Source organism: Armigeres subalbatus, chromosome 1 (assembly GCF_024139115.2).
Source record: "Armigeres subalbatus isolate Guangzhou_Male chromosome 1, GZ_Asu_2, whole genome shotgun sequence".
Lineage (NCBI taxonomy): Eukaryota > Metazoa > Arthropoda > Insecta > Diptera > Culicidae > Armigeres > Armigeres subalbatus.
In genome coordinates, this window is record NC_085139.1 from 3,413,959 (window position 1) to 3,482,164 (window position 68,206).

Sequence of the window (68,206 nt, forward strand, 5' to 3'; positions counted from 1 at the left end):
TCAAGACAGAAATTTGAATTCACTTAGAATTTAACTAAATTATAAGCGGTATTTCAATATGATTCCCGCTATTCTGTATCTTTTAATGTCTTAAATTTTTTGTTGCGACAATGTTTATTTTCTCACGATTCTTTATTCGAAGAATTCGGCGAGGTAAATATGGAAATATGGAAAAGATCACTAGAAGAACCTTATTTGGAATCCACAATGTCACCGCAATATTTCAGTTGAAAAAATCTCGGTACATAATAGGAAAATAATTTAATTTTAAAATGTGGGAGATAGAGCAATATTTCTACGCAAAATTGGTGTAACAAAAACATAATAGGGGAAGTGTACCGGTTCTGGCCGCCCTAGTGCTTAGTTTGGCCAACCCTGAAAAATGTATTTTTTTCAAAAAAATATCGATCAGTTTCATAAGGGATATATCTCATGTTGGAGCTGATAAACCCCTCGGAAATTGCTTTATTTTTTAAGTTATGCGAGAAACTGGCAAAAGTAGGAACATAGCCAAAATATTTACAGTTACCCTATTGGAAAAATAAAAACTAAATTTCTAAAATGTCTCCCAATAATGCACAATCTCATGTTTACACAAAATTGTCATAAATCAGATATTTTTGTATTCAATGGGATGCTTTGATGGAATTTCATAGTAAAATGCTCTAAAATTATGATTGTGTACTTAATCTCAATAGCCGATTTTTTATTCAAGAGAATTAAACCAATATTCAATGAACGAAATTTAATGAAATAATAAGATTCTTGGAAACATATTTAAACCCATCCAAATTATAGATTTTTATTTCAGTTTTTAGTTACGATTTTGTGATAAATAATACAACATAGAAAAAATAAAAGAAAAATAATGAGGAAATGTTAAAAAGAAAAGCAAAATCAAAGCTTCAATATCAAAGTAGGTAGGTCGTAAGAGTTTTTCCTACTAAGCTTTGATGACCAGTGCAATGTTTTCCCACTTGAAATAGACGAAACAAGAAGGATGATTTCAATGAAGTTCCCTTTTGTTGATTCTGCCTGTCACATGTCTCTACTTTCAACGCGATTATTCTTATAATTAAAAAATCACATATTTATTTCATTTTTGTTTTGTCTCGCTTTCATTCGCCGCTTGAAACAAAACAAAAACCTTAAATTGTATAACATTAGTTCTTCACAAGTAGATTGAGGGTTCACTTTTTGTTGAAAATATTTTCATTTTTATTCTTTAAATCTATATTAAACCATTCACGAAGAAGCTTTATATTAATAAATCTCTAAAATCTATTCAATGATTCGATAAAACGATGAAAGTGAAAAAAATGGTTCTCAAATATTGAGAAATTAACTTAGGCTTACCTAAAATATGACTATCAGTTGTGGTTGTTAATAAACTTGAAATAATAAAAGTAGCAAAAAATTATAAGCAAGCATCCCACCTAATATTTTGAGCAGTTCAGTTCGTCACCAATGGAGGCGGCGGAGGAGAGTTGATGCTTTGACCACTTCGCGGCGACACCGGTCCGTTGGCCATGCCTTCTTCATCGCTCAGTCCATCCTCGTCGTCGGCCAGCAGGTCGCCGTTCTGCAGATCATGGTAGCCGTTCGATTCCATCGGGATGCCAACCTCGTCGGCGCCGTCCATCGCAACGACCAACGGTTCTCGGTCGCTGTCGCGGGCCGCTCCTCGCCGGACAACATCGTTCTCGTCGTCACTCATGCTGCTGGCACTGTCATCGTTGTCGTTGTCGCTGCTGCTGGAACTCGTCGAGGAGGAGCTGTCCGATTCGCTGTCCTCGCTGCTCGTGCCATGGCACGAGGAGCTGTCCATTCGCTCGCCAGCTGCAGCTCCAACAACGGGGCCACCGTAGTTCCTTGGTGAAGATTTGGCCGATAAGACCATCCCGATGCGGGATGCATGCTCCAATTGACGACGGAGTTCTGTAATGGTACAAACATGAACAAGGATCGATTCATTATCATATTATCAATAGCTTTTTTGCCTAATGACATAAGCAGGCTTGTAAAATGTCATCTGCATGTCATTTGACTAATTTGTTCATAACTTTCTTTAGAAGCCAAATTTATTGCATATTTTTAGATGTACTCATAACGCTTGAGTAGGGCTATATTTTTGTCCAAGGGTACATTGATCTAAATATAACATCTTAGGCTGGAGAGTGAAAACTCTCCAAAATGTCACGTGTCATTTGACATAATGTCATTTGAATGACATTTTGCCTCCCACGCCCCAGATTACATATTTACGGCAATGTCTTGTTAGACAAAGTTGTAGGCACATTTAAGCGCTATAAGTTCGTCATACATAATGAATTGATAACTATCTTCTGGAAAAAGTTCTGGAAAAAATATACAAACGAATGCAAATGACATTTTACAACACTGGACATAAGGGAAAGTTTATACACTAAGGTTTTTTTTACGTCGCTCCATGTACCGCGTAAAAAAAACCGCGTAAAAAACCGCGTTATTTAAAAAAAACGACGTAAAAAAAGGGCTATTTTAAAAAACGACGTTAAAAAAACTATTGGGGACTTTTATATGTTGGTGCCCACTGGGGACTTAGAACATTTTTTTATGCCGGTGCCTACTGGGGACTTAGAAAATTTTAAATTGGGACTTATAATGGACGGGGCTTCTTCCTATTTGTTTGCTAGGTGTTGTTTGTAGGTCATAGTACGCGTGATATGGTACATGGTTTTTGTGATATGAAACCAAGAATGTGTTCCGATCTATGCTCAAGCTCATCCAAGAATCTCCTGAAATAAGGCCTTGAGATCTATAAAGATCTGTCCTCTTGTTTCAAATATGGTACTTGCTCTGTGTGACTCATAGAATAGATTGTGTTCAAAGCCTAAGTTATTGGTCATCCAAAAAAATCCCGAAGTAAGGCCTTTAGATCTACACGCGTAACCAAAGATCTGTCCGCCTGTTTCAAATATGGTACATGCTCTGTGTGACTCATAGAATAGATTGTGTTCAGAGCATAAGTTCTGGGTCATCCAAAAAAATTCCGAAGCAAGGCCTTTAGATCTATACGCGTAACCAAAGATCCGTCCGCCGGTTGCAAATATGGTACATGCTCTGTGTGACTCATAGAATAGATTGTGTTCAAAGCATAAGTTCATGGTCATCCAAAAAAATCCGAAGTAAGGCCTTTGGATCTATACGCGTAACCAAAGATCCGTCCGCCGGTTGCAAATATGGTACATGCTCTGTGTGACTCATAGAACAGATTGTGTTCAAAGCCTAAGTTATTGGTCATCCAAATAAATCCCGAAGCAAGGCCTTTAGATCTACACGCGTAACCAAAGATTTGTCCGCCTGTTTCAAATATGGTACATGCTCTGTGTGACTCATAGAATAGATTGTGTTCAGAGCATAAGTTCTGGGTCATCAAAAAAAAAATCCGAAGTAAGGCCTTTAGATCTATACGCGTAACCAAAGATCTATCAGCCTGTTTCAAATATGGTACATGCTCTGAGTGACTCATAGAAAAGATTGTGTTCAAAGCCTAAGTTCTTGGTCATCCAAATAAATCCCGAAGCAAGGCCTTTAGATCTACACGTGTAACCAAAGATCTGTCCGCCTGTTTCAAATATGGTACATGCTCTGCGTGACTCATAGAAAAGATTGTGTTCAAAGCCTAAGTTCATGGTCATCCAAAAAAATCCGAAGTAAGGCCTTTAGATCTATACGCGTAACCAAAGATCCGTCCGCCGGTTGCAAATATGGTACATGCTCTGTGTGACTCATAGAACAGATTGTGTTCAAAATCTAAGTTATTGGTATCCAAAAAAAATCCGAAGCAAGGCCTTTAGATCTACACGCGTAACCAAAGATCTATCCGCCTTTTTCAAATATGACACATGCTCTGTGTGACTCATAGAATAGATTGTGTTCAGAGCATAAGTTCTGGGTCATCTAAAATTTTCCGAAGTAAGACCTTTGGATCTCTGGATTCTGGAACCCATTTTGATGAGCTCAGCTGCGACACCATCCTTACCAGCTACTTTATTGGTCTTTAGCTGTCTGATGGCATCCTTAACTTCCCTCAGGGTATGGGCAGAATTCCGTTGTGTAGGCTAAACGGTGATTATGCTTAAGCTGAAGAACCGGTCTTTGATCCTCAACCTGCACATTCTCTCATGAATCGGTCACCACCAGATCGCGCCTTTGTATATCGCCCATCACTATGGGGACAAGAAGGCGAGGTACACAGTCTATTATATGAACCACACAGAGCATGTACCATATTTGAAAAAAGCCGATAGATCTTTGGTTACTCGTGTAGACGTAAAGGGCTTACTTTGGAACTTTTTTGGATGACCAAGAACTTATGCCCTCCTTAGCCGTGCGGTAAGACGCGCGGCTACAAAGCACTTCCCTGGGCATAAAAGTATCATCGTGTTAGCCTCATGATATACGAATGCAAAAATGGTATCTTGGCTTAGAAACCTCGCAGTTGATAACTGTGGAAGTGCTTAATAAACACTAAGCTGCGAGGCGGCTCTGTCCCAGTGTGGGGATGTAATGCCAAAAAGAAGAAGAAGAACTTATGCTTTGAACACAGTCTATTCTATGAACCACGAAGAGCATGTACCATATTTAAAACATGCTGATAGATCTTTGTTTACGCATGTAGATCTAAAGGCCTTACTCCAAGGATCTCTTGGATGACCAAGAACTTATGCTTTGATAACAATCTATCCTATGAGTCACATATAGCATGTAGCATATCTGAAACAGGTGGTTAAATCTTTGGTTACACGTGTAGATCTGAAGGCCTTACTTCGGAAGTTTTTTGGATGACCAAGAACTTATGCTTTGAATACAATCTTTTCTATGAGTCACACAGAGCATGCACCATATTTGAAGCAGGCGGATAGATCTTTGGTTACGCGTGTAGATCTCAAGGCCTTACTTCGGAAGTTTTCTGGATGACCAAGAACTTATGCTTTGAACACAATATTTTCTATGAGTCACACAGAGCATGCACCATATTTGAAACAGGCTGATAGATCTTTGGTTACGCGTATAGATCTAAAGGCCTTACTTCGGATTTTTTTTGGATGACCACTAACTTAGGCTTTGAACACAATCTATTCTATGAACCACACAGAGCATGCACCATATTTGAAACAGGCGGATAGATCTTTGGTTACGCGTATAGATCTTAAGGCCTTACTTCGGATTTTTTTTGGATGACCAATAACTTCGGCTTTAAACACAATCTATTCTATGAACCACACAGAGCATGCACTATATTTGAAGCAGGCGGATAGATCTTTGGTTACGCGTGTAGATCTCAAGGCCTTACTTCGGAAGTTTTCTGGATGACCAAGAACTTATGCTTTGAACGCAATATTTTCTATGAGTCACACAGAGCATGCACCATATTTGAAACAGGCGGATAGATCTTTGGTTACGCGTGTAGATCTAAAGGCCTTGCCTCGGGATTTTTTTGGATGATCAATAACTTATGCTTTGAACACAATCTATTCTATGAACCACACAGAGCATGCACCATATTTGAAGCAGGCGGATAGATCTTTGGTTACGCGTGTAGATCTCAAGGCCTTACTTCGGAAGTTTTCTGGATGACCAAGAACTTATGCTTTGAACACAATCTTTTCTATGAGTCACACAGAGCATGCACCATATTTGAAACAGGCTGATAGATCTTTGGTTACGCGTATAGATCTAAAGGCCTTACTTCGGAATCTTTTTGGATGACCAATAACTTAGGCTTTGAACACAATCTATTATATGAACCACACAGAGCATGCACCATATTTGAAACAGGCTGATAGATCTTTGGTTACGCGTGTAGATCTAAAGGCCTTGCTTCGGGATTTTTTTGGATGATCAATAACTTATGCTTTGAACACAATCTATTCTATGAACCACACAGAGCATGCACCATATTTGAAACAAGAGGACAGATCTTTATAGATCTCAAGGCATTATTTCATAGATCTCAAGGCCTTATTTCAGGAGATTCTTGGAAGAGTTTGAGCATAGATCGGAAGACATTCCTGGTTTTATATCACAAAAACCATGTACCATATCACGATCCATACTAGCGTACTATGACCTACAAACAACACCTAGCAAACAAAAGGAAGAAGCCCGTCCATTATAAGCACCTATTTAAAATTTCATAAGTCCCCAGTAGGTATCAACATATAAAATTTTCTAATTCCCCAATAGGTTTTTTACGTCGTTTTGTATTAAATAGCGCGGTTTTTTTTACGTCGTTTTTTTGAAATAACGCGGTTTTTTTTTACGTCGGTACCGCGTAAAAATATCCGCGTAAAAAAAAACCGCGCAAAAAAAAAACCGCGTAAAAAAAAACTTCAGTGTAATTACATTTAAAAATTAAGATACACTGTGGTCAGTGGGTAAATGGGATAAGTGAGGATACTTGCGAGAGAAGAACGCAATAGGTCATCGTACTCCTTCCTGATATTGAACCAATAACGATTCAGCCGCAACAGCAGATGCATCCGGTTCATCAGGGTGCCGGCTAATTTAAAATAGGGTTGAATTCCCCAATGTCGATTGATAGCCATTCCTCCGATCATATGTACCTAGATACGATCTTCCTAGTTGGCCAGATCACTGACAATCTGAAGAAGTTTCCGTTTTTTGCTTTCACTTAATTCATGCTCTTTTGTGATATTTGGTGAACAATGGATGATCTAGACTCGTATCTTCTTCGATTTTAATCGGTTGGTTAACCGCCCATAGCTAGATGAAATACTAAACTAATGCCAAAGACTAAACCAACCCAATTTCCTCATCTTCAAACTCTCTCGACGCAATTTATAACTATGCGATCGATTTCCAAACAATTGGGCTCTAGTCGTTTCAGATTTCCATTCTCCTCAAGAGCCGAAATTTTTCAAAAATCCCTACAAAAATCATTCCACCAAGATCATTTGCGTCATTCGCTGAGCTCAAAATCTTTCGCATTTGTTCGTGTTTTAACCTTCGTAGTGCACAACACTGTAACTTTGTAACGCAACGAGATAAAAATCTGAAAAATTCTGACTTTTACTTTTGGAAACTAAGATTCCCCGAGAAAATATGCTTCCAGCGACATCTAGGAGAGGCGCCACAAAAAAGTGAAACATTGTGCAATGGGGTCCATTTGGACCCAAGATTTCATCACGATCACAAAAACACGTATATTGTAATTGGATGCCGAAACGAGCTTTTCGTTCACTTCGAGTTCTAAGTCTAATAGTTACCTGATAGAACTAGTCAAAATTTTGTAGGTATAGGATAGAAGATGGAAAGGTATGAAGGTCCATTTCCAGTTCTAGCGATTGCTAGAACATAAGAAGCCCAAGTCCTGGTGTTAGGTGGGACGCTAAACAGCCCTGACACGACGGCCCTCCGACGAGACAGGAGGTTTGCGCAGGCCCAATAAGCCGCCTTTAAAAACAACAAATTACGAACAACATAGAAGATAATACGACTCGATACAATCGGCAACGACCTAGGCGACGAATAAAGGATCACGATTGGAAGCTTGGAACATGGAACTGCAAGTCGCTAGGCTTCGCAGGTTGCGACAGGATAATCTACGATGAATTACATCCCCGCAACTTCGATGTCGTAGCGCTGCAGGAAATCTGCTGGACAGGACAGAAAGTGTGGAAAAGCGGGCATCGAGCGGCTACCTTCTACCAAAGCTGTGGCACCACCAACGAGCTGGGAACCGGCTTCATAGTGCTGGGAAAGATGCGCCAACGCGTGATTGGTTGGCAGCCAATCAACGCAAGGATGTGCAAGCTGAGGATTAAAGGCCGTTTCTTCAACTATAGCATCATCAACGTGCACTGCCCACACGAAGGGAGATCCGACGACGAGAAAGAAGCGTTCTATGCGCAGCTGGAGCAGACATACGATGGATGCCCACTGCGGGACGTCAAAATCGTAATCGGTGACATGAACCCTCAGGTAGGAAGGGAGGAAATGTATAGACCGGTCATCGGACCGGATAGTCTGCATACCGTATCGAACGACAACGGCCAACGATGCATAAACTTTGCAGCCTCCCGCGGAATGGTAGTCCGAAGCACTTTCTCCATCCACAAGGCCACATGGAAATCACCTAATCAAGTAACGGAAAACCAAATCGACCACGTTCTAATCGACGGTAAATTCTTTTCCGACATCACGAACGTACGCACTTACCGCAGTGCGAATATTGAATCCGACCACTACCTCGTTGCAGTATGTCTGCGCTCAAAACTCTCGACGGTGATCAACACGCGTCGGAGTCGTCCGCCGCGGCTTAACATTGGGCGGCTACAAGACGGTAGACTAGCCCAAGACTACGCGCAGCAGCTGGAAGTGGCACTCCCAACGGAAGAGCAGCTAGGCGCAGCATCTCTTGAAGATGGCTGGAGATATTCGATCCGCCATTGGAAGCACCGCAACCGCTGCACTAGGCACGGTGGCTCCGGATCAGAAGAAACGACTGGTATGACGGCGAATGTGAGCAGTTAGTTGAGGAGAAGAATGCAGCATGGGCGAGATTGCTGCAACACCGCACGAGGGCGAACGAGGCACGATACAAACGGGCGCGGAACAGACAAAACTCGATTTTCCGGAGGAAAAAGCGCCAGCAGGAAGATCGAGACCGTGAAGAGACGGAGGAACTGTACCGCGCTAATAACGCACGAAAGTTCTATGAGAAGTTGAACCGTTCACGTAAGGGCCACGTGCCACAGCCCGATATGTGTAAGGACATAAACGGGAACCTTCTTACGAACGAGCGTGAGGTGATCCAAAGGTGGCGGCAGCACTACGAAGAGCACCTGAATGGCGATATGGCAGACAACGGTGGCGGTATGGTAATGAACCTAGGAGCACGCGCGCAGGACATGCGACTTCCGGCTCCGAATCTCCAGGAAATCCAGGAGGAGATCGGCCGGCTGAAAAACAACAAAGCCCCTGGAGTTGACCAACTACCAGGAGAGCTGTTTAAACATGGTGGTGAAGCACTGGCTAGAGCACTGCACTGGGTGATTACCAAGGTTTGGGAGGATGAGGTTCTGCCGCAGGAGTGGATGGAAGGTGTCGTGTGTCCCATCTACAAAAAGGGCGATAAGCTGGATTGTAGCAACTACCGCGCAATCACATTGCTGAACGCCGCCTACAAGGTACTCTCCCAAATTTTATGCCGTCGACTAACACCAATTGCAAGAGAGTTCGTGGGGCAGTACCAGGCGGGATTTATGGGTGAACGCTCTACCACAGACCAGGTGTTCGCCATACGTCAGGTATTGCAGAAATGCCGCGAATACAACGCGCCCACACATCTATTCATCGACTTCAAAGCCACATATGATACAATCGATCGGGACCAGCTATGGCAGCTAATGCACAAAACGGATTTCCGGATAAACTGATACGGTTGATCAAGGCGACGATGGATCGGGTGATGTGCGTAGTTCGAGTTTCAGGGGCATTCTCGAGTCCCTTCGAAACCCGTAGAGGCAAGGTGATGGTCTTTCGTGTCTGCTATTCAACATCGCTTTGGAGGGAGTAATACGAAGGGCAGGGATTGACACGAGTGGTACGATTTTCACGAAGTCCGTCCAGTTATTTGGCTTCGCCGACGACATTGATATCATGGCACGTAACTTTGAGAGGATGGAGGAAGCCTACATCAGACTGAAAAGCGAAGCTAAACGGATTGGACTAGTCATCAACACGTCGAAGACGAAGTACATGATAGGAAGAGGCTCAAGAGAGGTCAATGAGCCACCCACCACGAGTTTCTATCGGTGGTGACGAAATCGAGGTGGTTGAAGAATTCGTGTACTTGGGCTCACTGGTGACCGCCGATAACGATACCAGCAGAGAAATTCGGAGACGCATAGTGGCTGGAAATCGTACGTACTTTGGACTCCGCAAGACGCTCCGATCGAATAGAGTTCGCCGCCGTACCAAACTGACTATCTACAAAACGCTTATAAGACCGGTAGTTCTCTACGGACACGAGACCTGGACGATGCTCGTGGAGGACCAACGCGCACTGGGAGTTTTCGAAAGGAAAGTGCTGCGTACCATCTATGGTGGGGTGCAGATGGCGGACGGTACGTGGAGGAGGCGAATGAACCACGAGTTGCATCAGCTGTTGGGAGAACCATCCATCGTTCACACCGCGAAAATCGGAAGACTGCGGTGGGCCGGGCACGTAGCCAGAATGTCGGACAGTAATCTGGTTGAAATGGTTCTTGACAACGATCCGACGGGAACAAGAAGGCGAGGTGCACAGCGGGCAAGGTGGATCGATCAGGTGGAGGACGACTTGCGGACCCTCCGCAGACTGCGTGGTTGGCGAAGTGCAGCCTTGAACCGAGCTGAATGGAGAAGTCTTTTATGTGCAGCACAGGCCACTCCGGCCTTAGTCTGATGATAAATAAATAAAGAACATGAGAAGTATATGGAAAGATACTAAGTAGAAGGAATGGAGCGGGCCTGGGATTTTAACCCACGATCTCCTGTGTATGAGGCAAAAGTGGTAGCCATATGACCACCAATCCCGTTATTACTCTGAAAGCTTCGGAACATCCGTCAATTCCAAAAAGAATTCAAGAAGGAACTTCTGGAGGGATTCTCGGAGAAACTTCTGGATGAATTCCCGGAGGAACTTCCTTTAGAACTTCTGGAGGAATTCCCGGAGAAACTTCTGGAGGAATTCCCGGAGTAACTTCCGGAAGATCTTACGGAGGAGTTCCCAGAGCAACTTCCGGAAGAATACTCCGAGGTATGCCTTCAGGAACCTTCCGAGGAATTACTTGATGAACTTCCTAAGAGATTACCGGAGGAACTCCTGGAGCAACTGCCGGAGGAAGTTCTGGATGAACTTCCAGAGGAGCGTCTGGAGAAGCTTCGAAGGAATTCGAGGAGGAAATCCGCCACACCGCCGTCGTTGGCTGATAATGATCTATTACGCTAACTTTTGGAATTGGCCACTTTTACGGATGTTTCGGATTTTACGAAGGACTTATTGTTATTGATAAGAAAATTATTTTGAGCTTTTATTGGAATGTCTTTACTTGTCATAGGACGAGTTTGTACAATTCCATTTAATTCCACCACTTGATAGTACCATTGACAGATACGTATTTCGATCTCAACAGTAAGGCCGTTTTCAGTGTCTCTTATTTGACTCGACTTTTATTATGGTCATTGCATATTGCGGATAATTTCCATTATTGATTCCATACATAATCTTCTATATCAGCGGTTCTCAACCTTTTTCTTGAGAGGTACCCCTTCGCACTTATTCATCAGTTGAGGTACCCCCTATTTTTTTGCTGTAAATGAAAATTAGTGTAACTCATAACATATGGAAAAAGGAACTGAAAACAGGATATATGACTCTCTCTAAAGTTGGCTGAAATTTTCATTATATCAAACTCTTGGAGAGAAGTTTCCGAGCCTTTTGGAATGTGGCTTTCGAGCCACTTAAGGGTTCTAAACATCTTCGAAGGACGCCTCTTAGCCTCTTGAACGTTGGCTCCCAAGTCACCTCTTGAAAGGAGGCTTCCGGACCTTTTGAAAGGAGGCTTCGGGGCCTCTTGAAAGGAGCCTTCCGGCCTCTTGAAGAGAAGCTTCCGAGCATCTTGAAAGTAGGATTCCGAGCCTCTTAAAAGTAGGCTTCCGAGCCTCTTGAAAGAAGGCTTCCAAGCCTCTAGAAAGGAGGCTTCCGAGCCTCTAGAAAGGAGGCTTCCGAGCCTCTTGAAAGGAGGCTTCCGGGCCTCTTGAAAGGAGGCTTCCGGGCCTCTTGAAAGGAGGCTTCCGGGCCTCTTGAAAGGAGGCTTTCGGGCCTCTTAAATGGAGGCTTCCGGGTGAAGAATCGTAGCAGTCATTGATGTCATATGTCACTTCACATTTTTGGGACAGAAAAAAAAATGGATTTTGCTATTAAAATTTTTTTCCCGAGGTGATTTTTGTGGTCCTTCCCCTCGGTTTTTGTAGTCCGTAGAGGCTGTTCGGAAGTGATGCAATCGAGTTGTCCCGCCCGAGTACCTTCGCAGATCAGAACCGTTCAACGTCGTGTAAGCCAATACGAAAGCGATTATGACGCCGACTGCTGTGGATCTTATTATTATGCCAAAAGTCGGCATTCCGTTGGTCGACCGGAGTGCACCGAGTCGCAGATGAGTGCCTATGATTTCGAACCTGGAGACCCAGCAATGCCTACAAGGAAGGATTGAAAGAGCTATAGCGGCGTATCGTGGGACCGACAGCTAAATCAGAAGCAGGCTATGGACGAACCCCTTCCAGTTGATGTGGGTGGAAGCGGAAATGGATAAAATGTGGTATTACATTCAAATATCACTGACAAATCGAATGCCATCAAGATACCCCACGAAGAAAATTGATTTTGATAGTGACCATTCGTGTCCCGTCTTAGACGTCTGTGCTTTTCAAGACCTTGGCTCAAAACCGAAGCATTATCAAAACACACTGGTGTGAAGAAAGGATCTCGACCATCAAACATTGTATTTTTCACGCACGGAAATTTGGTGAGAGAATTCCATTATACACAATTACATTATATCCCATCATATACAATAATTTATATAAAAAAGTACATATACAACCATCAGGGCACCCGATTGAAGCGATTTGGATAGGAAGAGTGGAATCGCCAACTTCCTATTGTTAACATCTCGTGGATAAAGGGCGGGCTCTTCTCCCCATCTATTGGGTCAATCTGGGAAACGAGGGCTAGATTATATTATTGTGTGTACGAACTTTCTTCTGGAAGGAGATTCTCTATTCATCCCGTGGATTTGCATAAGTGTCTCTGCTTATGGAACCACCCCACCCATTTTTGGCCCTTCATACAGGAGTTTGATGAAATACAAACAATAGTGCAATCATGATCAATTCGTTTGTCAGATATGGCCAGTGCTATCGACAGGTGCCTTGCTACAATAGATGGTAGTATCGTCATCATCATCATCATCATCTTAAAAGGAGGCTTCCGGGCCTCTTGAAAGGAGGTTTCCGGGCCTCTTGAAAGGAGGCTTCCGGGCCTCTTGAAAGGAGGCTTCCGGGCCTCTTGAAAGGAAGCTTCCGGGCCTCTTGAAAGGAGGTTTCCAGGCCTTTTGAAAGTCGGCTTTCGGACCTTTTGAAAGTAGGCTTTCGGGCCTCTTGAAAGTATGCTTTCGGCCCTTTTGAAGGGAGACTTCCGGGCCTCTTGAAATGAGGCTTCCGGGCCTCTTGAAAGGAGGCTTCCGGGCCTCTTGAAAGGAGGCTTCCGGGCCTCTTGAAAGGAGGCTTCCGGGCCTCTTGAAAGGAGGCTTCCGGGCCTCTTGAAAGGAGGCTTTCGGGCCTCTTGAAAAGAGGTTTCCGGGCCTCTTGAAAGGAGGCTTCCGGGCCTCTCCAAAGGAGGCTTCCGGGCCTCTCCAAAGGAGGCTTCCGGGCCTCTTGAAAGGAGGATTCCGAACCACTTGAAAGGAGGATTCCGAACCACTTGAAAGGAGGATTCCGAACCACTTGAAAAGAGGTTTCAAAACCTTTTGAAATAGGGCTTATCAGCCTCTTGAAAGAAAGGCTTTTGAAATGCGGCTCTGGGCTCCTTAAAAGAGGCCCCTGAACCTCTTGAAAGTAGGTTTCCGAACCTCTTGGAAGAAATCCTTCGATCCTCTTGAAAGCAGTCCTGCGAGCTGTTTAATAGGAGGCTTTCAAAGCAACTGAGCTTTTCGAAAAAAGCCTTCATGTCTTTCAAATGGAGGCTTCTAAACGCGTATAACTCTGAAATTTTAGTTCAGAAGCATATTCTTAACATATCATTCAACTTTTTTTTTTATTATTATTGAGCTTTTCAGCCATTGGTTGGCTCACCTCAGATTCAACATTTTGTTTCAATCAGGTAGATAGCATAGAAGATTTTTTAATTCGTTGTTCTGTCCTTTTGTTCTTTTCTCCCACAGCCTTTCATCTACTGTACTGGTTGTGGAGGGAAGGATTCAATAGTCTTTAAGATTTGATATATGTTTTTTTCAATTTAAATTTTTTTCTAGTACATAATATGTATAGCGATCAGTAAGCTATACATATTATGTACTAGAAAAAAATTTAAATTGAAAAAAACATATATCAAATCTTTATCAATAAGTTTTGATAGAAATCAGCCATTATGCATTTTTGTCCGAGGTACCCCCTGGGCTCGGCGAAGGTACCCCCAGGGGTACATGTACCCCAGGTTGAGAACCGCTGTTCTATATAATAAAAATGAAATGGTCTGTGTTCGTATCCGCATAACTCGAAAACGGCTGAATGAATTTTCTTCATTTCTTCAGCAGTTACGTTCATTATAGTTTCCGACGGGTTTATATAATATTTCCTCAGTCAAAAATTATTAGTAAAGTTGTATAAATCTTGAAAAACTAAAATAAGGATTCGTATGGGAGTTTTGCATGGTCAGTTCGCAACGCATTTTCGCCTACTATGCAGGACAAAGTCTGTCGGGTCAACTAGTTAGCCAATATAAAGGAAAGCGAAAATTCGCAAAGCTTTCGAATGAACTTTTGGTGTTCATTTTCACTGATATTCCACTATTGACTGCACAATTACTTCCCCGCTATGGATGGTTTTGAAATAAAATGTGGAGCTCTGAAATAAATTTCTGGAATTAATCATTTCAACGGATGTCTTCAATTTTCTGAAGGACCGTTTTGTAATCATTAGCGATGAAAGAGAATTTTCACTGTCGATTGCGGACGTAAAATACCATTAACAATGTTTTAAAAAAAAAACGATTGTTATTAAATTTTGTAGATCACAGAGGACTTTCACTATCACCTTCACTTATAATTTACCTTTATGAATGCTAACAAAAATGCGCAGCCCTGGGATGATTTTTTAGGATTAACCTATTTTACAGATGTTCCTCAGTTATTAATTGAAAACTTTTCTATGCCAGCCATTGCATGAGTATGTATCTTGTGTGGCAAGTACAATGGATACACTAAGCACAGGATGTCGAGAAAGTTTCCAACCCGAAAACATCCTAGACCGGACCTAGACCTTCGGATTGGCAATCTTACGCCTTTGCTCGCAAGGCTACTGGAGAAGACTTTCACTATTGATGGTATAAACAATTCGCTGATATAAACAATATCAAAAATTAGCTTTGAGATGAAATTTTGAAATTGGATACTTTTAAGGATGTTTCGGATTTCCCGGAGGGTCATTTGTCAAAAGACGCCTGTATGGATGGTTACGAATAAAATAGCGATGCTCTGGAATGATTTTTTTTTAATCGGCCACTTTCACAGACGTTCCGATTCTTCCAGAGGGCTGTTTCGGGAGCACTTGCAGGTCGCAGAAAACTTTCACAATTGATTGCACAGACATTTCGCCGGCATGATTGGTTATGGTAAAATTGCATAAATCTGGGATGTATTGGTCACTTTTGCGTATGCTGCGGATCTTCTGGAGGGCCATTTCGGAAGCATTTGGAGGTCACAGAAGACTTTCACTATTGATTGCACTCACTATTCGCCAGGATGGATTGCTACGAAAAAATGGCGAAGCTCTGGGATGAAATTTTGGAATTGGCTATTTTTACAGATGTTCCAGATCTTCCGAAGGACCGTTTCTGAAGCATTTGAAGGTCACAGAAGATCATCATCATTGATTACATTCATAATTCGCCAGGATTGATTATTACGAAAAAATCGCAAAGCTCTGGGATGAACTTTTGGAATTGGCTCTTTTACGAATGTTCCGGATCTTCCAGAGGACTTTCTGATGCCCGCTCAAAGGATAAAATTGCCAAGAAATGGCGTATACAAGATAGCAAATACAGTTGGGATCATCAGAGCACATATGTGCAAGCAATTTTATGTTTCATAACAAGAAAATCGAAAATTAGGTGCGAAATTGAGAAGCACATACAGTATCCCTTTAGTACAGGTTCCCGGGGACTATAGAGTTCCCCATGGGCTTATTCTAGGAACTTTCGATTGGTGCCTAAAGATCGAAAATCGGTTGAAATTTAAGTTTGTATGATAGTGATGAAGTCTTGGGTCCAAATGAACCCTAATGCACAATGTGTAACTTTTTTCTAGTGCATTAGGAAGGTTCATTCACCAATTACATAACTTTAAAATTGACCATTTTCGTTATTGGTCTTGAATTAATGAAACTTGCTTTCTAATCCCAAGAAGACTATTCAATTGATGAGCCGTGCTTATTTGTTGTTTCACGGCTAATCATGACTAGTCACTACGACAGTCAATCAAGCTAAGCTAGTTCCTACAAAAATCAGTCCTCAGGATTTTTTTTTGACAAATTAGGTACAAAAAGGGTAGTCCTATTGGAAGTGTAGAAATTATACACTATACTGACAGTACATATTCACGTGGGGTGCCAGCTGTAGCCATCTCCATCTTGATGGAGTTTTCTAAAAGTTGTGTTTATCCAAAAGCTCCTGATCGGTATTAGCAACAGCTCTGGAATCAAGAAGACCCGGTTCCAAAGATATTGCCGGTTATGAATGGGCACAGTTTTTTTTAATATTAATCGTCATGATTTACAGAAATTTATCGTAGATCGGTGGCTGGTAGTCAAATCCATTAGCGGGCAAAAGAGGCTTCCTGGTTCCGTTCCTTTTGGCATCTGGAGGAGCGCGTCGATGATAGCTAGGGCAGTTCATTGCAACCACTTCTGCCTATCATTTCAACATCGAACTGAACACAACGTTGTCAACACAAACGTTTTAATTCGTAAAAAAAGTCTCATTTGGGAATCATTTTCGTCTCTTATACTCCCGTTCAATAACCTTTTCCTTATTCGGCACCTTAAAACGTAATAGCAGTTAGGGTCTGTCTCAATTGTATGATTAAACTCAAATTAAAAGTGACAGTTCATTAATTATCGAATAACCCTGCTGGATGAGCAGGATTACTTTTGACAGATATCGAATCATTCTCGATCGATGTCTTATTGGAATTGCTGGGTAGCACGCAGCCATTCTTATGGCCGGGTGATTTTTAAATTTTCGAACTGTCAGTTTTAAGTAAAATTAAATTTGATTCGGGAAATGAGACAGAGCCTTAGTGGTGGCAGTTGCGTAGATGACGATTGGCATTTCCATTGATTGACCTTATTGCTTAATAAATTCCATCTCAATATCCAACATTCAATGCACTGATACTAAATTTATATTGCAGGTCCGACGATCCACGAATTCAATATAACGAAACATGATTTGACTATCTTTGATAATTTCTAAACGTATCCCAATACAACAGTAACTGAACGTAAGTACTAAATTTTTTTTTAAATCTTTATTAAGGTGTTTTTTTAATCTACAGACTAAGTTCAACACCGAAAGGTAAGTACTAAACCTAAATAATAACAATGATGTGGAAATGCTAATATCATCTTCCGACGGAGGTCCTTCGTAGGTTTGTTGGTGAAAAGCACCAGTCTAGCGTACATGGGTTCGAGTCCCATCGAAGGAAAGTGGTTATCTCCAATTCTTCTTCTTCTTCGTCTTCTATTAGCATTTCCTCAGATATTAATTGAAAGCTTTTCGATGCCCGCCATATTGCATGAGTATGTATCTTGTGTGGCATTCATTTATTCAGACTAAGGCCGAAGTGGCCTGTGCGGTATATAAGAGGCTTCTCCATTCGGCTCGATCCATGGCTACACGTCGCCAACCACGCAGTCTACGGAGTGTCCGCAAGTCATCTTCCACCTGATCGATCCACCTTGCCCGCTGCGCACCTCGCCTTCTTGTGCCCGTCGGATCGTTGTCGAGAACCATTTTCACCGGGTTATTGTCCGACATTCTGGCTACGTGCCCGGCCCATCGCAGTCGTCCGATTTTCGCGGTGTTAACGATCGATGGTTCTCCCAACAGCTGATGCAATTCGTGGTTCATTCGCCTCCTCCACGTACCGTCCGCCATCTGCCCCCACCATAGATGGTACGCAGCACTTTCCTTTCGAAAACTCCAAGTGCGCGTTGGTCCTCCACGAGCATCGTCCAGGTCTCGTGTCCGTAGAGGACTACCGGTCTAATTAGCGTTTTGTAGATTGTCAGTTTGGTATGGCGGCGAACTCTATTCGATCGGAGCGTCTTGCGGAGTCCAAAGTACGTACGATTTCCAGCCACTATGCGTCTCCGAATTTCTCTGCTGGTGTCATTTTCGGCAGTCACCAGTGAGCCCAAGTACACAAATTCTTCTACCACCTCGATTTCGTCACCACCGATGCAAACTCGCGGTGGGTGGCTCACATTGTCTTCTCTTGAACCTCTTCCTATCATGTACTTCGTCTTCGACGTGTTGATGACTAGTCCGATCCGCTTAGCCTCCCTCTTCAGTCTGATGTAGGCTTCCTCCATCTTCTCAAAGTTACGTGCCATAATATCTATGTCGTCGGCGAAACCAAATAGCTGGACGGACTTATTGAAAATTGTACCACTCGTGTTAATCCCTGCTCTTCGTATTACACCTTCCAAAGCGATGTTGAATAGCAAACACGAAAGACCATCACCTTGCCGTAACCCTCTACGGGTTTCGAAGGGACTCGAGAATGCCTCTGAAACTCGAACTACGCACATCACCCGATCCATCGTCGCTTTGATCAACCGTGTCAGTTTATCCGGAAAACCGTGTTCGTGCATTAGCTGCCATAGCTGGTCCCGATCGATTGTATCATATGCGGCTTTGAAGTCGATGAATAGATGATGTGTGGGCACGTTGAATTCGCGGCATTTCTGCAGTACTTGGCGAATGGCAAACACCTGGTCCGTGGTGGAGCGTTCGCCCATAAAACCCGCCTGGTACTGCCCCACGAACTCCCTTGCAGTTGGTGCTAGTCGACGGCATAAAATTTGGGAGAGTACCTTGTAGACGGCGTTCAGCAATGTGATTGCGCGGTTGTAGATGGGACACACGACACCTTCCATCCACTCCTGCGGCGATACTTCCTCCTCCTAAATCTTGGTAATGACCCAGTGCAGCGCTCTATCCAGTGCCTCACCACCGTGTTTACCACGCTCTCCCGGTAGTTCGTAAACCCCAGCGGCTTTGTTGTTCTTCAGCCGGCCAATCTCCTCCTGGATTTCCTGGAGATCCGGAGCCGGTAGAATTATGTCCTGCGCGCGTTCTCCCAGGTCCATCACCATACCGCCATCTTCGTCTGCCACATCGCCATTCAGGTGTTCTTCGTAGTGCTGCCGCCACCTTTGGATCACCTCACGCTCGTTCGTAAGAAGGTTCCCGTTTATGTCCTTACACATATCAGGCTGTGGCACGTGGGCCTTACGTGAACGGTTTAATTTCTCATAGAACATTCGTGTGTTATTAGCGCGGTACAGTTGCTCCGTTTCTTCACGGTCTCGATCTTCCTGCTGGCGCTTTTTCCTCCGGAAAATCGAGTTTTGTCTGTTCCGCGCCTGTTTATATCGTGCCTCGTTCGCCCTCGTGCGGTGTTGCAGCAATCTCGCCCATGCTGCATTCTTCTCTTCCACTAACTGCTCACATTCGCCGTCATACCAGTCGTTTCTCTGATCCGGGGGCACCGTGCCAAGTGCAGCGGTTGCGGTGCTACCAATGGCGGATCGAATATCTCTCCAGCCATCTTCAAGAGATGCTGCGCCTAGCTGCTCTTCCGTTGGAAGTGCCACTTCCAGCTGCTGCGCGTATTCTTGGGCTAGTCTACCGTCTTGTAGCCGCCCAATGTTAAGCCGCGGCGTCCGACTTCGACGCGTGTTGTACACCGTCGAGAGTTTTGAGCGCAGGCATACTGCAACGAGGTAGTGGTCGGATTCAATATTCGCACTTCGGTAAGTGCGGACGTTCGTGATATCGGAGAAGAATTTACCGTCGATTAGAACGTGGTCGATTTGGTTTTCCGTTTCTTGGTTAGGTGATCTCCATGTGGCCTTGTGGATATTTTTGCGGGGAAAGAAGGTGCTTCGGACTACCATTCCGCGGGAGGCTGCAAAGTTTATACATCGTTGGCCGTTGTCATTCGATACGGTGTGCAGACTATCCGGTCCGATGACCGGTCTATACATTTCCTCCCTTCCTACCTGTGCGTTCATGTCACCGATGACGATTTTAACGTCCCGCAGTGGGCATCCATCGTATGTCTGCTCCAGCTGTGCGTAGAACGCTTCTTTCTCGTCGTCGGGTCTCCCTTCGTGTGGGCAGTGCACGTTGATGATGCTATAGTTGAAGAAACGGCCTTTAATCCTCAGCTTGCACATCCTTGCGTTGATTGGCTGCCACCCAATCACGCGTTGGCGCATCTTACCCAGCACTATGAAGCCGGTTCCCAGCTCGTTGGTGGTGCCACAGCTTTGGTAGAAGGTAGCCGCTCGATGCCCGCTTTTCCACACTTTCTGTCCTGTCCAGCAAATCTCCTGCAGCGCCACGACGTCGAAGTTGCGGGGATGTAATTCATCGTAGATCATCCTGTCGCAACCTGCGAAACCTAGCGACTTGCAATTCCATGTTCCAAGCTTCCAATCGTGATCCTGTATTCGTCGCCTGGGTCTTTGCCGATTATATCGAGTCGCATTATCTCTTATATTGTTCGTAATGATTGGTTTTCTAGGCGGCTTATTGGGCCAGCGCAAACCTCCTGTCTCGTCGGAGGGCCGTCGTGTCAGGGCTGTTTAGCGTCCCACCTAACACCAGGACTTTGGCTTGTGCGCTTTGAGCGGCACACGGTCGCTTTGGTGGGGCCTACTTGCGGATACATGCAGCTTTTTATAGAGGTTTAACAGGGCCCACTGTCAAACCCCACCACATCCTAGGCAAGCCCCACAACTCGCAGATGGCCTGGGGAGGGATCGTCAAGCCCTTGGACATAGTCCCTGCTGCCCACGCCCCTTGTGTGGCAAGTACAATGGATACACTATGCCCAGGGTGCCGAGAAAGTTTCCAACCCGAAAACATCCTAGACCGGACCGAGAATCGAACTCATTATCTCCGGATTGGCAATCCTACGCCTTTGCTCGCAAGGCTACTGGAGACCCCTTATACAATTTCTCCAATACATTTTTCAAATAAAATTCTTCCACATAGTGTACATATTCACACCGGAGTTTTCATAACATTGTGAATTATGGACCATGACGGGTGGCTAATACTCGAAAAATAGGCAATTGGGTTGATATCGAAAGTAAAGGTGAACATTGTTTAATTTGAAATTTAAAAATAGATGAAAAATGTTTCCTCGACATTTTCGGTCTGGTTTGACGTACAGAATAAAGTGATATAATTTGGTTTCATACGCACTAAAAACACCGGAGGGTACTTGACTCAACATTTGACAAGACAACTCCAGAGAAATTAGGAGAACCTAGAACATCTGGTTTGGGTATAACTGCAATGTAAAGTATGCGCGGAGGCCCAAGGGAGCTGTTTGGACAAGATTGGATGCTGTCAGATTTGTATCGAGTTCATTTGACCTGGTAAACTATTCGATCCAAATTCCAGAACAGTTTGAAGAACCTAGAACATCTGATTCGGATATAACCGAGTTGCAAATCATTCGCGTGAGCTGTAGGGATGACGGGTTTCCATTGGCATGGCTTTTTGTAGAGAGTCGCTAGAGATGTTCAGAATAAACATATTGTTCACACATTGATACATCTCCATAGATATCAAAAGTTTTGATAAAATCGCATTTTATCTCCGTTTGTCGAGCTGAGTCGAATGATATTTGTATACATAACACTAATAGGTCTCCGGATATCCGATAAAAAGTTCGTTTTTGGAGTGAACATTTTCTACCGTGAATCGCAAGTCAGTCTCATCTCGATCGGGTCTTTTACCGGAGGTTAGAAATAAAAGGGCATTCAATAATTAACCCATTGATTTTTGGACTATATAAAAAGATATGCGCTCTTCTTAACCGAATGGTTTTTGCATATTTATACCATTTAACCCCATCCTCCCGTCTCGAAGCACGTGAATAGTTTTCTTTTACCATACGTGAGCCTGCTACGTTCGAGGTAGTTTGTTTGAGGTTTTCCGGAGCGAGTAGGCGGCGGATTTTGTGTTGCTTCTTCATCATCCTTTCATCGGCTTCTCAAACAGCAACGGCGCGCAGAGCGTTGCCTCCATGCAATACCGAAGCTCACGCAGCGATGACTCTCGAATTCAAGGCGAACTAAAATTTTCCGCATCAAAAGTTTCAGCTTCACTCCAAGTTTTGCACTTCGTCTCCATTGGTTTGTTATCGTGGTTTAACCCAGATACATTTGGTGTGGAGAGGAAAACCATTTTCACTTTCACGAAACATGGACTACATTATTTATTCACCAACTAGGTTTTCAAGATCATTATTTTGTATATCTCTGCTATTAATCCCCCTTAGAGGTGATTCTTCGCATTAAATGCGTAAATTGAAAATAAGTTCATTTTCCTCTGAATAACTGAAATCGACTTTGTATAATTTTCAGATATGAATAGTTTTAGCTCTTTTCGAATACTAAGTGTACGTAGGCAATATATGTTCGGTCGAGAAACAAACTTCTTTTAGAAGGCCCAAAGACCTCACAGTGTTACGAAGTGTGTCAGAACTTTGGTAATTTAGCAAAAAAAACTCGACTCGAAGATAGCCATCTTTTGTACGAGATGATGTCACCAAAGTGCCTTATTTGTTTCAACATAAAATGATAGTAATGACGTGACAGGAGGCCAAAAATGTTCGGCATTCCAACAGGCGAAAATCAACGAACGATGACTCCCCCTAGTCACACAATCAGTTTCCTCGATCTACCAAAACGCGTGCCACTGGATCAGTGCATCAAACATTACCCCTTGTAAAACAAAAACATACACAAACAAACTGGGAGGAAAATTAAAAATTATTCAACATTAGAGTAATGATAGTCCGCAGTGCAATCCATCCGGACGCTGATAAAACGTTTTGCTGATGCTTGCGCACGTCTTTCGTCGTCACTCCGTTATAGATAGATTGCAAAAGCAATGAAGCACGTGAAATTTGCTATGTGTGATGTTCGCCCGCCAGTGTTATCACCATGCACCACTACCTCTCATTTACATTTCCTCCGGTCTCTTATTTTTCATATCACACACAACGCCTACATTAGGTTCCCGAGTGGCGTTGTAATAGGTCGTCGCTATTTTTGGTCGACATTCACATATTCCCAGTCATTTAGTCTCCTCCAGCTTATCGTATCTTCGTGTAACTGGCTGGTCCAGGTGTATATAAGCAACATTCGCTAAAGTTTTCAATTAGAACAGATGTTCACCCTAAATCTTGTCGTTTACGGACGACCGAAACTTTCGAACGAGATCAATTCGTTCGAACTATTTCCATATTCGATTTCCGAGCGGCAGCACAGACAATTAAATCATGATACACGTGGTTGTTTGTTGCCAATCTTACTTCCTCCGTAAAATGTATTGTCTTTTATTATTAGGAGAGTTTTAAAACACCTACTGCATCAGAAAAACAAAATCTGTGGCCAAGTTCCTTTAGTATAGAATCAAAAATCGATAAAATAAATCATTACCCTCCCAACATTCTGAGCGTCAATGAGGTCAAAAATTATTCTCGAGTGGCTTGTTCCAACAAAAGTGTACTTTTCGATAAATGCCTCCAACTAATTGCAAATAAATTTAGCACGATTTCATCCGATCAAACAGGAAGCTTGACAGATGATTTGAGAAGTTTGAGCAATTCTAATTTGTAATCAACAAACATTATTGCGGAGATATAGAAATAGGCGGACCAAACATCGGTAAACAATAAATTAGGGTACTTCATCACTAAATACATTCTGAAGGCAAATTATTTGCAACTATAGCCTACTTAAGAACTCCATCAACTTCAGATTTTTGACGTGAAATACGTCTAAGGGAAGACTCGGATACAGGATGTAAAACGGAACTTTCTAAACTGGGAACCGTCACGAAATTATGTAAGATTTCAAACGTTAGTAGCGCCTATATCTTTTGATGGATTTTTGCGATTTTTATATCAATCAAACTCGCGAACTCTCCACCAATTTGCCAGTTTTATTGAAACTTTTGATTGCAGTGAACTCTCTCTAACTCGATGTTCTGTAAATCGATTTTTTTTCTTACTTCATAAAATTCAAAGGCTCTTGAATTTTCGGGTCGGGCCATTTGGCCAAATGCCGTTTGACCAAAAGTAAAAAAAAAACCCAGATTAATCCACCTAGCGGTGATGATGCCTTTCTCGTGCGGTAAAAAATAGTATTTTGGTCATAACTACCAAGCCTATTGTCCGATCCGTCCAATTTTCAATAGGAAACAATGGGGCAGTATACTGCGTCGAATGCAGTCTGTTGTGAGGGAATCCGTTCAGGGTAAGTGCATTAAAAATGAGCTAGACTTTTTTACGCGCTTTTTTATGAGAAAAAGTATTTTGGCCATAACTACCAAACCCATTGTCCGATCCGTCCACTTTTCAATAGGAAACAATGGAGTAAGATACTGCGTCGAATGCAGCCTGTTGTGAGGGAATCCGTTTAGGGTAAGTGCATTAAAAGTGAGCTAGACTTTTTTACGCGCTTTTTTATGAGGAAAAGTATTTTGGTCATAACTTCCAAGCCCATAGTCCGATCCGGCCAATTTTCAATAGGAAACAATGGGGCAGTATACTGCGTCGAATGCAACCTGTTGCGAGTAAATTGGTTGAGGGCAAGTGCAAAAAAAGTGAGCTAAACTTTTTGCTCTTTTGGTGCGCACATACACACACACATACACACACACACACACGCACACACACCCAGACATCACCTCAATTCGTCGAGCTGAGTCGATTGGTATATAACACTATGGGTCTCCGAGCCTTCTATAAAAAGTTTGTTTTTGGAGTGAACATATAGCCTTTACGTATACTTAGTATACGAGAAAGGCAAAACTTATATTGGGAGTTATGAGTAGCAGGAATTACATGAAGTGTGCAGCGAGAAGTGAGGAATGAGACATTTCGCACATGTCATAATAGGGAATAGGAGGTGAATAGTGAAAAGTGAGAAATGAGAAGTTAGAATTGATAAGTGAGAGGTGGAAAGTGAGAAATGAAAAGTGAAAAATGAGAAGTGAAAAGTAAGAAGTGAGAAGAGAGAAATGAGAAGCGAGAAGTAAAAAGTGAAAAGTGAGAAGTATGAATTAAAAAGTGAAAGTGAGAAATTAGAGAAGAAAGAGATGTGGGGTGAGGAGTGAGAAGTAAGAGTAATAAGAGGGAAGTGAAAAGTGGTAAGTGAAAGTGAAAAATGAGAAGTGAAAAGTAAGAAGTAAGAAGTAGGAAGATAAAGATAAAAAGTGAGAAGTAATAAGATAAAGATAAGAAGTGAGAATTGTGAAGTGAGATGTGAGAAATGAAAAGTGCGAAAATAAAAGCAAAAAGTGAAAAGTAAATTGTAAAAAGTGAGAAGTAAGAAGTATGAAGTAAGAATTGAGAAGCGAGTAGTAAAAAATGAAAAGTGAGAAGTATGAATGGAAAAGTGAAAGTGAGAAGTGAGAAATTTGAGAAGAAAGAGATGTGGGGTGATGAAGAGTGAGAAGTAAGAGTAATAAGTGAGAAGTGGAAAGTGTGAAAAATGAGAAATGAAAAGTAAGAAGTGAGAAGTGAAGGAAGATAAAGATAAAAAGTGAGAAGTAAGAAGATAAAGATAAGAAGTGAGAATTGTGAAGTGAGATGTTAGAAATGAAAAGTGAGAAAATAAAAGCAAAAAGTGAAAAGTAAATTGTGGAAAGTGAGAAGACATAAGTGTGAAGTTAGAAGTAAGAATTGAGAAGTAAAAAGTGAGAGGTTAGAACTTAGAAGTGGAAAGTTTGAGAAGTGAGAGGTGAAAAGTGAGTAGTGAAAGGTAAAAATGAGAATAAAAAAGTAAGAAAGTGAGTGAGTGAAATGCAAAGTGAGAAGTAAAAGAAACGTGAGAAGAAAAATTAGAAAGGAGAAATGAGGAGCGAGAAGTGCGAAGTGAATGTTGAGAAATGAGAAGTACAAAGCGAGAAGTGAAAAGTAAGAAAAGTGAAGTGAGAACTGAGAAGTAAGAGGACCAAGTAGCAGGCTTGGCATTTACTCGCACAATGAGCTCAATGAGCAAAAAAAGTTCATCAAAAATGAGCAACAAAACATCACGGATATACCCGTGATGAACTTCCGCAACGTAAACTACGTAAAACCAAATATAGTACACTGAACCAATCATTCCGCTCTATATAGAAGAGAAGGAACCATCCCACCGACACTACTACCCAGCTTAAGCAACCCCTCCCACTCTGTGAGGGAGTAGGGAACCCACTGTCTAGCAGCTGGAGCACCCCATTCATACACTCCAGTTCAATAATTGATAATACCCTAAAAGTAGGCAATTACCAAACGATTGAAACAGGCTCTAAGGGATGCATGATACATGAAAGAACTAAAATGTTCAACAGTTTAGCGTTGATAATCGAAAGTTTCAATACTACTGGCAAATCGGTGGAGAGTTTGCGAATTGATTGATGTAGGGTAAAGTGCCCAATAGTAGACCCCCAACCAATAGTGGACCCTCCAGCCGTTTTTGCATTATTACAGCACAATGTAAAGATTTTGCTATGAAATTCCATCGGGAGAACCTACCTTACAATCCTATAATATGATTACATGCTTTGGAAATGCTATGGAAAGTAAAATTAGATGTTTTTTTACAATTCTATAAAAAATAAACACAAAAGTGTCCATTATAGGAATATTTTGGGGGGTCCACAATAGGGAAGAAAAACGTCCCGAAACGAAACATGAAAATCAAATGAAGTGTCGACCATATGCAAGCAATTTCCTATAATGGACCCCAGGGAGTCTACTATAGGGCGAATTCAGTCATACTTTAAAATTTAATTTCAACGCATAACGTCGTGTATTTGAGTGTTTTATGTATGTATCGTGAAGAGGAGATGCAGAACTTGGTATCAGATATTAAGCAGAATTATTATGTTGAAAATTTCGGCTCCTTATGACAGGAAAAAACAAAATTCCGCTACTAGGGAGTCCACTATTGGGCATTTTACCCTATAAAACTTTAAAATCCATTGAAAGATAAAGGACCTATTTATGTTACAAATCTTACATGATTTCGTGACGGTCCCAATTTTGAAATTTTCATTTTACACCCTGTATCCAAGTCTTCCCCTTAGACGTAGTTTACGTCAAAAAAAGATGCTCTTCGTTGTGGGAAATATGAAGAGCGGCTCAAAAGGTATTTTAGTTACCAGATAAAGATTGTCGTCGCTGTCCAGAATATCTTTTGCTGGCGAGGATAGGGGATCTAGATGTCAATGGAGGAAAAATACATACGATTTGACAGTTAGGTACCACCAGGGAATCAACTTTTTTGGAATACGCCTGCGACAAAAGAGAACCAACGACAAAGCTTTGCTTTTGTCGGAGATAATAATGACAAATATCCGAAAAATTTTGTCAGCAACAAAAAAGAAGACAATCTTGTTGCCAACTTTTCATCCCGTTATTTTGCATTATTTCTAGTGAAAATTTCGGTTTTATGATATCATAGTTTCTGCTTCTATGGGAATATTCGAGAATCGAACAATGATTAAAAAATTAGCAGCGTATTTTCGGAAATATCAGAGCACGCAAGGCGAATGATTCTTGTCATATTGTGTTCGGGTTCTGATAAAGGTTTGTCGCTAGGTGCGTTTGTCAGTAACAAACTTTGTTGAATATAAAGAGTATATTGTTAGGCGTTGCTCGAATATTGATTCCCTGGGTACCACACATGTTTCGGACAGCAGAACAAAGGGGACCGAAGCGACAATCTTTATCTTTATCTAACTAAAATATCTTTTAGCGTCTCTCTTTGAGAGAATCCGTTTGTCTCAATGTGCCTCTTTGAGGAGCATCATTTTTGTTGATCTTCCCAACTGGACGTACAGAGAAATGAGAACACACTTCTGTCATACCATCGCTACCCGCACAATAGCCGCATTCGCATCTTTATGAGACCAGCATGAGAATAAGGGCCGTGTATAGCATCCATGAACAGGTAGAAATGAACACCATTCTATCTTTACATTAATTATTTACTGCTTCTAAGCAACAGGCGGCTTGATGTAGGCAATTCTACATTTATCTGGTTAGCAATTACAATTTGGATTGCAAAGAGATTATTGACGAAATTATCTTATACTAGGCGAACCTGCCAGTTGATTCAAAAGTATAAGATTACTAATGTCGTTACTGTTTGCGTGACTAACATGTAGGTTACTTCGACCTGGCAGCCAAAGTACCGGCACTACATGTGTCAAACCGATGTTGGTGAAGAAACAAAACATGCACTACAACATGATGCATAAATTATTGCCAATTGAAACTTGTTGAAGCATAATTTGGCAAACTAATTCAATTGACTACAGCGCTACTAGCGTTGTAGTACTTATGCTTATACTAACCTGCCCGATCTCGATCAGGTTTGATTTTTGATCTGTCAATCATTCAATCGATTGAGGCGTCGCACTCTAGATCAATTTCAGTTCGAGTTTGATAGCACAGAAGAGCCCAAAACGATTCGATTGGTGAGTAAATGTTGCAAATCGACCAACCCGTTCGTAAGTTATAATGCCTCAAAGGAAAAGGCACCAAGACCTTCTTCAAAATATTGTGTAAACGCGTTAAAATGCGTGAGGCCCCAGATCCGCATAAAAAGGAAGCCTCATATTAAACCGCATGAAAAGCGACTCCAGTGCACTATGGTCCAGGATACAGATTTACGCGGAAAGATGAATTTTACGCCAAAACTGTATTTTTTAGAAAAAACTGTTGTTCTACAAAATTGTTTGAAATAGTAAGGCCATCATTATGGTTTTACCAAAAAATAGGGTGGCCCATCATATAAAAAAAATTAGGAAATATTTTTTTTATTTCTTGGAATATTGATATGTTATGTTCTACAAAGTTGTAGCGTAGCTTATTCCAATCAATTTTGCTAAAAAAACTTTTTCTGTAGCTCTTAAGTTGGCTGTTTTAGAGCAATTTTACCTAATTGGATTAGGGTGTACCTCAAAAAAACAGTATTTTTGATCTAATTTTTTTGTTTTAGATTTCTCGAAAAAGTCGTCTTCAGGTGACTTTTAGAGCTCAAAAAAATGCAACTTTTGATGGGTAAATATGCAGAATATCTTTTTCTGACCAAAAGTTATAATCGTTTTTCTGTCAAAATTACATTTTTTTCATAAGTTGATATCTCCGGTTAGGGCAGACCAAAAAAATATGTTTACACGGCATTTAAAAGATAAATTAATATTCTTCATTATGTCAAAAAATTGGGGATATGTTATTTTTTTATCTCAAGTTTTATCAATTTTACTAAAACCATGTTTTTTCAAATAAATTAATATAACTCGACAACGGAAAAAGATACAGACGATATTCTTATAGCAAAACACGCGTTGTAAAAAGCCCCAAAAGTCTTCAGAAGATGACATTCGTGAGAAATGAAAAATAAAAAATCTACAGCTCTAACACTTTTTATAAGTTTTATCATTATCATCGTATTGCAAGATTTACGAGAAAACATGCATTTTCGGTCTGAAGCATACTTTTAAGAAACAAAATTTGTTCTACAAAGTTGTTCTGGATACTTTGGCCCTTGTTATAGAGTTACCGAAAAATAGCGTGGGCCATTTTATAAAAATGTAAAATTTTCATTTTTTTTATTTCGCGGAATATTGACGTAAAATGTTCTACAAAGTTGTAGCGCAGCTTTTTCCAATCAACTTTTCTATATAAACTTTTTATGTAGCTCTTAAGCTCACTTGTTTAGAGTAATTTTACTTACCAGGATTAGGGTGTCCCTCAAAAAACAAGATTTATGATCTGCTCATTTCATTTTTTATTTTTCACGGATGTCATCTTCTGAAGACTTTTGGGGCTTTTCAAAACGCGTGTTTTGCTATAAGAATATCGTCTGTATCTTTTTCCGTTGTCGAGTTATATCAATTTATTTGAAAAAACCCAGATTAATCCACCTAGCGGTGATGGTGCCTTTCTCGACCTTCGTAAAATGTGTTTGCTTGAAAGTAGATGAGCTAGTAGCTAAGACTTTTTTTTCCTTTTCCAATCTTTTTGATGTACATACCCCTGTTGTATTTTACCCAGTTATATATTTTAAGGATATCACATTTGGATGTTTGTTAAACTGAAGCTCTGACTACACAAAAAGAAAATGAAAATGCCATTCCCATCAAGCGAGCGGAGGGCAATATTTGTTATGATATAAATCTCGTGGCCGTTCTTCTGCCAAACTCCCGTATGAAGAGGGAGGGAAGTGTATCAGTGTGGAAGCATCCGATAGTTCGTTTTCGGAGAGAAATTATAGCCTTTCGGTACAACTTTGTAGCACAAGAAAGGCAAAAAGTATTTTGGCCATATTTTCTAAGGTAATAGTCCAAGCTGGCCAATTTTCAATAGAAAATAATAGAATAGGATTTCGCGTCCAATGCAATTTGTTATGAGTAAATCGATTGAGGGTAAGTGCATTAAAAATGAGCTAGACTTTTTTACGCGCTTTTTTATAACATAAAGCATTTTGGCCATAATTTTTGTGCCCATAGTCCGATCTTCCAAATTTTCAATAGAAAACAAAACGACAGGATCCTGCGTCGAATGAAATTTGTTGCAAGCAAATCGGTTGAGGATAAGTACCAAAAAAGTGAGCTAAACTTTTTGCACTTTTGGTACGCGCGCACACATACATACACACACAGAGACATCATCTCAGTTCATCGAGCTGAGTCGATTGGTATATAACACTATGGGTCTCCAGGTCTTCTGTAAAAGTTTGGTTTTGGAGCGAACATATAGCCTTTTTGTATACTTTGTAAACAAAAGGCAAAAATGGTGTTTCGGCCATAACTTCTGATCCCATATTTCGATCTGGCCAAATTTCAATAGGAAACAATGGGATAGGAATCTGCGTCGAATGCAACTTGTTGCGTGTAAATCGATCAAGGTTAGGTGTCCGAAAAATAGGTTACATTTTTCTTTTCTGATTTTTCTATTTAAAAAAGGTGGTTTGGCCATAACTTCCGATTCCATAGTCCGACCTGGTCAATTTTCAATAGGAAACAATGGGAAAGGATTCTGCGTCGAATGCAATTTGTTGCGAGCAAATCTGTTTAGGATAAGTGCCCGAAAAATGAGTGACATTTTTTACGCGATTTTTACGTATAAATTTGTATTTTGGCCATAATTTCCGATCCCATAGTCCGACCTGGCCAATTTTCAATAGGAAACAATGGGAAAGGATTCTGCATCGAATGCAATTTGTTGCGAGCAAATCGGTTGAGGATAAGTGCCCGAAAAATGAGTGACATTTTTTACGCGATATTTACGTATAAATTTGTATTTTGGCCATAACTTCCAATCCCATAGTCCAACGTGGCCAATTTTCAATAGGAAACAATGGGAAAGGATTCTGCGTCAAATGCAATTTGTTGCGAGCAAATCGGTTGAGGATAAGTGCCTAAAAAATGAGTGACATTTTTTGAGTCGTTTTGTGCGCACACACACACACACACATACACACACACACACACACACACACACACACACACAGACATCACCTCAATTCGTCGAACTGAGTCGATTGGTATATAACACTATGGGTCTCCGGGCCTTCTATAAAAAGTTTGTTTTTGGAGCGATCATATAGCCTTTACCGTATACTTAGTATACGAGAAAGGCAAAAATAACATATTTCCAATTTTTTGACATAATGAATATTAATTTCTCTTTTAGATGCCGTGTAAACATATTTTTTTGGTCTGCCCTAACCGGAGATATCAACTTATGAAAAAAATGTAATTTTGACAGAAAAATGATTATAACTTTTGATCGGAAAAAGATATTGTGCATATTTACCCATCAAAAGTTGCATTTTTTTGAGCTCTAAAAGTCACCTGAAGACGACTTTTTCGAAAAATCTGAAACAAAAAAATTAGATCAAAAATACTGTTTTTTTGAGGTATACCCTAATCCAATTAGGTAAAATTGCTCTAAATCAGCCAACTTAAGAGCTACAGAAAAAGTTTTTTTAGCAAAATTGATTGGAATGAGCTGCGCTTTGTAGAACATAACATGTCAATATTCTCAGAAATAAAAAAAATATTTTCTAATTTTTTTTATATGATGGGCCACCCTATTTTTTGGTAGAACCATAATGATGGCTTTACTATTTCGAACAATTTTGTAGAACAACAGTTTTTTCTAAAAAATATAGTTTTGGCGTAAAATTCATCTTTCCGCGTAAATCTGTATGCTGGACCATAGTGCAGTGTATATCGTTTTGACCGATTAATACAAGATTTGTTCGACTGCTTCAATTTTGAATGAAAATTATTAAGCTCTTCTAAGGGAATGTCTTCAACGTGTAAAAATGAAATGGAACAGTCCTAAACACGCATTATGACAGTGATTGAATGGTTTTCTAAACAAACACGATAAATACAATAACCTACTGGCTTCCGTTGGATTATAATTATAATTATCATAAATTTATACGCCACCACCAATTCCGTCCCTCGGAAAGAGGCTCAAAGATACTCAATGAGCAACTTTTTCCTGACCTCATTGAGTCAAACCATTTAGTTATCATTGAGAAGTGAATATAATATTTCGGATCTACACGAAAAAGAGAGAAACGCAAAAGTACAAAAGAGAAGAGCAAAGATTCATGTGTCGAGAGCAGTGATCATTTTTTTCTTCTCTTGATAAGTGAAAAGTAAGGTAAAAATTGGAATTTTTTAACTTCATCTCTATTCCTTCTCCTTCCTTTTTCTGATTACCTTGAGAAAATAGAAGTGAAAATGCGAAGTGCGGAGTTAAAGGTAAGTGAGAAGTTAAAGATAAACAGTGAGAAAAAACATTTCATTTCTCACTCCTCACTCACAAATTTAACTATTCAGCCAAACGGCATTCGGCCAAATGGTATTCTGTCAAATGCCCTAAACCATATTTTACATGTTATGAAAACTGTTATTAAGATATTTTGGAAGAAAAACATAAATGTGTTCTCTATCACGATACCTTCCTATTTGGATGGTCTCTTCAATATCGAGTAAAGGCCCCCACGCAATACAGCGGAACGGCGACGGAAGCAGCAGATTTGACAGATGGCCCATATATTTTCTGTCAAATTTTGCATTTGAGGCTTAAGGGAGAGTTCACTGTATAAACAAAAGTCAAACTATTGAAATTTTACATGAGACGCTTCAAAGCATTTAAGCGTCAAAATGTAGGCAATCAATTTTGGGAAGTCTTAACTGCAACAGCACTAAGTCGAATCCAACAGATGGAATTTAGAAATGCATCATTACCACTGGGAAATAAATTTGGGTTTTTAGGTGAAAATTTTAAATTGTCGTATCCAACAAGTTTTATATTTTGAGTTATGCCAGTTTTTTTAAACCATTGACATACATACACAGATAAAAATATGTTGTGATTTTAAATGTATTTTCATGCACATATTTGGAGCATGCAAATGAACGTATCAATCGATTTAACTGTTCTTTCAAATCGAAATAAATTTAAACCGTGCTTCCTTGTGAAATTCAATTAAATTTAATTGAATATCGAGTGTTTATGCATTTGATGGGATTAGTTGCAATTTAACACGTCGTTGAATTTAAAAAATCATTTGCTGTGTATGTAAGTAATCAAATATATTATCTTCTAATATTCAAGCATGACGGTAAATAAGTCTTATTCTCATTTGCGATTTCATGAAATATCAAGTCTATATAATCATAATTCGTTTATATTTGTATATTTAATTCAACAATAATGTAATCGTTTTACCCACGCATCCCCGCCCATTCATCTATTTTTAAAGTTCTTTCACTTACCCAGGTTCTCAGTAGTGAGCTCCCGAATCCTTTCCTCCAGCCGCCGTCGATCTATTGCTGCCACAGGCGGTGCAGCCAAAGACGCCACCACCGCGCCTCCCTCGGTTGCATCTTTTGCCGTAGTCGTCGTCATCGTCGTCGCCGTTGCAATATTCACAGCACTTTCGTTTTCCTCCTTGATGGGGAGCGATTTGGCGGCGTTGTAGCGTCGCGTGACTTGCTCATAGTTGGCCTCCAGCTGCAAGTACTCCTGTATCAGCTGGCTCTTGCTGAGCCCTTCCAACCGTTCCGAGCGCGCGTCCTCGTACACGCTGGAGAACTCCTTGGTGAGGAATTCCTCTTCGTCCTCTGGTAGTGAGTAGAAATAATTTTCTTCTGAATCTATAGAAAAACTAGAATCACGGGTTCTACCTGAGGGCGTTAGGACGTGGGGCATGTGGTCTTCCATCAGGAAGCGATTGGTGTTGTATGGCACTAGCGGTGGCTGATCGGACAACATAAATGGGTCCGTTATGCTGATCATCCTAGAACTTCCAGCGGTCAATCTGGTCAACTTGACGCGACGTTTGTTAGCCGCGGTTGTCCGCAATAAGGGAACATGGAACTTCCATTGGGACTTCGAGTAAGGTCGCGAACTAGTCGACCGTTTACCACGCTTGGTTTTGCCGCGGCGCGTTTTACGTTTACTGTTGTTTTTGTCACTACCATCGCTGTTGTGTTCCGTCGCTTTTCCACCCCCGGGGGACATAACCAACCCACCACCGACGACTCGAACAGTGGGAGAAGCAACCGAATCGTTCGCATCCACACTCATCGTTCGGGTTTCTCTCACCGTGCCGATAGTTCGTTCGGACACCACACCGAGCGCTGCTGCCGCTGTTCCGATCATTTCGGTTTCGTCGGCAGCAGTCTCCGCTCCGGTTGTAGCAAACTGCGCTAAACCGATATTTTTTTCAACGTCCTTTGTCGACATTTTGCCTCTTTTCCAAAACCTCTGTCAATCGCTCAAAATCACACACACAAATTTTGCACCAATGTGTCTATAGGTCGGGCCGAAAATTGCACACTCGTTCCGAAATCAATGAAATCAAATTCAATTTTGAGGCTGTCGCCATTTCTCACTGTACCTCTAAGCCTAGTACGACTGTTGGTCGGTAGTGGCGCTGTTTCACTACCGCAGCAACCGAGAAAAAATATCTCCAACCAGGGTTGAATCCGCCGGATTTGCGAACACCAAAATGCGATTGAAATGGATAAGCCCACACAATATAATCAATCACTTCTAATAGATACAATTTAATCGCTAATCAAAGCAAACGTGACCGTTATTTGATCCCCTTGGGAACTACAACACTGAATCCGCACTGTATCCAAAGCCGAGCCCGACGAAGGAGCTTCAAATAAATCACACTTTTATTATTGCTGTTATTCCTCTGTCCTGTTCCACACTCCGCTGAAATAGAGCTCTAGCGCTCCGGTCGCCTGCTTGGTGCAACGTCGCCTTCGAAGCAAAATACACTCTTCTTGTTCAACACACACACGATGTAGTTCTTCACACTGGTGTCTGCGGACAAAATATTCCGTTTGGATTATCGCACTGCACTGACATGCTCTCGCGTTCGTTTCTCGAAACGAAATGATTGTGGGGATGAACCGAACAACAGTTCGGACGCACCCAACCGACCAACAGCCAAGAAAACAACAAACAACAACAACAGTTACTCGCCCGTTCGTTGTTCAGTTCACTTTGCAAAGTGAAGTGTGAGAGGAAAGCCGGTGATCGCTCTCTCGAAATATTTCGGTTATCTTCGTAGATCGTTCGGTGGATGCACACCGGCTGAACTATGGAATAAGCAATAAATTGTGCCCATATAATTGCAATATTACCTTGAAATTCAAGGTAGAATATGAAATCTCGCTTAACTTTTCAAAAGGTCCTAAGTAACATTTTTTCATGATTTAATTTGAGTATTGCAATCAACAGATTAACATGAAATACGTTGATTGCATTATTCAGATTAAATCATGAAAAAAATGTTACTTAGGACCTTTTGAAAAGTTAAGCGAGAAATGTTTGAATTTAGCGTTTAATTTAATCTTTTTATGCCATTCAAAATTTCGTTGGATGTCAGCTAATTACATCGTCTTCAAGTACACTCCAATGTGCCTGTTTTATTGAAACTTTTTCCATGGAACGCTTCAAACAATTTTTTTTTTTTTTTTTTTTTTTTTTTAAACTTTATTAATGTGTTACGCTTCAAACAAGCTATTAGCCTATTAGTGTACATTACGTACTGTTTATTGCTTTCTTAAAATAATCAGATCCAGGTTAATCCAAATTTGTATTTTTTACCCTCCTGCTTCAGAGGGCGATTCGACTATACTTTAGATTTGGATTTTATTGACCCATGTTCAGAAGTAGCTCAAAACCACTGACAGATCCTCTCCACAGTCGGATTTTTTTAATTCGATAGAGTCGATGGTGATTCCGCCTATTGATCAACCAAACGATTTCGTCAAATGTTTTCTCACAGTCTAAAGTTCTGAAAAATATTAGAAAATACTACCGTTCGGACCCAGTCGGGATAGTTTCAAACAGGGTTGTTGTGGAGGTGCGATTAAAAAAATTTAGTTGAGTTTCCGGACAGCAAACAAATGGAAAACAGATACAATGCCTTGAAAGACGGTTATCAAAGGGTCCTACGTTATACGACAAGTTGAGATAGCAGATTGCTGACTATCTTTCCGCAAAACAATCAAAAGGGAGTTGAAAGAGACCGTGCCAAATCATATTCGGTGCTACGTGCGACTGCAAACAAATTTCAAGAGTTGGAAAGGCGATTTTAGAAAACCTCTATGTGGACGAATACTTTGATATTTAGTGTTGATAGCATCCATGAAGCAGCATAGAGCTCGCAACGGAAGTCAAAATGTTAGATCAATACGGCTTGACACTGACGGATGGAGATCAGGCGGACCAGTGGAAGCTGTTAGGGTAATTCGGTCGCGGAATAAACGAAATAACTCGCGAAAAATACGGATTAGAAATAGAACTTTATTTATATACGTCTGGTCGGAAAACACGTTTCAGTTGAATGAAAAAATATGCTGATGCAATCGGCAGCTGTCAAAAAGCTGTTCAAGGCTGAGGGCCAGAAGGTGCGCACTATTGCGCGGTGCACTGGTGTTGTAGTTGCAGGGTGGGGATCACGGTGAAGTACACTAGGTGAGGAACAAGCAGTGCTCCCGTTCCACACTCCCCCTCAATGCGATGTCCTCACTGCACGATGCTCAGCCCCAGCATATCACGGAAGGTCTCATGCTTCTGGGGGCCAAGCGGCTTCGTAAAGATGTCTGCCAACATTCGGTCCGTAGGACAGTATTCCAGGACCACTTCTTCGTTCACACACAGCTCACGCACAAAATGCTCCCGGGTGTTGATGTGTTTGGAGCGTCGGTTGCTTCGTTCGGTTCTCACAAATGCGAGACAACCTTGGTTGTCCTCCTTAACCACAGTTGGCCTCTCCTGTTTTTCGTCCATGTCGCTGAGTAATTGCCGTAGCCATATTGTTTCTTGGCACGCTTCGCTGAGGGCGTAGTATTCAGCCTCCATCGAGGACAATGTAACACTGGATTGGCGACGGCTTGCCCAAGAAACTACACCTCCAGCGTACGCAAACACAAACCCTGTCGTTGATCTACGGGTGGCCAAATCACCGGCCCAATCGGCGTCGGAATAGCCAACTAACTGCTGATCAGGTTCACCACCTAGCTTGAGGTACCACTCCTTAGTCCCTTTCAAGAACCGCAGGACCCGCTTGGCAGCGATCCAGTCGTTTTCTGTAGGTTCCGCAAACTTTCTACCGAGGATAGCCGCAGCCGCAGCAATATCCGGTCGAGCTATCACTGCTAAATACAGCAATCCGCCAACGAGGCTACGATACATTGTAGGATCTTTCAATGGTGCACTTTTGTCTTCCGCTTTAAGATAACCAATGTCCATAGGTGTTTTGGCTACCTTAGCTTCTGTCATCCCGTTACGTTCAACCAGCTTGTCAACATAATTCATCAGGCGTACGTGGTACACCCCATTGTTCACGACGATCTCCATCCCCAGAAAGTGTCTAGGCTGACCAAGGGACGTAAGCTCAAACTCTCCATTCAGATGATCGAAACACTTCTTCAATTCTGCTTCCGCAGACGACGCCAGCAAAATGTCGTCCACATAAACGATCAAATACACTTTGACATCTCCCACCACTTTGATGTACAGACAGGGGTCTGCGCTCGATTTCTTGAATCCGTATCGAAGTAGAACATCCTGAAGCCTTTTGCACCAACATCGTGCGGATTGACGAAGCCCATAGATGCTCCGCTTCAAATGACACACCAGGTTCTCCTGTCCTTTCTTCGCGTAACCCGGGGGTTGCCGCATAAAAACTTCTTCGTCGAGGCTACCGTAAAGGTAAGCCGTTTTAACGTCGAGGTGACGAACTACCAACTTCCGCTTCGAAGCAACTACGAAAAAGGTTCGCAACGTCGATTGTCGCGCCACGGGAGCGAAGACTTCCTCAAAGTCCTTACCGAACCGTTGAGTGTGACCCTGCGCAACAATGCGGGCCTTGTACTTAACGATTTCATTCTGCTCATTCCGTTTGAGTTTATAAACCCATCTTGATCCGACGGTTTTCCTCCCATTGGGTAGAGGAACGAGCTCCCACGTTCCATTTCGACGATGAGCCTCCATTTCTTCATTCATCGCCGAACGCCATTCCCGAATCTGGACCGCTTGCTTGAAGTCGACAGGTTCCTCAATAACACAAGCTGCAACTCCGGCTGAATCTAGTTGGAAATCTTGCAAATGTCGAGGAGTAACGCCTTGATTCTGTCTGCTTGATCGCCTCACATTTAGTTGTTGCTCGTCCTCAGCAGCACGCGAATCATAGAACTCGTCCGAATCTGATTCGCCACCGATGGCTCCTTCTTCCTCTTCCTCGTAATCTTCTTCTACCTTGAACGGAATCAACTCGATCTCTTCTTCTTCTTCTTCTTTGCGTTGATCAGCATTCGAATGAACATCCTTCATCGAGAACTCAACGGAGGAGGTGCTGTTGGCTAGCTCAATAAAGCGCGCGTCACGGCTTACGACGATGTTATCAGTTCCCGGAACTAGAAAGCGGTATCCCTTTTGGTTCATACAATACCCAACAAACTTAAGTTTACGAGCCTTGCTATCTAGCTTTCCCCTCTTTACATCCGGCACGAGCACGAAAGCATCTGCTCCAAAAACGCGAATGTGACTCAAGTCGGGCTTCCTACCCCACCATAACTCGAATGGTGTCTTCCGAAGCGAACGCGAAGGCAATCTATTTTGGAGGTACGTAGAAGTAAGGATTGCTTCCCCCCAGAACCTTTTCTCCAACCCTGCATCGATGAGCATACACGTTGCCATCTCCGAAAGAGCCCTGTTCTTACGCTCCGCTACGCCGTTTTGTTGCGGCGAATAAGGCGTAGTGAACTGGGGCTTTATTCCTTCGTTTTTATAGAAGCGTCGCAGATCGGTGTTGTCGAATTCCCCGCCCCCGTCAGAGCGGATCACTTTCGGCTTGCGATTTAGTTGTGTTTCGGTCCATCTCACGTACTCCTTTATATAAGCGGCGGCCTCTGCCTTGCTTTTCAACAGATAGGTTACCGTAAACCTGCTAAAATCATCAATAATGTTCATCACGTACCTGTTACCAATCGGAGTCACGTTCCTCGTCGGGCCGCAAAGGTCGGTGTGGACGATGTCCAACACCTGCGTGGCCTTGCGTTCAACAACAGGTGGGAAAGGTAATCGAGCCGCCTTGCCCTCCATGCAGCATTCGCAGACAAGCTTCAAACCACAGTCGACGACTTTCACACCGGTTGCCAGCTCCTCTCGATTAATACGTTCCACCGCTGCCCAATCACGGTGACCAAGGCGCCTGTGCCATTGGTGCTGGCAGTTCGGATGATGTTGACCTGATGCTACCGTCGCACATTCCTGCGTCTTCAGGTAATATACGCCACCGTAGCGGCATCCCACAGCAACAGTGGCGCCGCTTGAGTCTTCCACTCTACACCCATCACTGTCAAACACTACACTCATTTTCTTCTGTGCCAATTTCGTTACAGAAATCAAGTTCGAGGCTAATCCAGGCACATACTTTACCTCACTCATGGAAATCGTCACTGCATTGTCTTCGTCATCAACTCCATGAATGACACCACTACCTTCTCCCAATATTTGGGTTTTCTTTCCGTCTGCGAGGGTGATCCAACCCCCAGCAAACTCCTGCAGCGACTTGAAGAAGGAACGATCCGATGTCATGTGGGCGCTCGCCCCGCTATCGATGAGCCACAGCGACGTTTTCTCCGAATTCGCCTTGAAAGCGAGAAACTTTTGCTCTACGTTAGCAGCTTTTGCTTTTGCGTTGCCACTAGCACCGGCTCTCGATGGACCACATTCGGCATCCTTTTCGGCCAACCACTTCCGGCAATTTCGTTTTAGGTGACCTACCTTCTTGCAGAAGTGACACGTTCTGCTCTCCTTACTGCGCTTGTTTTCGAAAGACCGCATCGCTTTCTCCCCCTTTCCGGAAGAACCTTCACGTTCCAGGCGACGATTGTATTCGTCCGATAGTTTGGACTTGACGGTATCAATCGTTAGGTCATCGTCCGACCGAGAATCGAGAGCGGTGACGATGCCATCGAATGACGGCGGAAGACTCCGGAGTAACATACATATTTTGATGTCCTTGTCTAACTTTGTGCCCGCTGCGTCCAGCCGGTCGAAAAGCTCGTCCATCTCTTGCAGGTGCTTCTCGAGATCACCGGACTCCGAAAGATTGGCACCACAAATCTTTTTCAACAGCGACACACGGAGCGATCGCGTTGTCTTTTCGTGATACTTCTTCAGAGTATCGAACACCTCTTGCGCGTGGTCACAGTTCTTCACTAGAGACAGTTGACTGTCCTCTAGCAGTAGCACTAACGTCGCTTTGGCCTTGCGATCATCGCGTTTCCAATCGTTTGTCTTCACTCGCGGAATGGGTTCCTCCACCACACTCCACAGATCATCGCGGGAAAGCAACATAAGCGCTTTGACCTTCCAGGTGGACCAGTTCGTTCCGTTTAGTCTAGGGACGGAAAATTTCACATCGACCATCTCGTGACGTACACTTTTCGCGTCGAATAAACAAACACGCACTTCGCCCGGTGGCGGAATACAAATCTAACCTCAATCGGTACAGCACTCAACACTCCCGATACTGTCCGTTCGCGGATCGACTTTTCACACGAAAAATTCACTCCGTCGCGACAGCCCTGGGACCATAACCTGACGGATGGAGATCAGGCGGACCAGTGGAAGCTGTTAGGGTAATTCGGTCGCGGAATAAACGAAATAACTCGCGAAAAATACGGATTAGAAATAGAACTTTATTTGTATACGTCTGGTCGGAAAACACGTTTCAGTTGAATGAAAAAATATGCTGATGCAATCGGCAGCTGTCAAAAAGCTGTTCAAGGCTGAGGGCCAGAAGGTGCGCACTATTGCGCGGTGCACTGGTGTTGTAGTTGCAGGGTGGGGATCACGGTGAAGTACACTAGGTGAGGAACAAGCAGTGCTCCCGTTCCACAGACACAACGGTTGCCCAATCATGTGCTTGATGAGCAAGAACGTTAGAACTGAGCGATAGTGTTGAAGTTGATTTGGTTGCCGGAGGAAGAAGTGAAGTGATTTTTGGAATGAAATATGTAACCAACCAAAAGAAAGCTGTTGAGTCTGGTAATGAGTATATTCGATCCTCTTGAACTGGTAACCTGTTATCCATGGAAAAAAATGTGCAAGAAGTTTGAAGATTCGACAGCACTTAGGACGACAAACTCCGGAGTTACTGTTCGCATCGTAGAGTCGTTGGGTACTGGCACTACACAGTCTGGAGCAAGAACGATAACAAAAGTGTTATTTTCCCAAATATGATCCAGAAGCTTTGAAAATCGTAGAATTGCACATTTTTTGGGGATACAGGTATGACCATATGACTGCTTACATTGCAGCTTCTCATTTCCCGATTGTGGACGGCGGAATCGCTCAGTGCGTGTAGTAATTTGAAAGCAGTATTGAGAGTTGGCCCAGCCGTACCGGTGAAAAGGAATTCACCGTATGCTCCTCATGTGGAAGATATTGAAATTTGCATTGGCATGAAAAAACTGTCAAAACGTACGCAAACGAATCCATTTTATGTGACTCTGTAATGTGTATTTGTAATGCTACACCGTTTTTATACAAGATAGATTACGGTATCTACAGGTGGTACCGTGAAGCGAAGCCAGTATAAGTGGGAGCTTTTATTATAGTGGTGTATGAGGCAAAGAAAGAACAGCTGGGAACAAGATGTTATTATAAAAGTGAATACTACAAAGAACGGGCGCATATGGAGCGCAGACGTGAAGACGAAGACAGATATCTCAGGTAACCATCAGCACTATATTCCACCTTTTCGGCTATATATGGCTTTTATAGAGCCGGTATAAAGCTTGATACCTTTGTGATAGCATTAACGGCTTTAACGCACGAACGGCTTTAATGCTTACGATTACCAGGGGTATTAATTCGCCTAGTTACAAAATTGCAGGTATTGGTCGTGCTGGATCAACATTGTAGCACATTGTAGACCGACGACCGAAGACTCTTCATGCAATACGGGTCCAGTCATTTGTGCAACGAAGACCCCTCATCGTCGGCGAACGATACCCAACAAACAATTTAAGCTGAATAGGCTAGTTTTCTGGTAAAAGAAGACTATTTTTGGTTAAATAAGTGTTCTATCAGCTTTCAATGTTTGTTGGGTATTAGTTCATTTCTGTAATCAATTGGGCGAATGATAGACAGACAACGTCAAGAATAAATATCGTGGGGAATGATCAGCTCAATTACCCATCTAGTCACTAGATTCTAGTGTGATACAACGAGGGATAGTCACCCATTTTTTTTAATACGAACTAGGTTAAATTAATGAGTATTTTGGTCATTGTAAATAACTTACTGTGCGGACCTCGTGAACCGCCGGCACGCGCGATAATCATAAGAGCGGAGAGAGGAGAGAGTATTTCTGCCTGCGACTCGCTGTTGCTAACACGACGATTGATGGTAGTAGAAGGGCCCTCTACAGATTACGTCTTAAGATCGACAATGTGGTACCAGTCATGTGATTTACATTTTTGCGCCACATATTTAAAAACGTGAAAAAGATTATTCCCGGCTCACAAGTAAAGGATGGCAACATTTTATGGACGGACCACAGCATTGATATTGAAACTTATTTTGTTATTCGACTGTTTTTCTAAAGTAACATGGAAGAAGGTCCCACTCGATTTCCTTGAACAAATAGGAACGCTTTCCTACAAAAATTTCTTCATTATATGTGGGCCGAAAAGAAATAACAGAAAGTCCCGATGATTTTGGTTTGAGAAGGTGTTTATAAACAGGACATTCAAATCAGCAAATGGAACTACGCACAATAAAGATAGATAGACCCTCATCTCATGTTACTAAAGATTCACGCGACCAATGGAATGGGTTTTCGTTCGTGCATAGTACATTACGATCGACATTCAGATTTAACTTGTTTTGCCTGCAGATGGGCTATTTTGTAATAAATTAATGCGTTTAGGGTGGTTTGGGCGCCAAATTAGAATGAAGTTCTTTCTTAGCTCACCTGAGTGTAACCCAACCGTTACCACGTTGACAACGGCTGGATTCGAATCGCTATTGATCCCAGATATGTTTTGATTGATATTGAATATTGATTGTTGAGGTCGAATTGATAGTTTAGGCCTACCTATGAACCTGGGAATACACTCAGGCAGGACACATATGCCACAGTCGATGCCGCTTTTCTTCCTCTCTGCTTCGGTGTATCCTAAATCTCGCTGCAGTGTAGAGGAAGAATACGTTGGAATCATTGTATTGTCTGTTTCCTTGGTAACAAAACGCGCCGACCATTTTTTAGGCACTATCAAAATCGTCGCCAACATCTTTATTCTAAAATTATGTTAGTTACTAATAAAAATAATGTCAATCTGCATTAAAAACAGGGCTCAATTTTGGGAAATAATGTGATTATTGAGTATATAAAATTTTGTTCACAGTTGATTTGACAGATCTTATGGCCATTTCTGCTGGCGACGATTTTGGCGTCAATTTGTTTTGCGACGATTTCAAATCGTCGCGGCCGATAAGGTGGGAAATTGATAATATCAAATCAAAGCAGCTGTTCTGTGATCGATTGAGGTAGACCTAGACAGTTCTTGCCAATAGAGGAGGCGAAAGGTTATTGTTCCGGTTCTTTTCCTGTATATCCTGTACATAGAATGGATATTCTGCAATATTTTAAAACTCATACAATCATGATGTAGATTATCTGATCTTGTAAAAATACTAAGTATGAAGTCTTCATGTAAAGCTATTACCTTAGCTAATTAATATTAATAAATATTATTAATCTAAGCTATTACTCTACCTACTGATCGACCAGCTTGCACGAAATAGTCGTGCACTGTCAGTTAGCAGATTAGCAGTAGGAGAGACCACCGAATGGACTTGTTTTCGTTGTAGAGACTAATTCTGTTCAAAGAACGGAATATTTTTGCGCATATGTGTACACAAGAACAGGGTTGGGAAAACTCAAATTTTCGAAAGATCGAGAATGATCAAACTCACCCACGATTTTACTTTTAAATTATCAAGTGATTAAAACTCGCCAGCGATTAAGAATCGTTTGAAAATCGTACCTTGATTTGAAGCATTTACCGTTACCTTTTTAACTATTTTTCCGTACTAGCATGAAACTATAACGCCAAATCAAAGGTATAACGGGACTGTTGACAATTAGCTATTATTAGTGAAGATTAATGATTGAATGAAAATTCTGTGTTTATTATCGTTTGAGTACAAAATTTGAGAAGTTGTCGCCGACGACAACTCGCCTACTGTTTTCACGTGAAAAGTTTTCACATGAAAATTGCAATCATGATCGTCTGATAATGATTAAGCACAACACTGCACAAGAAAATGTATTCACAAGAGAAAAGAAAACAATACTGAAAAAGGTTAAAATATAACTGAATCATTTGTTTCAGAAACTGCACATATCCATTTTACGCAATTTCGTGAAAACAAAAAAAAACTGATTTTTGAACAAATTGGCATCGAATCTTTTGATTTCTTCGATAAAAATCAATAGTTTTTGGCAAAACTCAACACCTTGAGGCACTTTCAGCCTTCCAGTGCCAAAGCTGCAATCAGTACTCTATAATTGCTCTTTAAGGTCCCTCCTGACGGAATCCAAGATTAAAAGTGCTCGCGTTTTCGGGGGCACACCACTCGATTCAGAGGCGGCGCACAACTGTCATTTTTGTTGATTTAGCTTTGCTGCGTCGCAGCATGCGTGAAATAATAAAAATGACAGTTGTGCGTTGCTTCCGTATCGAGTGATGTGCCCCCGAAAACGCGAGCACTTTTAATCTTGGATTCCGTCAGGAGTGACCTTAAAGTGCGTGCACATATGTAGTTTCCCAATGAAACCAAACAATTTAATACATTCCTGGAAGAAATGTTTTATTTTCGTATTTTTGCTAGATAACGTATTTTTGGAGGAGGACTCAGAATATATAAAAATCTCATTTTGGCCAAAAATGTTAAATATGCAGTTTCTCAAACAAACGGTTCAACGCGGTTCAACTATGTATAGCACTATTTTTTGGGAGAATAAAGTCCGGATTGGACGCTTCTATTGAATTATACAAGTCACTTGATTTGAACGCAAACCGAACGTTCAAATAACATTATGCAACTTACTGGAATAGACGGGATTCAGAAGTATTTTCAACACTGTAAAAATAAATCCAATCTACTGTGTTGATCAACTGGCTTGCCCATTTTGAAATGAATCTTTGAATATGATATAATTCGAATTTTCAAAAATTAGATCGGACCTTAGGGCCAATTACTTCACCTCCGATTGAGCGTAAATCTTATTAAAGCGTATGGGTAACAATGCTTACGTATGGGTAACCATGCTTAGGCGGCAGTTGTGAAAATCAACCTGGTCGTGATACATGTAATAATCATTTTTTATCCTTTTGGCATTTTCGTCGTAGATTGGAAACAAGGAATCAAACGAATCAGGATTTCTGATGTCTATTTTGATAGAGATTTTAATAAAAACATAAGCGCATTTTTCGAGACGCCCCATACAACCGTTGCGGGCCTTGTAGCACGCTTTACAATCCTGTCACGCAGTTTTGCCTAGTGGGTGGGAGAAGGCTCAGATGCCCTTTCTGACTATCACTGATCTGGAACTGAACACGCAAGTGTCAACCCTCGCACGACCTCTCTGCATGCCGCAAGACATGTATAGATAACCATGGGATCACAAAGGCGACTATTCCAGCAGGATTCGACAGCAGCCGCAAGGGGGACACAATTGCTAAGATCCTTTCAAATAATTCTTAAAAATTTAACGCTGGAGCGGCGTCTGGCGAAAAGGTTGACCCCTTCACCAACCGAAGTGACCGTGACCGGTCACCCCAAAGGGCACCATGGAGTGGCGAAGGTGAAGTACGTGGTGGGTTAGAGAAAGGTGTCGGTTGATGTGAACATGGATGGCTTTACTCTAACAAGAGCCAAGACAGTGTTGTCTACCCACGATGAAGATGTTGATTACCGACGTTACGGACGTAATCATGCCATTTCTGGATAGCTGCTTAGGGTCTGTCTCAATTGGATAATTAAACTGAAATTAAACTTAAAAGTGACATTTCAATAATTATCAAATAACCCTGCTCGCAGAGCAAGATTACTTTTGACAGATATCGAATCATTTTCCATCGATGTCCTATTGGAATTGCTGGGTAGCACCAGCCATTCTTATTACGGGGTGATTTTTTAATTTTCGAACTGTCACTTTTAAGTTTAATTCTCCAAATGAGACAGACCCTTAAAGTATAGTAGGGATCTGAAACAGGCCGTACTGACCCTCTGCGCTCTAGTCGTGGAGGCGAAGTCGGAGTGGAATACCCTACTGGAGGCCAGTAAGGAGGCGGAACATAAGATCCGCCTCCTTACTGAAGAGAAGGAGTTGGCGGTGAGCCGGGCAGCGATGGCCAGAGAGGATTTCGAATCGAAAATTCGTCTCCTTACTGACGAGAAGCGGCTGGCAGAGAGCCAGACTGTGGAACTTCGCAGACGCATATGGCTACCAGCAGTGCAACTCCGAAGCTATAAGTAAGGTTTTGCAAGCGGCAGACGGCAGAAAAACTCAAAGGTGCAACCCAATCGGGTTGTACGCAAAGGTGACGTTGAGCTACGTAGCTGTATGTAATGTACATATATTATTTTTAGACCAATATTTGAAAACAGACGTAACAACCAAAATTGATTTTTCCAGTTCTTTGTCTATGTATATAGCTATGTACTAGGGATCCTATATTAAGAGATGTGCGAATACTTTTCCAGACGATTTAGCAACGCTGTTACTTTCGTAAACTAACGCTGCCAGCACTTGCCGCAGTGAAAAATGTTTAGGCTTGCACATGACTTTACATTCGAAGACACTTTTTGATTATTTTGTCTATTCTCTAGCAGTGCATTTTCGCTAAAATTAAGAGCAATAAGAATGAACACGATATAAGGCATCAACTATACTACTTTTACTTACGAAAACAAAACTAATTGTTTATTCGATAAAACTTTTCATAAAATCTATTTCACCAAAATCGCAATACCTTTCGATCTGTAACAATAACGATGTTCATTTGGCTCAGATTTTGACAGTTCTCAATGCTCGATTGGCTCAAGATGGCCGCTTTCGCATATCTCTGAATGTAGGATCCCTACTATGTACATATGTACACTGACAAAAATCCAATCATATTCATTAATGTGTGGCACACATCGCATCTGGTATTTTTTGTCATGGTTTGTTTTTCACTGCTTGGCGGTTGTGTCGATTTTTGCTCCGTTTTATAAGTGATTGTTGTTGTTTGTACCTATGCTTTAAATTAATGCAAAATTGATAACTGTTCGCCGAAGGTTTACAGTATAAAACTGTTGTGGATTCAAATAAGTTAAATTTTGAAAACCGTGTAAAAGGACGACTATTTGCTGGTCGACGTTATTAATTTGGAAGCCATAATGTCTACAGTGGAGAGTGACAAAGTTTGCCGAGAGTGCTCTCTTATAGACCAGTGCATGATGACGTAGGTTGACAGTTCACAGAGCTTTTTCTCCGGGACTTAGCCTCCGACGCAGCTTCCGATAAAATTGTTTCGTTATTTTATTCGCATGTAGATGTCCATTGCGATTGATTTCATGCTGAATGCAAAGAATAACACTAAAATATTCGGATCGCAGCAATTTTAAACTAAAAATATGAATTTTAATTTTCTCTTCGTCGATTTTTCTTCTAACACCTTGTAAACAAGCTCTGTGAACTGTCAACATAAGTGAGGTTAAGTTAGAGTTTGCATTGGTCTATAGTCAACGATGACTTCTACACCGCACGCTTAAATTTACTTACATATTTTTGTGTTCCGTTCACACAAAACGGGCCTCTCCTGGAACAACTCATATTATGAGTAACTACGACGTTACTCATTTTTGTGTAACCGATGGCCGATGATTTTCGGTGAGTTCATTTTACACAGCGAGAGAGCAGTCGGAAATCGAACCTAACCTCAATTGTTAATGTTAAAGTAAGCCAACTTTTTCATACTTATTCGGAGGCTTCTCCAATCGTTTTGATCAACAAAACAAAGTGCGATGATTGTATTCGCACTTTTTTTTGTTTCGCCATCAAAACAAAAGGAAAAACCTCCGAAAAAGTACGATTTCTTGCAGCATATTCTGCACACGTTCGCCATCATAGTGACCCGAAGGGACTTTGACAGTTCAAGGCAAACTCACTTACACATATCATGCACATGTGAGACAGTACACAGCGACTGCTTATGTTTCACACAAAATTTTCACTCATAGTGAGAGTTGGCCAAGGCGTCGCCGTGATGTGTGAAAGCTATTCATGCGATGTGTACTTTACTTTAAGCGTGCGTGTGTAAAGGAGATTGTGCTGGATTTTTTCATGGCAACTGCGTTGGACTGAGAGACATCCATGTAAATATTCTCTTCCGATCGCAGAATATCATCTGGTTATGTGATACATGCATGAATGATTTTAATCGGAAAAAGAACTCTTGTCTTTCCGATAATGCTGATGCGAAGTCTCAATCATCGTTCGAGAATGACGTTAAAGAGCTGAAAAATAATGTAACCGTAATTATGGACATCATTTCTAAACTGGAACCGAAGTCATCTGAGATCAACCTGCCTCTGCTTCATTCCACGCCAATTTCATCGTTTACATTGCTTCATGGATCAAATGAGTGTAATCAAGGAGATTTATTGGAACAACGTACAAAGGAAGACGATTGTTTTTCTCTTTTGCTAACAAACATCGACTCGAGTGCTACTGAATATGATGTTAAGCAGCTAGTTTCTCGTGCTATTGTTTCGCTGGATTCTGAACAGATAGATGTCACTAAGCTAGTTTCATATTGGAAACGAAAACCTAAACTAGATTACATTTCATTCAAAATTATTATACCACGACTAAAGACACTATATACAAAGACGCGAAATCTGATCCCTGAGCAAATAATTCGACAGGCAACCCTGAATGCGCAACACTGCTCATATTGCATAAAGTTTTCAAATTGGTGTAAGTGATTTTCCCAATTTAAAAAAAATGATTAGTAACGCTTATACCCACGCAAATCAGATAGCAAATACAATATAAACAAGTTGAGAGTCATTTTCTACCATTTGTAGGGGTTTATTAGGCTACATTGCTCCAAAAATATTACAACAATAATTTAAACATGTTTATTTGCGGAAATTAAATTAGCCCTTACCAAATGTTCCGCGTGATTTTTTGGAATGACAGGTCTTCTGCTCGATGGGAATAGCACTGACAGTAAATTTGGAATTCCTATTGGAACATTTCCCGTCTTTGTTTATAGTGTCTTTAACCACGACAATATAAATCATACGCAATGGACTCTGTGACATGGCCTAAAAACTTTAAGTTCAGAAAATTTTTCAACAAGAACGATGCATGGAAACCTTAATTTTGATTCTATTACCAATTTTGTTTAAAATAATTTGAATGATTATTTTGTTCTTATTATGTATTATTGTGTAGTTGATAATAGCTTGTGAGATTGTATTATAAGGATTGATGTTTCTTTGTATTGAATTGTTGCAATGTGGATGTTTATAATGTATTATTGTGTAGTTGATGATAGCTTGTGAGATTGTATTATAAGGATTGATATTTCTTTGTATCTAATTGTTGTAATGTGGATGTTTATAATGTAAGGATGTAAGTCAATAGATTTTAAGTGTGTTTGATAAGGCTACACAAAGCCAGTCAAACCTAATACAACAAATAAACAAATAAACAAATCACTAATGTGTAGTGGGAGATTTCCTAGTGCCGGACACATAAGCCATTTAAAGAAAAACTCTATCTGGATTATGTGATCTTGTATAAATATTATTTACACAAAATATTTGATTATTTGAATACATTTTTCGACGATGTATTTTGATGATGACTTTTTATGAAAAATTCCTCGATTCAGATAAGTGTCCCCTATTCTTCTTCGTCTTATTATTGGCTCTACATTCCAACTGGAACTTGGCCTGTTCTAAATTTGTGTCCCCTAGTACCTGCCACTATTACATTATGTTCAAGTTCAAATATGATCAAGTTCCTGTTACACGAGTAAAGACATAATTTAGAATAGTAATATTTTTTCACACTTATCACACTCATCAAATGCTTTAGCCAAGCAAGCAGAATGTGATTGATTCACACTCTATACAAATCCGCCCAGCCCGTTGTTGGGGGCATAGAGTGTGATGTTCTCGATAATAAACAATGTGGGCTCGCTTGACTGTGGATATACAACAGTAAAGCACATGTGATGATTGGGCAAATCAAGCATCCGAAAGATATTCAATTTGCAAAAAAGAGCTAATTTACAGAAATTAATTTAGTACCACAGTTACAATATTATTCATTCAGCACAGGTCTAAAAAACCAGCGCTGTAAAACTAGCAGCACTTCTTACTTCCGTTACTGTTATGCTAAACGGCATTTATGTCAAATGACGTTATGCCAAATGCTCCACGTGAGCCTCATGCATACTTTCAAAAATATGACATGCTCTCAAGAACTATCGCAAATGAGTGTATGAAAAGAAGAAAGTACCTATTCCGAATTGAGTCCCAAAATGAAGAATAGATATTCGATTTTATTTCAGAGAACGATGAAGTTAATCATCCTGAACGCGTTAGTTTTTCTTCTAAATCAAAAGTCGAAAGGAACATTGTTTAACTTAAAATTTAAAAATAGATGGAAAATGCTTCCTCGACCTTTACGGTCTTGTTTGACATACGGAATAATCTGATTCAAACGCACTAGCAAAACACCGCAGGGTACTTGACTCGACCTTTGACAGTTAGGGTTTGTCTCATTTGGAGAATTAAACTTAAGAGTGACAGTTCGGAAATTAAAAAACCACCAAAATCAATGGCTGGTGCTAGCCAGCAATCCCAATTCGCGAATACGAAAGTAATAGAGGCATTACTCACTCTTATGGCAAAATCTCATTGCTATCTATCAGACTGTGCGTGAAACATGGCCCCCAATCACCCATTCTTGTTCCTCCACAGTAAAATCCCATAAGGAACTGTCAGACTGTGCGTGAAGCATTTACCTTCGTAGTCGCGAATAAGACATCGATGGAAAATGATTCGATATCTGTCAAAAGTAATCTTGCTCTGCGAGCAGGGTTATTCGATTATTATTGAAATGTCACTTTTAAGGCTTTGGTCCGATTCGCGAATTAAAATCAAATTAAACTTAAAAATGACAGTTCAAAAATTTGCCAATAACCCTGCTTGCAGAGCAAGATTACTTTTGACAGAGATTGAATCATTCTTGATAGATGTTTTGTTGGTCTTGCTGGGTAGCACCAGCCATTCTTATGAGCGGGGGGTTTCATAATTTCCGAACTGTCACTTTTGAGTTTAATTTTATTTGAATTCGCGAATCGGACCAAAGCCTAAGTTTAATTTCAGTACTATGTCTGAAACTTGATTATGCATATGTACAACATGTGATAGATTTAGTTCGGAAAAGGTATTGGAGGGTAACCGCCCCTTCGGTGGGGTTTGATCACACGACCCCAGTTCGCATGACAGGTGCTTTCCCTACTTTCCCTTTAATTTCAGTTTAATTCTTCAATGAGACAGACCCTTAATATATGGGCCTGCCGTTTTGGGCTGATGGTTCGACCCGTAATGCTGGGTAGACACCTTTACGTGGTGTGTTACGGGGTTAGATCTACCACGGTTACATTGCCAGCTACAAGCAAATCCTGACCCAACGAATACCTTCCTCATTATCCAACTCCGTGGTACTTATGAGGGTGTCGCTAAGTCGGTGGCCTCTCGTTAAGTAAGTACTACATCAACACTTCCTTCCTCTCCCTAGTTACGGTGAAGATGGGCGTGGCCAGGAGTAGTAATCCTCATGCTTTTGTTATTTTTGTTTAAGACTGTAATCAAGGACCACTCCCCTTCTTGATTTCTGATAGCATTCTAGATAAGGATCTCAAAAGTAAAACATGAGTATCACTAGTGCCCAATCTACGAATTACACCGTAATCATTCGTTCTGATTTTGTAATGGTCATTCGGTCCGTCACAGTATTCTAAATATTTATAATACAGGTAATCTTCGATATAACGTACCCCCGATATAACGTACACTCGATATAACGTCACTCGATATAGCGTACATTTTTCCCCGTTATAACGTACACTTTGAAAAATAATTTTAATTTTGGTAGTTATTGCAAAATAATTTACTAAATCGTTATGATCATTCATGTAGACATGGCATTATTGTATGGAGTCGAATTTTAACAGCTAGAGGCATTAATTACTGTTTTCCCCACTTTGCACTATCCTCAGAATATTCTCCCGAGGTATTGGATGATATTAAGTTAATGAGGTTTTAGGCATGTTTAGTTGATATTAGTCAAAGTCAGATTTGATGACGAGTTGTTTTCAGGTCTAAGTCAGTCGAGTGAAGTAATGGTATTGTAGATCCAAGCTTGAAATGTGTACCAGATTATTTTAAAATTAATCCTAGAGGAAATTCCTGGAGAAGCTCCCAAAATATTTTCTGGTGAATTTTGTAGAGAACTCCTGTAGAAAATTCTAAAATAGTTCCAAAAAGAATCTCCGAATTAATTCTTAAAAAAATCTGATTGAATTCACGAAGGAATTAAAAGAAACTGAATAAATTTACGAAACGAATTCGTAAAGTAATTTCTGGAAGAATATTTTAAGGAATGTACAATGGTATTTTTTAAGAAATTCTTAAAAGAATCTCCGAAGGAGTTTCCTGAATATATTTTCAAGCAATTCCTAAAGGAATTTTTGAGGGAGCTCAAAATAGAATTTGCGAAGAAATTCCTAGATTTCTACAGGAATTCCTTCGGAAATTCCGGCAGGAACTCCGGCAATTCCCGGAGGGATTTCTTCAAAACATCATCTCGAAATGAAGCCAGTAATTCCTTCAAAAATTCTTCCAGGAATTCTTTCGGTATTTCCCTTAGACATTAAGTCAATACTTTCACATCGTATTCTTTCTTTAATTTCTTTCAAGAAAATCCTAAGACCTCCGGAAACTCCTTGAGCAACACTTTTAGAAATCATCCCTAGAATAAAAGTGATGAGTGTTTCCGAGAAATTCTTGAAAATGTAGTCTAATGCGTTAATTGTTTGAGAATGGCAGGTGAGACTCATCTCGTAGGTTTTCCCAGTACTTTAGCAACTGCAGTAGAGCACGGCATGATTAGACTCCACCACCCTATAAGACCGCATCCAACCCAACACCAGAAGGCCAGAAGTATCTTCGTTAATTCTCCTTAAAACATGCGGTCACTATTCCAAAGCATTTTAAAACGAACGGATGTTACAAAGTTATCAAAGTTGTAAGTTGAAGAGTAGAGAGAAAATACTTGGGACAAGAGAAGGCGTTGAGGACAACCCCACGGTCTTTACGTTGAAAACCCCAGCAAGAACCGCCGTAATTCCCTGGTTCCGTAGTCGGCCCAATCCGGCATTGTTTCCGCTGATAGTCGATCGCCCTTCTTATTGGTCGAGTTGTAACGAAGCAAGAAGCGAGGAAGATCTCCAAGCCACCCGCGATACCACCAGTAAGCCCGCACAGCCACAGAAGGAAGGAAGGAAGAAGAGGAATAAAAGAGTGGTGCAGTGCTGCGAGGAAGGCCAGGGCTCTAAAGACAGGTTAACTAGCTGGGATTTCTTTGAAAAATCATCCGGAAACAACTTCGGAAATAAATCTAAAAATCATTTTTAAATTCCTCCTCAATGTTTCTTCGAAAAGAATGAATTTTAAGAATTACTTCAGAATCTACCTAATGAGTTCCTTTGGAATTCAAAACTTCTTCCTGGAATTCTTTAGGAAATTCTTCGAATCATCCATTTAGAAATATATTCAAGAATTCCTTTTAAACATTATCCGGAAAAACCTTTCGAAACTCCTTTAGAAAGATCTAGGGAAAATATTTTGGTAATTCTTTCGGATATTCCTTCAAAAATTCCTTTGGAGATTCGTTCTGGAATTCCTTTACAAATTCCTTCGGAAAGTTATTAAGGTTTTGAAAATTCGCTTAAGAATTTCTTCGAAAGTTGCTTTAGATTTTTTTAGGAATTCATTTAAGAGTTCCTTCAGGAATTCCACCGGAAATCCCTGTGGAAATACCTTAGGAAATATCTTCAGAAATTCCTGTTAGCGTCGAACTTAATTTCTAAATTGAAAAAAACGTTAATATTTTTTTTTTAAACGGGATTTCCTAAAAAGTCCTCCAGAAATTCGTTTAGAACTTTCTCCAGCATATATTTCAGATCCTTCTGCAGGAAATTACTTTGCATATTCCTCAGTTTTATTCAGCAACTCTTTCAGAAATTTGTTTGGAAATTCCTCTGGAATTTTCTTCAGAATTTCCAGAATTTCTTTAAACATTTCTCAGGAAATTCCTTTAGATTGTTTTTCGGTAATACTAGCGGAAAATGCTTCGGAGAATTCTTTTGATTTTTTAGGCATTCCTTTGGGAAATAGTTTGGAAATGCCGTTTGGAATTTCTTGGTATATCCCTTTAGGAAATCTTTGACTTTTTCGTTGAAAATTCCATCAAAAATTCCTTCAAACATTTTGTTGAAAATTCCTTCAAGGAAGTATTAAAATTTCTGGAAGAATACATCCAACAAAATATCGGATAGAATTCAGGTATTTTGTATGATTTTGTTGAAGAAAAGAATTCCTAAAGGAATCTCTGAAAAAAATATCAAAGGAGTTTACGATGAAAAAATCATGAAATTACCCAGACTTTTATTCAGGAACTTCTCTAGAAAATCCATCGGAAATTTCGAATAAAATTGATAAAAATTACCGTGACATCAGCTTTTTTTCAGAATATTGTTGGCGTATATAATTAAATATTTATGAAAATATTCAATTTAGCGAGTCACGTGCCCCATCGTGTCCTAGTTTAAATCCACTAAAGATCGCGGATACTCAATATATAAAACAAACGGTGCAACGAAAATCAAGCCTTGTGTTTCCAGTGCCTCTTAGCCTCTTATTTCCTGTACTTGATATAGAAATCAAATGACGAATACAATTCTTCGGGTCATTTTTCTTAGCAACGAACAAGTTTGTAGGAATTGTTGACAAGAAAAGCTGTTTCACACTGCTAGCTGCGCATTATATAAAAAAATAAAATTCGCCCATAAAGTACATGATAGTACAACATTTATGTAGTGTAAAATAAGGATGATTACTCATGCTTCGATATAACGTACAATTAGATATAACGTACAAACTTGAAATCGAAATGTACGTTATATCGAAGTTTACCTGTAAAGTAATTTTATTTCATGTAATTATAGAAAATATTTCAATTATTATTTTACTGTAAATAGTATAAGTTCCATTCCAGTACGCCGCGTTTCAAAAGCTCTTTTATTCTCTCGCGCTCGCAGAACACTCAGAACGTTCTAGATAAAAGTGCCTAGGGTAAAAGACCCAATAGTGGAGGAACTAAGCACGTTCTCCCACTATTTGTCGGTTTACACCAAGCCTATACTTCATTTCACCTACCTCAAATATGCAAACGAATAGTCACTAATTAGGGGGAATGACGGTTTTGGCAGGTTTTGTTCTATTATTGTGAGCGGGGTTTTTATGACTGATTATGCTCAAATTTGGCCTCAACATTCTTTGTATATCAAAGAATATTGCGGCCAAATTTCATAAAATTTGGTCGACAAAACCCCCCGGCCAATAATAGAACAAAACCTGCCAAATAGCAACCCTATAACCAGAGACCGGCGGAGTGAAAAACTGTCGAAATGGCAACGTATGAAAATTCATGAAATCGTGAAAATGATACTGGCAGCACTTGAACTTTTTGCTTGCTTCTTATGGGCGCAAAAAGTAAACAAGTCGAAATGGAATCGCTTTTGACGGTTCGATTGGAAACAAGATGGCGTCTTCGCCGATCTCTTATTCTAGTATTTCTACTGCCAAAGACGTCTTTTCCCCTTATATGGTCCGTGAGTAGAAAGAAATGCATGCAAATTAAACTACCCAAGCGCGCTTGGCGAAGAATATTTCAGTATCAAATTTTCAAAATGACTTATCTGCTTTTGTAAACGAAGATTCAAACGTCGATTTGACAAATCTGATAGCACTCCCACACAAACCAACACCATTAATACTTAGGTGAAGGCTTCTGCTACCTGTTGGTGGTTTTGGTTTGCGTGGATTCGTCATCAGATTCGTCAAATCAACGTTTGAATCTTTGTTTACGTATGTAGATTTTTTGATTTTGCCTGCTCCCAATTTCTATTGGAGAGGCGAGGGGCTACTTTTCCATTAGCCGATCCGTTTGAAAGTGAATGCCCACACCGCACAAAAGCACGTGATAGGAGAGTAGAATATCGATAGTCAAAGCGAATAAGTAGAAGGTAGGAAGAGAGTTTTGGAATTAGTATGTAGGCCTACAACAAACAATAAATCAATGTGAATGAATCAAACTATGAACAAATTGGATGGTTGAATTGTAATAAATGCAATAGGGTGCCACAGAGGTTGAGGGTTATTTGGCCGAATGCCGTTTGGCCGAATGCCATTTGGCCGAAAGGGTCATTTGGCCGAACTCCATTTGGCCGAATAGTTGAAATACGTTTTTTCACGAAGTGAGAAGCAAGAAGGAAGAAGGAAGACAGAAGAAAGAAGAAGGAAGAAGGAAGAAGGAAGAAAGAAGAAAGAAGAAGAGAGAAGGAAGAAGCAAGAAGGAAGAAGGAATGAAGAATGAAGGAGGAAGAATGAAGAAGAAAGAAGGAAGAGGGAAGAAGAACGAAGGAAAAAGAAAGAGAACCTCTGTCTACTGGAATAATACTCAGGTTTTTATTTGGGAAATCTAAGCTTCGACGCTCCCATTTTGGGGAATGGTGCATTCTGGCGAACGGCTTATCTGGGAAATGGTCTATTTCGGCAAATTGATTTTAGCAAAAAGGCGTCTGGCATATGACTCTGACGAATGTCATTCAACCTAATTTTGCGTTTAGTATTTTGTAAATGACGTGTAATTTTTGCACATCCACTGAATATTATTTGTTGAGAACTTTTTGTGTTATCAAATATTAAAATAATAAAAAAAACACGTGGTTCGCTTTGAAATCAATGAACATATAGTGAACCTGTCAATCATCAATAAATCCATTAATGATGAAAGAAAAGTAAATAAATGAAGAAATAAATAAATAAACAAACAAGTTAGTCAGAATATGTATTCAATAATAAGTAGTAAAATTGAGCAGAATTGACAGTGTAAGATTTGTCTGCTATTTTAGAATTAAAATAGTTAATATTCATATAGTTTTCTAGTACAGATTTACTGGAAGCCATTCTATGGATATCACACAAAGTGATAATGACCTAAAATATGTTTCCAATATGAAGATACCTCATAAGACACAGAAGTTATAAAAACGTAAGAGACATCACAGCAGGTGAACGCAACGAACGTTTCAGAAGATAAACAAAATGCGGCATATCGCGGCAACGTTTCAGCAGACGAACGACCATTGCATAGATTTCTACAGGTTGACTTCCCTATATGGATTTATTAGACGTAAAATGGAAAGGCTGTATAAAGTTTTATTCATTACCAAGGCATTATAGAAGATAAACTAATTCGTTCGATTGTTGCTTCAGACATAAATGCCACTGGAATGTCGTACTATAGAGCTGCGACTGTAAGCTGCAAATGTGGAGAGAAGGCAACTGTATATGAGCGCAGCGTGGATAACAGAGCAAACCAAACCAAACAAAAATCGGTTTCAATAATAAATAGCAAGCTTTGCGCTGGAAATAGAAACATACGCTGTTCGATTCATTTCGAACGTGTGCACTGACTTGGCTCGATTGCCCGTGAACGTTAATAACGAAAACCGATAATAGACTGAAATTCCAAGATTAATACTCCTACAGGTGATGGCATCTTTCTTCTTAAAAATTAGAAGGGTTGTGTACAAGACACGACCGCTCGACGTATACTACGTAAAACCTCTTAGTGCAATGGGAATCGTAATATCATATGAACATTAGGTTGTATACAAGACAATAGCGAATTTCAACCAAAAATTATCTTAAACTGTTTCCAGAATAAACATTTTTCTCAATCACCACCGACGACCATACAAATGTTACTTGGACCGCGGCCATCGTCTCAAGTCAGTTCAAAAAGCTGCTCTCGCGCGCGCGTTTGCGGTTTTGCTTGAAATCATCGTTCGGTTGTCATCAGCATCGGCAGCGTTCAATAGAGTTTGTTTAAATTTTTTAGTAGAACAGGTTTGTCGACAGCGAGTTAAAATGAGGAGAAAATTGCATTTCCACAATTCTGCTGTCACCGACGACAGCCACTCAATGATTTTCCGCTTATTTGCAACATGCGTCATCTTAGTGAATAATTTTCTGCAACAACTACCCGTCGACGGCCGTCAATGGCCGAAAGACACGACTATGCACAGAAAAAATGAAGCGGTGGGCCAAAAGGTGCGTGCGTTACAGCAATCTGATGTCCGTGTTGGAGATGCATGAATGGAGTTTGTTAGTTCTGAATCTGTTACCAGACGTGAAAGAACTAAAATTTTCAATAGTTTTACGTTGATAATCAATAGTTTTAAAGCAATTAACGAATTGGTGGAAAGTTTCTGAATCTATTGATAATAAAATCTCGAAAATTTATCGAAAGATAAAGTTGCTATTAACTTTTGAAATCTTACATGATTTCGTGACGGTCCCCAATTTGGAAATTTTTATTTGGCACCCTGTATCCGAGGCTTCCCCTTAGACGTAGTTTACGTCAAAATGCTGGCAAATTAATTATTTTGTGTAAAATGGTGATTCTGAAAAATCATAATCTTGAGAGAAAATTTCACTTGACAACAACTGATGCCATCCATACGAATACATATTTGCAGCACCTACGATGCGCGCCCGTAATTGTGCTGCTGGAATAACAAAACCGAATAAGAATTTCACTGCCACTGAAGCCATCTCCCTCCGATGCGCGCTCGTGATTCTGCTACGGACGGCAGGCAACTTTATGGCGTCGCCAAGCGGTTAATTTTCACTTTGAATAAAATTCGCCTCGTCTCAATCTTCCTTTGTGTAGAATGGTGGCCCTGAGAAGAACCGATTAATTCCCCAAATATGTCGACGACGACCACACGATCCACGACACGGGCTGGAATTCGCTCAGCAACTCTGCCGATGCTGGGACCGCTTTCCACGACATTTCAAATGAAAAGCCTCGCGCGCGGGGGAAAGCAGTTTTCTTATCTTCTATATAATAAAAATGAAATGGTCTGTGTTCGTATCCGCATAACTCGAAAACGGCTGGATGGATTTTCTTCATTCCTTCAGCAGATATGTTCGTTATCGTTTCCGACGGGTTTATATGATATGCGAAAAACACGAATAAGGTAGAGCAAAACGTGAAGAACTGTAATTAAGAATTGAATGCAAATTTTGCATGGGTTGTTCTCAACGTGCACTTTCGCCTACTATGCAGGACAACGTCTGCCGGGTCGACTAGTAATGAATAAAGATGGCTCTTAGTCCCGCCTCTTTGTTGTCCGGTATGACTGCAAATATTGTGTAACCGAAACGCTCACCAAAGAGGCGTGGCTACAGGTTTAACTTGATTGATCACAAGAAAGAAGCTCTTCCGCGCGCGCGAGCAATTTCGTTCGAGATGTCACGAAAAGCAGATCGCGGTCCCAGCACCGGCATCGGCGGAGCTTCTACCGGAAATCTTATTCTCACCGATGGTGTGGGTCATGCGGTCGTGGTCATCAACATCAGCAGCGCTCGGAATAAATTTTCTTGTCTGAAGTACTAACTATTAGTTACCATCAGTGAAAGTAGCTATTAAGTCACAACTTGAGGCGAGATGAATTTCAATCAAAGTAAAACCTAATTGCTTGGTGATGGCAGATTGTTTTCCTTCGGTAGCAGAATTACGAGCGCGCGTCAGAGAAAGAAGCTTCCGAAAATAATTCGCGTGGAAACCAGTTGCAGTAAATTGAAATTTCCTCTCAAGATTATAATTTTAGCAGGTAGTCTGCTACAGAGTCTATTATTAGAGTTACGCAAAGAGTGAAGCCAAATCTACCTATTGAACTGTCAAACCGTCTACCTATCGAGCAAAGTAAACAAATGCTTGTTGGTAAGGCGGAAGTATTGTTATCGCCTAATGATTATTATGGCGAATTAAAACGCATGAATTGAAATGAATTAGATTTGTTCTAGAAACAGCTTTAAAAAACTTCAATACACCCCCCAATAAAGTAGCAACAAGAAAATCACGTGTTTGCACTCTGTGGGTGACTTAGTTATCGAATTAAAAAGCTTTAGCAGTGAACACTCCCGTGAAGTCACTTTAAGGGTTGAACAAAAATGAAAGTTGTAAACAGAATAACAAGAAGATCATTCGGAATAAGTGTAAGAAGATCCTCTTTGCGCAACTCTATATAATAGACTCTGGTCTGCTACTTGTTTCAGGTTTTATTTCCATCCATGCAAATATATTTTTGCAGCTTCTTCTATCGCGCACTCGTGATTTAACTACCGACGGCAACATTCTGCTATCGCCAAGCAATTATAATTTGCACTTTAGAAAAAATTCGTTTCCACAAAATTGTGATCTTTCGATCGATTATAAATAATCCGCCTTCCCAATCATAGACTGCAACAAAACCAAATAAGAAACTTGAGAAAATTTAACCTGGCTGCCACTGATGCCATCCATACGAATTCATATTTGTAGCAACTGCTCCCGGGGCGCACTCGTGATTCCGCTACGGACGGCAACATTATGGCGTCGCCAAGTGGTTAATTTGCTCTTTGAACAATATTCGCCTCACCTCTTCCTTTGCATAGGATGGTGTGGTGGCCCTGAGAAGAACCAATTGATTCGTTCAGCAACTCCGCCGATGCTGGGACCGCCGCCCGCGACATTTCTAATGAAATGCCACGCGCGCGGGGGAGAGCAGTTTTCTTATCATCAATAAAGATGGCTCATTAGTCCCGCCTCTTTGTTGTCCGGTATGGCTGCAAATATTGTGTAACCGTCAAACACTCACCAAAGGGGCATGGCTACAGATTCAACTTTATTGATTACAAGAAAGCGCGCGCGAGCCATTTCGTTCGAGATGTCGCGGAGAGCAGACCATGGTACCATCTTCGGCATCGGCGGAGCTCATACCGGTAATTTTATTCCCGGCGACGGTGTGGGTCACGCGGTCGTCGTCATTAACATTAGCAGCGCTCAGTTTAAATTCTCTTGTATGAAGTAGGAGGAATGACGGCTTTGGCAGATTTTGTTCTATTATTGTCAAGGAGGTTTTTGTTGACCAAATTTTATGAAATTTGGCAACAATATTCTTTGATATGCAAAGAATGTTTCGACCAAATTTGAGCATAATTAGTTACAGAAAACCCCCTGACAATAATAGAACAAAACCTGTCAAAGCTGTAATTTCTCCTACTAACGATTGGCTACCATCAGTGAAAGTAGCTCTTAAGTCACAACTTGAGGCGAGATGAAATTTGGTCAAAGTAAAACTTAATTGCTTGGTGATGGCAGATTGTTTTCCGTCGGTAGTAGAATCACGAGATCACGATTCAGAGAAAGACTTATAATTTTAGTAGATAGTCATTCATGCGAAAACATTTTTGCAGCTTCTCCGCTTGACGCGCGCTCGTGATTCTACGTACATACAGTGATTCTACATACATACAGAAAACATACGATGATCCAACTCATCCATAAGTTTTCAGGTGCTGAGTTGGGCTTGATTTGAATCGTCCATGAGTTTTTACCACAACACACCAAACCACAGGCGTTATCGCTGGAACCGCGCTGGTCTGTTCTCCGTGACATCCAGAATGAGAATGATGCGCGCACGCGAAACACGGGGCTTTTTATACACAGAGAAAATGAAGCAGTGGATCAAAAGGCCCGTACCTTACTGCAATCTGATGTCCGTGTTGGGGATTTATGGACGGAATTGAATGTTTCACCCGGTTTGGAAAGAAATAACATTTTCAATAGTTTAACGTTGATAATCAATAGTATCAATAGAATTGGCAAATTGCTGGAGAGTTTCCGAATCTATTGATAAGCAAATCTCAAAAATCCATCGAAAGATAAAGACGCTATTAGCGTTTGAAATCTATCCTAATTTCGTGACGGTCTCGAATTTGGAAATTTCGGTTTTACACCCTGTATCTGAGTCTTCCCCTTAGACGTAGTTTACGTCAAAATACGACTCAAGAAATTGTAGTTTAGGTCACACGTGATGAACTGAATCGGTAAACAAACGACAAAAATATATTATAATTTTATTTTCAAAATGATCATATGGCCTTTCGATACAGCTCAGTGCAAAACAGTTCATACTAAGCTTCTATATAGAGATATAGCGTGGAATCGCATCACACACGTGAGAGATGTCATAAATTCTACTTTGCTTGATGATCTGCAGCGATAACGAGTTTGTGTGTAGCATGTATTCGCGATGATTAAGATAACATGAGAAATCCAAAATTAGTAATAACACAAAATAATCGAGGGAAATTCCTTTGTAGTTTATATTGTGATATTGGTAATTGGGTAATTGCTTTTTGCGACCAGACGGTTATTTCCCCTCCTAAAACATGTTGTTCTTTTATGAATTGCCAATCAGATCTCAACGTGAATCACAATCGTTATTGCCTTTCATTCAACGACTTAAGTCAAGTAAGTCAAAGTGCTGTAGCACGCTTGGGTCATCATAGAACCTCTGTCTACTGGAATAATACTCCCGTTGTTGATTCGAGAAAGGGTCTTTCAACACAGAATCTCACCTAATGTTCAATTCAAAATCGTCTAAAAACTGGATAATTTTCATTTGACCGATATTCAAAATTAAATGACTATTCATTGTTACAAATTGACCTATATATGTGGGCTCCATGTAAATGTTCTATTATAAATGCATTTTCTGTTCTAAAAACTCTCTAACCATGCTTTTTTTTCTTTTCGACGTAATTAGAAGTCATGTCATATTAATATAGATAACCGACAAGTAACTTCAGCAATATTTTATCTTGAAGTTTAAACCTCAGCTCCATTATAAATTATAATCAGGCATGGGGTTGAGTTTTCTATTGCTATCATTGGTTTTTGAGGTGAAGATTGGTTTAGTTTAGATTTTTTTTTTATAAATTTCTCTTTTATCAGTGTACTTGATTTTTGTGTATTGTTAAAACATGATATATTGTGGAGGGTCAGAAAGATGGTTTCGCTAGGCTATAATTTGCCATCAGCTAGAAAGAATCTACAACTTAGCGCACATTGCTTTCTTGGTTATTCTTATGAATTCGTTAAGAGACCATTTTTGCCCGTACTTACTGCTTCGTCGAACATGCATTACTATCTTGTCGAAGAGGCAAACAGCAAAACGCCTGTTGCGAGCTATACTGCGTCATTTATCCATCTAAAACGTTGTCATAAACGCCACAACCGCCACCGCTACTGAAATCAGACGGATGACCGACTAGCTGGCTCTAGTTAGGAGAACAGGTTCGCATCGTCTGGTCGCGACGTCGCATAATCGCGTTAAATCGCACTTCCATATAGATTGAACTTGCCTTTTTGTATCCCACAAAGGTAGATTACCATCAGGCAGACTTATTGTTCGCAGTGTACAGGGGATTCTGTTGGCCTTGTGAGCATAGGCGATGGATTTCCATTCTTGAGAATTCAAATTGAGAAAATTCATTAAACGGACTATGTTTGTGAGTGAGGTACAAATTTATGCAATGGGTTGCGTGGATGGCCTAATTGCACTAAGGCTATGTTGACCCTTTCGCAACGGATGATGGGTCATAAGATGGTTATATGTAATTATTATTGTCTTTTTTAAGAGGCTTTCAGCCGTTGGCTGGCTCACCTCTACATCATAAGATGGTCATCATTTTAGATTGTCAGAATAAAATCACAAAAAACGACTTATATCCTTTCAGAGACTTGATAAAATGCAGTTTGATATGAAATGCCACTTTAGTGTTGTAGTGGCTCCCAAATAAAACGTCTGGTTGTTAGGTTGCTTAGTACATGAATGGTCTTTATTAATCAGTATCATTACATGGATTGCTGTACTATCCTTACATATCCTTGCCCACTACATCCCTTTTCCTCTTTATTTTTTATTTTTTTTTGCTGGTCTAACTATTTTATTTCATCACAATTTATTTTATTTGTTTCCAATTATTATTATTAGTCGCGTTTGATGATGATGGTGATGATGATCATCATCATCTTCATCAGTTCTTGTATTGATTGGATTGCAAGATATCAGAAGTTTTGCATGATTGATGTGGCGATCAAATTCTACTACTGTGGATAAATTCTTCAGAGTAACACGAGTTTCATTTTTTAAATTGACTACATGAGGTTGTGAATCGAAATGTGTCTCTAATTTGTATCGTTTTCCTAAATTTCTCCTAACAACAGGATCTCCAACATCTATTTTAGATTCCTTCGTCCTTCCTTTTGTATCTCCATATATATCCTTTCCTTTTCTTTCTCTGTTTTGTCAATATCTCTCAAATTTTATCTTTGAGATTTGTTCATAGTAATAGCTTTCAAGGGGCAACATTTGTTACTGAATGAGGCGTATTACGATAAGCTAAAAGGAAATCCTTTGATACAAGGCAAAGCACAGCTGCTCGTTGCATTGAGAAATTTAAGCACACCCAGCTTCTCAGCTGAATTTCCGAAGATTCCCACCTTCAATTACAAGAAACGTTGTACTAATAGAGGTAATAGACTGTCGCTGTCGTCACTGGCATCACTGGAAACATCTTTTGCTGGCGAGGATAGGCCACTAAATGTCAACGAAGGAAAAAATATCAGTACGTTTTGACAGATAGGTACCCAACATGTTTGGGGACGATAACAAAGGGAACCGCAGCGACAATCGTCCTCTATAGTTTATTACCTCTATTGTTGTACTACAGGCTCGATCGTCAATCTTGATTTCCGCGTCCACTTCACCTAGAACTGTTAATGGACAATTTGAACCATTTTCTGCTGCCCTTTCGCGCATCGAATGCCTTGAATCCCACCTTCTTTAAAGTCTTCCAGTCCGCTGTACATAGAATATTTTCATCCGCTCCTGGTATCCACAAAAAAAACTGGAGGTGGACGCCACCAATTGCTGCGACCAAATTCGTTTCGTTCGCGAATTTCCACTTGGTGAGAAACATCGTCAACTTCTCTCACAAGCTTCTGCTTTCTGGTCATATCATGTTCTTTGGTCCGGTTCACTGGAGGTTTTGAATTCTTCACATCAGTTTTTCGACTATTTTGCCAGCTATACTGTCGACTGCTTTTCCGATGCTTTCGATTTTCGAGCAGGGCATTGTTGGTCGATCGGTTCATATTGTCTCGAAAACACGCTTTAAATGACTTAAATATTTTTGTGTTCCGTTCACACATAACGGGCCTCTCCTGGAACAACTCATATTATGAGTAATTCCGATGTTACTCATTTTTGTTTAACTGATGGCCGATGATTTTCGTTAGCGCATAAAGGTTCTCCCAAACACACGCGACGCGACAGTCGCGACGCGGTTCTATCGCTTGGTGACTGCGATTCTGTCGTCGCTGGTATGGAAGGGTAAATGGAACATTGCCTGCAGCGACCCAGCGATAGAATCGCGGCGACTAGTTGTCGCCGTCGCGGCGATGAAATTGCTTAGGTCTGGGGGAGCCTTAACATCGATCCATAAAACTGATCAAAGAAAGGAAAGCTTTTCAGAGCGAAGGTACAAGTGTAATCGTCCCCAAGAAGAACCATAAGCGTTGTGTCCAGTATCGCGTCGCGTTTTGCGTGTGAGAGCGAAGGACTTTCGCAAAAAAACTATTCGAAGCGGAGGATTTCCGCAATAAACTGATCAAAACGTCAGTTAAACGATGCCAAATTCAGATCGCATTTAAAAATAAAACATAAAACTTCGGAGCAAGCGTGGCTAACTCTGAGAGCGACCGTTTTTGTATTCCTGCTCGTCGGTTGGTATCAAGATGAGGATACGATGTTAACGAAGTTGGGGATGAAACGCAGCCAAGGGGACTGTGGGGAGCGTGGGGACTTACAGCTCTGGGAAGACCAGGGAGGCTCGCACAACCTCCATGGGTGGGACTTATTTCCGGGTTGGGGTGCCCGGAAATTCAAGCTGGATCTAGACCTGGTGGTACAGTCCTACATCTTTGAGGATGCCGATGAGGACAGATAGTCTGGCGGTATCGTCAGCTAGGGAATCTCTTATGTTTGTCGGTATTCCGTGGCTGGAGCGAGGAATGTCAAACTTTGGACATCGGCAGATTGCATGTTACACTGAGTGCAGTACTCCGCAGATGTCTCAAATGGTCCGAAAGGGCCTTCCGCCGAAATTATGTGAGAATCGGGTGTGGCCAGTGCGGAGGCGGAAGATTACTTGGTGGTCTTTGAGACTGGGCATGTCGTTCCAGGGTGCCGTGGATCCCTTGACCTTCCGCAATTGCGTGATTCTCGAAGCACCCTATTGGTTTTACCAATCCCGGCTGACGATCCTTTTGATCCAGGCTTTAACGTCAGCCAAGGGAACCGATGTTGTGAAACGCCGGCTCCAGCCAGAATGTCCGCAGTGACGTTGCCTGGCACCCCGCAGTGCCCGGGAATCCAGGAGAAGGTTGTCGATTGTTATTCACCAGCGAGGATGGCCTGGATCCATGGATGTTTCGGGTGGTCACTTTGTAGCGTAGCGATGGCACTAGCGGAATCAGTCAGAACTAGGATTGATTTGTCGGAGGGGGTAGTAACGGCGATCAACAGAGCTGCGGTTTCCGCCGAGAAGACGCTGCATTGTGCAGGAAGGCTGTCCGAGACCGTTAGGTTGCTCCCGGTAACGCCTAAGCCGACCCCTTCTCTCGAAAGGGAACCGTCAGTGTATCGATGTTCATGGTCCCTAAACTCAGTGTTTAGCAACTCGGCGACCAATCTTCGAAGAGCTTCCATGTTGTCCCCTCTTTCAAAACGCCTCGCAATGGAGCAATTTATGTTGGCTGTGGAGGAGCAAAATGGGAGGACACCTGCTTCGACGCAGGCAGCCTCAGCGGGTTTGGAAGGAAGAAGTCCGCAAGCTATGCGGATGTATTGGTTGAAGAATGGGGAGAGTATGTTGACAAGCTCACAACGTGCTACACAAGCCAGTTCCAGTCCGTACACAAGTCTGTTGTCAATCAGCGCTTAGTCAATGTGATACCGAGTGGCCCTATTGTTCGTTCTATGTGGTCTTGATAATGTTTTTATAAGGATCTTTGATTTGCAGCCGACTTTGACCACTTGGAAATGAGGGACGAAGGTCAGTCCTCGGTCGATGGAGACTCCGAGGACCCTGACGAGTTTCTGGTT

At 41.0% G+C, this 68,206-nt stretch overlaps 1 protein-coding gene across 2 annotated transcripts; it reads right to left on the reverse strand.

The window, feature by feature from the left end:
- Nucleotides 1-399: 399 nt before the first annotated feature.
- On the reverse strand, nucleotides 400-35,588 carry LOC134219848 (uncharacterized). Of its 2 annotated transcripts, XM_062698745.1 has the most exons (3): nucleotides 34,358-35,588; nucleotides 33,947-34,294; nucleotides 400-1,938 (listed from the first exon to the last, which is right to left on the reverse strand). In XM_062698745.1, the coding sequence occupies exons 1-3, from the start codon at nucleotides 34,917-34,919 to the stop codon at nucleotides 1,454-1,456; spliced, it is 1,395 nt and encodes a 464-aa protein (XP_062554729.1). In that variant the 5' UTR covers nucleotides 34,920-35,588; the 3' UTR covers nucleotides 400-1,453. The 2 variants fall into 2 exon arrangements, with proteins under 2 accessions (XP_062554729.1, XP_062554721.1); XM_062698737.1 differs by having other exon boundaries at nucleotides 33,947-35,588.
- Nucleotides 35,589-68,206: the final 32,618 nt, after the last annotated feature.

Bases quoted from the DNA above. Each gene is read 5' to 3' on its own strand.
- LOC134219848 (XM_062698737.1), bottom strand. From the start codon at position 34,919: ATGTCGACAAAGGACGTTGAAAAAAATATCGGTTTAGCGCAGTTTGCT. The intron at 1,939-33,946 runs GTAAGTGAAAGA...GTACCATTACAG, and splicing joins GCTCACTACTGAGAACCTGG to AACTCCGTCGTCAATTGGAG.